This window comes from Trifolium pratense, linkage group LG4, assembly GCF_020283565.1.
Source record: "Trifolium pratense cultivar HEN17-A07 linkage group LG4, ARS_RC_1.1, whole genome shotgun sequence".
Lineage (NCBI taxonomy): Eukaryota > Viridiplantae > Streptophyta > Magnoliopsida > Fabales > Fabaceae > Trifolium > Trifolium pratense.
The window spans coordinates 45,379,222-45,435,655 of NC_060062.1; the positions used below are offsets into that span (position 1 = coordinate 45,379,222).

Sequence of the window (56,434 nt, forward strand, 5' to 3'; positions counted from 1 at the left end):
ACCAATATCCAACCAGATACTTTCATGTATTGACTATTCGGTGTTAGGCCTTTATGTAGAGCTGTTAAAATGGGCTAGTCCGAATGGGCCGACCCGCCAAGCCCAATTTTTTCCCGGGCTCGGGCCTTGAAAATCTTAGCCCGAATTATTTTCGGGCTTTTTAGCCCGGCCAATAAAACCCGATTAAAATATGGGCTAGCCCGAATGGGCCACGGGCGGCCCGCAAGCCCGAAAAATTAAACTAAAAAAAATTAAAATTAAAAATAAATATAAATAATTTGTTTTGGATGATTTGAACTTAGTTCGTAATATAAATTATAAAACACCGTCCGCTACTTAAGTAGCGGATGATTAAAAATAGGGCGCGCGAGAAAGTCGTAGGTAGCGGAAAAAATATGACGCACAAAATACTCGTAAGTAGCGGATGAGTAAAGATATAGGGCGCGAGAAACTCATAGGTAGCGAATGAGTAAAAATAGGGCGCGCGAGAAACTCGTAGATAGCGAATGAGTAAAAATACGGCGCGCAAGAATTATTATATATATATATATATATGAGTAAAAATAGGACGCGCGAAAATTATTAATCATATTTATAATGTTGAGCACTAAATGTAAAATAAAAAATAAAAAAATAAACCGGACGGTCCGAAAACCCGACAACCCATACCGGGCCGGGCTCGGGCACTAATTTTGGTAGCCTTTTTTATCCGAACTTTTTAGCCCGACACGAAGCCCAACCAGACCGGCCAGAATTTGGCCGGACCGTCCGTTTTGACAGCTCTACCTTTATAGATCTCTCTCTATATTTATTATTACTCCATCCGGTCCTATATATAAGGAACACTTTGAAAATTTTTTTTTGTCATTTTTATAAGAAACACTCTTTAAATTTATTATTTATTAAATCGATAATCTCTTATATACCCTTATTAAATTGTATAAAATGTTTCTACCAAAAAAAAAAATTGTATAAAATGCAACTTATTCCAATGTTATGCATTAATTACACAGACACATTCCCAAGGTTAATTTTGGAATAACACATATCATTTTAGAATTTTTAATAAAAAAAATAAGCCTCCTTAATATATGTGTTTTTCTCAATGTGTTCCTTATATAGAGGACCGGAGGGAGTATTACGAAGAAAAAAAATGATATAGCAGTGTATACCTTTTTTGACCGCACATGTTTTTCTTTTATAAATTGAAATAAATATTGTGTTGCACTTTTATGGTGTGTGGGGAGTTTTACCGTGGCTAGAGACGTGGAGTAGTACTAGACAACTAGTGTCCTATTAAACAGCTGGGAACTCCAGTAGTATCAAATCAAATCTCACTCTTACTTCTTTCAAGGAGAAACACTTCAGTTTCACAATGGAGGAAATCAACAACACACCAATCAACAACGTCTCAGAAACCAGTAGCTGGTTATCTGATTTGGTAAGAAAAAATTAATTAAACCCAAATTCACACTTTGCCTTCCAAATAATTAAATAAATGGTTCATTAAAATTAAATTCTTTAACACTTGAATTTTTTCTATCTTTTTCTTTTGCAGGAAATAGATGAGTGCAATATATTTCCTGAGGAATGTAACCTTAATTTCTTAGATGCTGATGAGAAAGAAGAGTTTCTTTCACATGACATAGCTACTGTCTTTCAAGAACAAACCCAACAACAATGTTTGACTTCAGAGTCAACACTCAATAACTCATTCACTGATGAAACAAATTTTGACTCTTTTGACTTTGATTTTGAAATTGAGAGACCAACCAAGCAACTCAAAACAATTGATCAAAGTGAAAACATCATTGAAACCTTGTCAACAAAACTTTCTCCATCATTTCAATCTCTGATTCTGTCTTTTGACAACCCCCGAAACTCACCTCGTACTACCAACACCCCCCAAATTCATGGATTCACTCCTACCTTAAACTCAAAACAAAATGAAACAGTGTCGGTGTTTCCACCCCAATCAGGAAACATGAATGTTTCAACTCAGATTCCAAAAGGGTCATCCAAAAACCAAAACTTGGAAACAAAAACCTCACAAAACAAAAGGTCTAGAGCTCATGGTCATGATCATATCATGGCTGAGAGAAAACGAAGAGAGATACTCAGCCAGAGTTTCATTGCTCTTGCAGCTCTTGTTCCTAATCTAAAGAAGGTACAATATCATTAATCTTTAATTACCCTGTTAGTTATTATTATGTATAGAGTGTCCGGGGTTCAAACCCTGATTCCTGCTCTGCATATAAAATGTATGTTTCTACTAACCGAGTTATCTTCGGGGACTATGTGTCACATTACTTACTAAACAATTTTGTGTAAAAATCTTGTAGATGGACAAAGCTTCAGTATTAACCGACTCTATCAAATATGTGAAAGAACTTAAAGAGCGTTTGAAAGTTTTGGAAGAACAGAACAAGAAACAAGAAGCAGAGTCTGTGGTTATTCCTAACAAACCAAACCTCTGCAGTGATTTTGATAACCCCTCATCATGTGATGAGAGTATTCAAGGTGCTGCTAATGCCAATGAATCAGTCTTACAAGTGGAGGCAAGAGTGTCAGGGAAAGAGATGCTGATACGGATTCATTGCCAGAAGCAGAAGGGACTTTTGGTTAAAATCATGGCTGAGATTCAAAGCTTTCAACTATTTTTTGTGAATAGCAGTGTTATACCCTTTGGAGATTCCATGGACATTACTATCATTTCTCAGGTACAAACAAACAGTCTTTTTTGGTAAAGTGTAAAAGGACAATCTTTACCTACCTTAATAATTGCCACTAAAAAGTTTTTTAATATTTTTTTTATTCTTTAATTAAAGTAAAACGTTCACATAAAAAATTAAAATTCGGATTCTTTTGAACGACTCGTCTTAAGGAACTTATTAATTACTTGAGTTTAAATTTATAATAATTTGAGTAGTTTGATTTTTTTTGGCAAGTAGCCTAGTGGTTAATTAGAAATTCCACCTAAAATGTGAATAAATGAAGTATACAGAATTCGAACCCTAACTTCTATAGATATAATGCGATATCTCTGCAAATTAAGTTAATTTCAGGAGACAATGTATTTTGAGTTTTGACTGTTTCCTAAGTAGCCACTTGGTTGAAAAACTACTTTACAATCAAGAGGTATCTGGTTCGAAACTTGACATGAGGGATATGAGAAATCGTATTTGAGTTTTAAATTTTTAATATATAACACAAGTATGTTGGATTACTTTCAATTCATTATATTTGGCTATACATTCATCATGACAATTGTTGATAGTAGTTATAGAATATAAATTTGTAAAAAATTGTTCTTCTTTATGAAATTGATGGGGTATTTTATTCTTGTACCTTTTCTTGATCAAATCAATTTGTTTTCTTTTGATTTTTGTCATTTTTATCCACCAATATTTTTAATTGTATTTAAATATTATTGTTATTATTTTATAGATGGGTGAAGGGTACAACTTGAGCATTAAGGAACTTGTGAAGAACCTGCGGATGGCTGCATTGAAGTTTATGTCATCATGGCACTAAATAAGGAACTTAATGTTTTTTTGGCTTTTGGAAGTGCCATTAGACATACTAATAAGTCATAGATTGAAGCTCTTAATCACATTCAGTTCAATTAATCTGCTGCAGCACAACATAGATCCCCAGAATGTCAACCTTTCTTTTAATAGCACTACTTGGTATCTGCTCCAGTGACAGTGTTCGATTTCCCCGCAGAAGATATTTTTTAGGTTAATAATCTTATAGTTGTAGCAGTTTTAAATTTTAGTCCCCTAAATCTTTAAATTCGTCTCTACAAATTTTAAAGAGTTTTGCTAACGAGGGTTTTCAGGACACTCTTTTAAGTATTTTATTTTAACAAATTTTTATTCACAAAGTGAAACATTTCAATTCTCAATGTGTTGATTTTATACATTTCTATAATTTTTTTTACAAAAACTTACTATTTAAGATGTTAAAAAGTGTCAGAGGGCACTCATTATTTGGCCATGTAATGCTGACATGATTATTGTTAAGAAGTCTCACTTCGGATGTAGTTGACTTTAACATGAGTTTACAAGTAAGAGACAATTTTCGCCTTACAAACCGGTTATGTAAGGATGAGTTGAGCTTAACTTTCAATTATAAAGTGACATCAAAGTCTCACAAAAATCCGTTGAACTACCCGCAATTGAACTATCCACCATTTATATCCACACATCAGTCCAATACTATCAGGGGATGTGAGACTTCTTAACGATTATATTGACCACAAATTATGTCGAGGATTAAAAATGTGATTGATTCCGTCATTCCGTGTGATATTGTTCCTCTCTTGTGGAGATCGATGATTGGAATATTTATTTGCATGTGACACAGCTTAATTAATAGCAACTTTCATGACATTCATAGTTTTTGATGCAATTTCTTTGATATTTTACCATATCTAAACTGCAATCTTTTTTTGGACAGAAATCTAAACTGCACTTATGAAATAGGCTTACTTAATTAGGATATAATACTGGTTGACAACTTGGATTAATAGTGAATAATAATACTCTTATAATAAGTCAAGTTACAGATTGGTCTTAACTCTTAATGATTCTTTATACTACAGAGCACAAGTATTAAAAAAAGATGTAGTTAAGTGTTGCTAGCCCAATGAGGTCATCTAGTGTTAATGTTGTATAAACAATTTGTCAATGAGAAGTTAGTTGATTCAATTATGCAATTATCTAATTTCGAACAATTGGTATTAGAGCTCCTCACTACGCCTGAACCGAAACCGCAGTTTCTTGAACTATAACACGTTTGTTCAACCATCGAGTCCCATATTCGATGGTCATTTTTACAATTATTAGTCCATGTTAATTGAGAATTTCTTGCGTTCAAAGGGAGTACGGGAGCTTGGTCTAAGATAGAGTGCATGTTCGTTCTTCCGCCATTTTGCAAACACGAACCAATTGAAGAAAGGGAGGGAAAGTAAATAGAGGGATTTCAAGGTGAAGAACTACGTGTTTTAAGCAATTGATAGCACAATCATGGAAACAATTGAGTAAAGATCTTGCGAAAGCAATTTGAGATTCCACAAAGTGAAAGTAGCAGGGGTCAACCAAGGTAAAGAGAGTTCACCTTCAAGCTATTCACAAAGAATATAAGTTGCTAGGTATGAAGGAGGGTGAAAGGGTTGACGAGTACTTTCCAAGAACCTTTTCATTTGTCAACAATTATGTAGTTTGCTCCGTTGAAGAGCCAAACGATATTAGTACCTTAGCTATTGATAAGCTCCAAAGCAGTTTTATTGCTCATTAGCTAAACTTTATTTATTATTAGAACATGAAAGTATACCGATTGCTACTTGGTTCAGTGGTAATTGACGATGAACTTGGTATGGAAAACCACGGTTCGATTCTCCGCAACTGCGATCGGGATGAGGCTGAAACTACTTGATGTCAAACTGACCACTGAACTAGATTAAACTGGTGGTGAAAAAAAAAATGAAAGTATTTTATGCGAACTCATTATAATTTGGGTATGTAACTTTAATAAATACTAAGTGTTTTTTTTTTTTGACAAAATAAATAAATACTAAGTCTTAAAAACAAATGACAGTATTTTATTTGATCTCAGTGTAATTTGGATCGGTAACTTTAGTAGATACTTGAGTCTTTTGAGTCAACGAAATTAACATTTTAGTTGATGGTAAAATGATTGAATTTATATTAGAAATTTATTTCTATGTAATTTTAAAACATAATTAAAACTTTTGACCTTTAAGACATACTCCTCCATCCCAAAATATAAGGGAAAATTGGTCAAAAAAAAGTTGATGTATTTGATTAAAAATTTGGACTAAATACATCTAACTTTCTTTGACCAATTTTCCCTTATATTTTGGGACGGATGAAAGTACTTCCTCCGGTCCTATATATAAGAGAAAATTTACTTTTTAGATTCATTAAGAATCTAATGTATCTAGACTATATTATGGATTAGATACATTAGATTTTTAATAAATCTAAAAAGTAAACTTTCTCTTATAGTATCGGAGGGAGTAATAGACTTCTTACGCTTTAGACCCTTTTGGTCCGCATTGAATTTTCTGCTATAACTATGCAGTTACAGCTCTCATCCGTTCGATTTAAATCGACAGCTATGATCGTTTTATTGTATACGATCTAAACCGTTCGATCTTAAATTAACAGTTAATATTCATTATTGTGTAAACTGTATATAATGTCAAAAACAGGCAATCATGATCCATTTTGGTCTAATATACGAGACTATTCCTCAAGTCCACAATTCAATAAAATATTCAACAAGGATATTTAGACACCCTTAATTCCATAACACTCATTCAATTCAACCTTTCTCTTTATCTTTCTTTCTATGAAAATGCTAACCAGTATTCCGGAGACATCGGTTAAGATAATCAAAAATAGTAATATTATCTTAAAATTTGTGAAGTCAACATTTAAAAATTTAAATTTTTATTTTTTCAATGCAATTTTTTTCTTTTTTTTTTCCCTTTTTAATTTTTTAACTATTTCTCCGAGGCACTAGTCAGCATTACGCCATTACCGTTCTTTCTATTGCATATTATTTTAGCAAACTCTCTCAAATACCAAATTGAGTAACATACTAACACGTGACGTGAAAGTACGATCCCGCACTCAATTCCAAATCCATCTGTCTTCACATCCTCTCAAATATCCACACAAGATAGGGGCACAAAATAAGGGTGCTATTTTATAAAGGCAAACAGAATAACTTGGTTCTTTTCAAAACTGAATTGTGCTATTCAACTAGAGCCAGGGGAGGTAATTAATTAATTTCATTTTCACATAATGTTTTCTTAATATCAAATTATTATCTGATCACCAATATTTCATTTCTTTCAGGATCATTCATTCTTGACTTCAATGGAAGAATCATGGACTAATTGGTTGTGTGATATGGTAAAATTAAATTGTGTTCAACTTAACATATTAATAATAATATTATTCTCTTTATATGCATGAATTTTTATTGAATATAAACTCTTTTTTGTTCAACTTTTTCCAGGAACCAGATGATTACAGATTCATCAACGAATCAAGCATAAACACAGACATTAATCAAGTTAGTAGTTTAGAGAGACCTTCAAAGTTACTCAAAACAGTTTCTTCTTCTTCTTCTTCCCCTTGCTCATACATTCTTACATTTGAAAATGAGAATCCACCACCAATAAAGGTTCAACCAGCTTTGAAGACAAAAACCAAAGTTGTGAACTCAAAGAATGAACAAAGAAGGGTTAATACTCAAGAGAGCAACATGAAGAAAAGTTCATTTTCCAAATCTACAACTCATCATCACACACCAGATCACATAATTGCTGAGAGATTAAGGAGAGAAAAGATTAGCCAACAGTTCATAGCTCTTTCAGCACTTATTCCAAACCTCAAAAAGGTTCATTTTTTTTAAAACCCATTTGACTCTAACATCTAAATAATTGTATACATGGTACTATATTTTTGAGGGAATACTAAAATAATTTTATTTTATATAAATTAACAGCATCTAAATATAAAAGTAGGGATAACATCCCAACACAGCTGACACCCTATCTTTTCCCGTCCTCCACCCTATTATTAAAATAAATTTAATTCACATATATTTTTGCTATAATATAATTTTTTTAAAAGATTTAATTTATATGCATTGGTCGGCTAGGTGAAGATTTTTTACATTATTGTTAGTCAAATCATTACTATTTGATCACTAAAATATTTGACTTTCATCGTATTTATTTTAAAAGTCATATAAATAATGATTTTTTATTGGTTGGCTGTGTAAAAACGTTTAGGCTGACATTGCGTCAAAATATTTTATATTGTCAGTCAATTTTAATTTTAAGATCATTAAAAAGTACACTTGACCTTGTTCATAATTACTTCTAAAATCACATCAACATATATTTGACCTTATTAATAATTACTTTTAAAATTCGAGTGACACATATGATCGATTGTGATTTGTTGACGAATTAAAACTAAACTTGTGATTATATGTTTATAGATGGACAAAGCCTCTGTATTAGGTGATGCTATAAAGTATGTGAAGGAGCTTAAAGAGCAAGTGAAAGTGTTGGAAGAGCAAACCAAAAAGAAAAGTGTAGAATCAGTTATGGTTGTGAAGAAATTGTCTCAACTTTATGTGGATGAAGATGTTTCAGACACTTCCTCAAATTCATGTGATGAAAACTCAGATGAAACCTCAAAAACATATTTGTCATCATTGCCAGAAGTTGAAGCTAGGTTGTCGGGGAAGAATGTGTTAATAAGAATTCTGTGTGAGAAAGATAAAGGAGTGATGGTGAATGTATATAGAGAGATAGAGAAACTTCATCTCTCAGTTATCGATGCTAGTTCATTTTCCTTTGGTTCCTCTGTTCTTGCCATAACCATCATCACCCAGGTACATTTTCTTTTCTCCTTTTTTTTTTTTGGTCAAGGGTAAATTTTCTATTAATTGTTTTTTTATATAGTAATTCTTTACCGGATAATCGTCTTATAAAATTGACCGTTGGATTGAACTATATTATAACATAGATCATTTTTATAAAATATAATATTAATCACAAATCATTTGATATGTCAATGAGATGCATCAAAATTAATTTATTTTTGAATGTTCGTAAGACGTTAATTTTTATGTATCTTATTGATGTATCAAATGATTTTCGATTAATGTTATATTTTATATATATGATATTGGGGTCAAGTAGCCTAGTGACTATAAATTTCAGTAAATAAGTGACTATACAATGTTCTGTCAACTGTCCTAAACTCACGTTACAACTATTTCTACTATATGAAATTAATAAAATTTACTCCCTCCGGTCCTTTTTATAAGGAACAATTTGGAAAAAAAATTTGGTCCTTTTTATAAGAAACGATCATTAAATTTATTCTTACAATTCCTTTTTTACCCTTATTAAATTGTATCCATTCCAAAGTTATGCATTAATTAGAGTGATATATTTCCTAAGAATAAATTAATACACCAAGGTTAGTTTTGGAATAGATTGTAAAATTTTAGAATTTTTATTAAGAAAGATAAGGTTTCTTGGTATGTGTGTTTTTTCCAAATTGTTCCTTATAATAAGGACCGGAGGGAGTATGTTTTATCTTTCTATTTAAAATGGTGAAGATTTTATCATGTAATTTTTTTTAAGGAATCATGTAATTATTAGTCTCTATTTTTGAATAAAACCGATATATTATTTACCAACAATAAATTCGTTTAAGTGATAAGAATATTGAGCCCTTTAAGTAGATGGTTAGGGATTCGATTTCTGTCTCTTATATACGGAAAAAAAATCTAGTTAAATGAGAGAATTCATTTATTTTCTCCGTAGATTCTCTGTCAGAAATTAATTATGTTACCAACAACAGAAACGTATCATTTTCTTAGTATTTGTAAATTTTTTTTTTTTTTACAGCATACGTAAATAGTGTTAAAACTTAAAACACAACAATTCGAGAAAGAGGGGTTCTATCAACAAAAATGAGATTCTTCCTTAAGGTCTTGAGTTAAAATGTGGTGTCCAACTCACTTATATAGTTGTTCTTAATCCTAATGTAGATGATCGTCCGGCTGCCCCTCGTGACCCAAGAATGTTTAACCTAGTATTTTTATTAGCAACTTAATAATTAATTAGTTCTTTGAGAATGAATTGTTTGAAAAAATTAGAGTTTGATTAATTAATAGAACTTTTTTTTTATCGGATTGTATATGTGACAAAAAATTATCATGTAATTCAAAGACAAAAATTTTGATTTTTGTTCAGTTTCATGTGCTTCAATTTATTAGGCTCTAAAAATAGTTTTAAAAGCGAACACATTTGATTTTTTGTTAAGAAGTTACATATCAGTTGTGAGATGGTCTTAATATGTGTTTATAAGTAAGAGGTCATCTTCACTTTAGAAGTCAGTTTTATAGAGTTGAGTTAGACTCAATACTCAACTCAACTCTATGACGGTATCAGAACCTCTCTGAATGGACGCCTGTTACCAGGTTTCTGATTGAACCATTTACCATTTAAATTTGCGCTCCAAACCCATACGTGAGGGATGTGTGTTAAGAACTCGCTCCAAGATCAATTGCGAAATGACTTGAATAAGTAAGCTATCATTTTTAACCCAAGAAACGCAGCCCAACTCTGCCTTATTGAAAATGAAAGGAGTAATAATTGCTTAAAAGAAAACAAATTAAATGTAACAATCAACTTCCATTAATTATTGTAGTCACTGTAGAGTCATTATTGACATAAAGTGTTTTTATATGGTGGCAGATGGAGGAAGAGTTGAACACGAGCGTCCAGAAAATGGCAAAACAACTGAGATTTGGACTGGTGCAATTGAATTAGTTTGTACTATGTACTGTATGCTATTAGCGGTGGTAATTGGTAATAGATCGATCATGAATTCAGTGATAGTTGCAACGTGGGATGGGGAAGTCATGTACACGAAGTATACAGCATGGACATGTTGAGGCCTTGGGGACGAGACAATCGATGTGCATTAAATACACTATGGTTTTATTAAGGGAAAATGTGGGACATATCATGTGGCTAATCGCATAAGAATAATATACAACTACGCACACAAACAAAAACTAATAAATTGATTTATGTGGTAAATTTTGTTTTTTTGACAAAATGTGGTAAAAAATTTAATCGCTTAATTACTGTTTTATGTATATGGAAAAAAAGTCAATTGGATGAAGTTTAGTCATCACATAGTTAATATCTTTTGAAATAAAATGCAAGCTAAAATATGGTTTTTTCTAATTAACCCTCACATAAATTGAGGGTAGGTGCCCTATGATGACGTGGCACCAATGAAATTCATCCACATTTATTTAAGTCAAATATAATTAATTTTTTACCATAAATTATTTTGACTACTTTTATTTTCAATTAATTATATTTTATGTATTATATTCTATGAATTTATATTTTGGACCTAATTACTTTTGATTTGTTTGCTTCTTCTTCAAATTGTATTACGTCTCAAACAACTTTCTTCTTCGCGTAAAAAAAAAAACTTTCTTCTTATCGTCAAAAAACTTTCTTATTCTTCTTAATGCTTTCAATCTCTGCCGCAGCCTCCACCACCGTCATGTTAGCATTCTACGGCTCCTCCGCTTTTGTGTTATCCGATGTCAATCTTTACTGCAGCCTTCGCCACCAATCTACCGGATTTCTTCAAGATTCTAAAACTTGTGATTTTCAATTTCTTAGATGTTATGTTTTTTAGCGTATTTTTTCGTGTTTTTTTTCCTTATTTTTTCCTGTTATGTCATAGAATGTGATTCATATTCATCGTCATTTTGTTTTTGTTTTCTTTGGTTGTCCATATCGGGAAAAAATTGAAAACAAAATAGTTTAGAGAAGACAAAACGAAATTAGGAGAAAATTAGGAAGACAAACTAATTCTTGAACTTGTTTAGAAGTAAAAATATAAATAGTTCATCTGAACTAAAAGAAAGGTTGGACCATTGTCGGAAAACATACACACGGGAGCTCGCCCGATCACAAGTGCGGTCTACCTGAAATTTATCCGATCAAAATGAAAAGGTTCGACTATTATAAGAAGACGAACTAACTCTTGAACTTGTTTAGGGTTTAACTATTGATCACAAGTAAAAATATAAATAGTTCATCTGAACTAAAAGAAAGGTCGGACCATTGTCGCAAACCTAAACCTAATTACTTAACCTAATTTTTTTCCCCTCTTTTTTCTAAGATCGACATCATGTCAACCAACGTTAATCTATGCAATGATTTAAAGAGATTAAAAAATAAATATTATATACTCCCTCTATTATAAATTACTTGTCGTTTTAGAAAAAAATAAAATTAAGAAAGTGTATTTTTGCACTTAATTTCTTATTATACCTTATTTTAATTCACCAATAAGCTTAATTTGTTTTTTTCCATGCATTTTATCTTTCCAATAAATTTAATATGTTATGTACCAAATTTTTTTAAAAACAAACATTTTTTTTTTTGAAAACTTAAAAAAACAAACTTTAATTTTCCAAATATATAAATCTTTTACGGTTTTGACTACTCCTAAATATTTGGAATTTACATGAGTGACTTAGATAGTTAACAATTTTTTTTTCTAAAACGACAAGTAATTTGAAACGGAGGGAGTATTTACACCGGAATAGCATAAATTATTTGTTTTGATTTTTTTTTGAAGCATTATTTGATTTCATTTAATAAATGTACAAGTGGAATTGTGTATTTAAATTAGAGATATTATTTTTTTTTCTTTGTTGTTTTTGAAGCCTATAACATTGATTTTTTTTTTTTACTAATAACATTGATATTTTAGAATCAATATATAATATTTAGAAACAAGCATTCAATGATCAAATTAATTCTAATTATATTTACACATTGTCTAAAATATAATTAAAGAAAACTAGTAACATAAAATATAATTAATTGAAAATAAAAGTAGTCAAAATAATTTATGGTAAAAAATTAATTATGTTTGACTTAAATACACGTGGATAAATTTCATTGGTGCCACATCAGCATAGGGTAACTACCCTCAATTTATGTGAGGGTAGAGAAGTAATCACCAAAATTTATTAACTTTTATCCTAATCTATTAATAAATAGTATCATTATCTCCAAAATTTTAGTCATAGGAGAATCTAAGTGTTAAACTCGTGTCTTTGTTTCCTATCACGGTTATTCTTGCTGCTTTTTGTTTGCTTCGTGCTCTTTTTTTATTTGTCTGGTTTTATTTTAGATTTTTTTTTTAAAAAGGTTTTTAATAGGTAGATGCTGAGAATCATTTAAGAGGATATCAACAAGTGATTTCTTCCAACAAAGTGACAAATTAAATGAAAGGGGAAAAGAAAGAAAAAAAATCGATTAGGTTGAGAGAATAATAGAAGAAGACGCCACAATCATGAAAATTGATACGACAAGGGCATTCGTCACAATGGTAAGAATTCTCTTCATGCTCTTGAGGTCCTCATCACACTCATTGTCTCATTCTTATCCTACAAGAGAGAAGGGGGGAATTTATGAGGGAGGGGGAATATTTCGTAAGTTGAAAATAGAAGGGTACTTGTTCATTAGATGACTTGTAATTTGGTAATAAAGTTGTCCCTTATTTAGTGAGAACAAAATATTTAGTTTTTGTCTAGCTTCTTATCCACACATTTTTTTTTGTCAAATAGCATAAACGATAGGATTTTATCTTTTTAAAGTGAATAAATGTGGTGTTTCGGGATCAAACCCAAAATATGCATATAGAATGTGATGTTCCTATCAATTGAACTATGTTTATGAGAACTCTTATCCACACTTTTGTTTATTCTCTGAAACAATTTTTGAATCTGTTCTGGACCGGGCCAAGAGCTGGCCCAATTATCCTCTTGCCCGACATTTGGGGCACAGCCCAACAAGGGGAGGTTTCCCCGACACGTCAGCCAATGACGTGTCCTCCTCGACATAACGGATAAGCAGCACGTTAAACACGTGCTCATCTATCCACGCGTGTTGATCCGTTCAACCACGCCTTCATCCAACGAACTTATCCATTACCCATGAATAATGGAACGGTTCCAACCAAGATAGAGGCAAATAACGGCCTCCCCTACGATACAGGGACTATCTTGGCAGTTGAGTCTATTGGGTCGGTTCTTAGCTTCCAGCCCAATAGACCAACCTTTGGCCCAGCACCGGAGGCAACTATATAAGCTCTCCTAGACAGGAGAACCAGGTATTCTAAACCATTCTACACTTTCTTTCTCTCTCTCTTCTCTTCTCTTTTGTATCTCTCGTTCTCTTGCTGACTTAGGCATCGGAGCACCTGCAGTTACAAATCCCCCCTTCGGTGTGGACGATTTGCTCAACGGACCAGCCATCAACCTTTCTGATCATCAGGTTAGATCAGAATCAAACTAATTAAAGTTGAACAAACCATCAAATTGACCACTGTCTCTGTAATTCACTCTCAAATAGGTCATTGACTCTTTCAATATCTCAAATTAATTTCTATCTCCGCCTTCTCAATTTGGTCTCTTCGCGAACAATTTTTTCACTTACTTTCAAAGAAGTTTTTGTCTCCATCAACTTTATATCAAAATAGTCCCTAACATTTTTAACTTACTGTCAAATTAATCTCTACATTTACCAATTTTTTAATCAAATGATCACTATTTTAAATTGATTGTTTACTATGTGACACTTAAATTATGCAATGTTATCGTTCACGTGACTATAGGCAGAGCCATAAATCTTTTAAAGCCCAGACAAAAACTCAGTTTTGGCTAAAAAAATAATTTTAAACAAAATATCTCAATTTATTCTAAAATAATCCCTAAAATACAAATGTAACGTGATCCTAAGTTCTAACATAAGAAAGTTGTTAAAACAGGAAGGACGTGACCATGGTGTGCAATCTACTGGTTTGTGAGATAGGTGAGCCTTATCTAGTTGTCTTGGGTCCATGCCAGCCTATGAAGCCCCAATACGCGACACGATATCGATACGATACGACACCGATACGATACGGCCGCGATACGTTATTTAAAAACTAAATTTAAAATTAAATATATATAAAGGGGATATAAACGGCCGCGATAATGATAAAAAATTAACATTCAAATTATTCAAATTGAGCAAACAAGTAACAATTACATATATTAAGTTAAGTACTACCCAAAAGGATAGTGAGATGGGTAATTTAACTGGTTAATTAGTCGAGCTAAGAGTTAAGGAGTTGGAGATTCAGGGTTCAAGTCCTGACAAGGAGAAAAACTAACGTAATAATATAATATATTAACAATTTACTTAGAAAAAAATACATACTACACAAAGACATAGTTGGTAACATCATACTCTAAATTCAGTACTTAAGAGAAAACATGAATTGTATCAATCTCTTTTCCTACGTTTTCATCATCAAAGAACAATAATTGTCCGATACTTTTCCGATACACGTATCGGAGAAGTATCCGACACGTATCGGTTATATATTTTTTAAAAAATAATATTAATTTTCGATACTTTTTTGATACGTGTGTCGAAGAGTATCGGACGAGAATCAGTATCAAGTATGTATCGGACACGATACTTGGCCATTTTTAAAATATCGGGGCTTCACAGATGCCAGCACAAGTGGACCAAACCTTCATTTATGAGGAATTCCAAAACAATGGTAGATATTATTGGTGGATTAAATATGTTTATAAATATTATTTTAAGATTTATTGAACTCCTATAATCCAACTCACATAAACAAAACATTTTATTTACTCCGTATTTTAAAAAAAGAAAAATAAATATTGGATAAAATATTCTCATGCATTTAGTTTAATTGATAAAAACATCACATTAATTAAGTCGGAGTCGAAATTTGAATCAATAATTTCTCATTTATTTATTCCAAGAGATGAATTTTTAGTTACCATCCTATTTTATTAAAAAAAAAAAAGGAAAAGATAATAATGGACGGGCACATAAAGTTTCACCCATAATTTTTGGGGTTTCAATGAAGGTTCTTTCTTGGAGTCATTTATTGGGTTGTAAAACACCATTCATTCACCTGATGAAACAAACAAGTAGTTGGGAGAAGGTACCCACAATTTGACCAAACGGTGTTAGTGAAGACTTGAGCCATCACATTCAAAAAACAGAAATGCTATAGGGACACATTCAATACCAAAAATACAACAAATATACTATACTATTCCTTTATACCTATATTTCTATTTTATTTTTATTTTTTATATCATATTGTCATGTTCCTTTATTTTTCTCTTTCCATTCCTCACTGTCTTCTTCCTCTCACCGAGCCTCTGCGCCGATCTCCCTCCACCACCAATCATCGCCGGCGACATCTCCCTCCACCACTAAACAACCATCACCGCCTCTCACTACAAGAAAAATAGAGATTAAAACCTCAAATTCTTCTTTGTTCTTCGTTCGTTCAATCGTCTTCACCCTAAGCTTCAAATTCGTTAAATCGTTTTCATTCTCCTCAGATTCGTTCGTTCAACTTCGATTCAGAATTGTTCAACCCTAGTTTCATTTTGGGAAGAGCTTCGATATGTTCAACTTCAATTAAGAATCGTTCAATCTCAATTCACTTCAACTCTCATTCAGAATCATTGTTCAACTTCGATTCAGTTCAACTCTCATTCAGAATCGTTCATCCTCGATTCGTTTTCTCTGCAAAGCTTCTTTTCAGAATCTCTCAAGCTTCAATTAAGTTTTGTTCATCCTTCAATTCAGGTTCAGTTTATAATTTTATTACATTTTTTAGTTATTTTTCCCATTTTTTCATCATTTTGTTTCATAAATTGGTTCTTAGGTATTTGAAACTAGTTTATTCTTTAGATATTTAGTAATTAGGTATTTGAAATTAGTTTATTAGTTTCCAATCCATTGTGCTTCCTGAAATTTAGAGAAAGAGGGACACATATCATTATAAAGGTTATTGTTGTGATTGGTTTATGTAAAGCATTATAAGCCTATGAAATGCAAATAGACAAATTTTGTGAGCATAGAATTGTTTGTCTGCAATAGCATTGTTGGATTTACCATAGCTTAAGTGGGGTTTACTTGATTTTTGCTTGTATCTATCTATTTTTAGTATAGTAGTATCTGGTTTTTTCTGTATTCAATAATGTCAATTATTTTACTCGTGTTTTATATATATGAATGTATGATTTGATTTTTATAATTTTTTGTTTGTTGGTTATTAGATTATGAATAATTTGGTCGTGATGAGTTTAGCTTCGAAAACAGAACCGTTGCTAATGGTGTGGGGAAAGAAGTGTCCGTGCTTTCAAAGCCTGGTTCAAGCTCCACGACTAACACACACAGGTGAGAGGCTGAGAGCACAACCTCTTCCCTTTTAGCTTTTTCCGCCGCGTAACCTCTTCAAGCTGCCACAGTCGTCTCTCTCCACTCTGCCACCTTCTTGTCTGTGTCTTGTTCTGTCTCTCGCTCTACTCACTGCGTATGCGATCTCTCTCGCTCTCCTCGCTGCAATGTGATCTCTTTCTCACTCTCCTCGTTGCAATTTGTTACCTGAAGCTCTGTTTATCCTTAAGGTAAGCATTCTTTAAAAATGAATTAGGATTAGGGTGAAATGATTTAGGTTATAAATTGGGGGTTAAATGATCTAGGGTCTAAATTTCAGGTTAAATGATTTTAGTATTCTCACCATCTATGAGCATTCATCATCATTGTGCACAAGCTATTTGATAAAATGCTTGAATTGTTGGATTTAGAAGAAAAATGGCTTTTTTTTTTTTTGCTAGAAATTGGGCTTAATGTGTCCAACTTTGGCTATTGTAGTCAACTGATTTAGTTGCCTAATGTCAATGTATTGTTTTGATCATATGTCTACATGAAGCTTTTGTTGCAATTGAAAAAGAAATTGAACCTGTTGATGAAAGCATGATTTGGTGGAATATGCAAAGTTGTTGCCTATGCACTGCTGCTTATTTCCTGTTATCACTATAAAGCCAAGGTGAAGTCCCAGTGCCCGTTACAGAGGTTCGGAGCCTGTATGAGATTTTAGGTATTTACAAATGAATTCAAAGCTATACAAGTATTTACTTGATTTGATTTAGGCTACGTTTGATCAAATTAAACTATAAGCTAGCTGAAATGATAATGGCTTTTGAGTGTAATACTTGAAATGATTATGTGTGTGGCTTGTAATGAAATTATAAGCTGAAACGTTTTCTGCAATATCTGTTATCCAGACACATGTTCTTTAACAAATATACCACCTTTTTTTAACTGTTCATTTATACACCCATTTTATACATTCATTTCTATTTATTTTTTATTTCTTTAAAACACTGCACACATGTGAATCTCTCTCTTCCCTGTTTCCTTGTTTCTGAAAAACGTAAACACACGCTCTCACCTTGTTGCTCCATCTCGTCACCGCCGCTGCCTGCCACCATCATCGCTTCTGCCGCGTTCTGCTCTCTTTCTCTCTCTCTCGCTCTCCTCGTTGCAATCTTTTTCTCACGCTCAAACACATTGTTAACGTAAGCATTCTTTAACAATGAATTAGGGTCAAACAATTTAAGGTATAAATTGGGGGTTAAACGATCCAGGGTATAAAGTATAAATCATAGTTTAAGGGGCTTCTGTGACTCTTGTTTTTTCCACAAAATTTGTTCCTGAATTGCTTCATAGATGATAGTTTTGTTCTTACTAGCTTAATATATTTTCATGAAATTAGATCTTGCAAATTGTATATGGAAATAACAATTTTTAACTTGATTTTGGGATTTTGACTGATTAGTGTTTGTTATACTACATTAAAATGGTTTGGATAGATCAAAGATGTATTTGATAATTGAACCGACTATTTCCATGTTGCTCAAAAGATAGTGGAAGGCAAAGGGTGTACAAAAAGAGGGAATGGAAATTGAGTTGTTTTCAAAATGTTAGGGACCTCGGGAAAAATAAATAAGGCGAAAATATATAAAAAAAAAAATGTAGAAAGAATAAGGATTGAACTAAACTTGAAGACATGGTGTAGTATGAATTAGTTTCTAGTTTAGGATAGCTTGTAGTAATATTGAAAATAACTGATAATTATTATTAATATTATTAAGAAGACTTGTAATCACTTGGCGAGTTGAACGCCGTTTTTATTTGTCGAAGAACCTTTCTATGTATTTGAGTAAAATGGTCAGATTAGGCGTGCACCACCTGTCGTAAGAGTTGAGAATATATTTGAGCATGTTCAACTATAGTAGAGTTCCTTATTATTTGTGGTTAAGCTATAGTAGAAGTACTTATTACTTGTGATGTGATCAATGATTAGCATGTTCATAAGTTCAATATGTAGAGTAATGAAAGGAAATCCCATAGTGTCTGACATATCATTTTCTGCAACTTTTAGATTGCACCACATACCTGTCATGATAAATCGATAATATCTTGTTTTGAATTGGTTATAAATTGATAATATCTTGTTTTGAATTGACTTAGGCTTCAACCATACTTTCTTGGATAGTTTTCTCGCTTGATTTTTGTCTAAGTTAAGAGTACTTATGTAATATAGTTATGTGATATTGATCTCTATATGTGCACATTAGAATATATTCCCATTTCCATGTGTAATATAGTTGTTGTTGACTAAGGGGTTCTATCTGGTGTGTTGAAGTGTGGCTATTTTTTTTTGGTGTTTACTTGATATGTTTCTATGCTCAATGTGTACAGATGTTTTGATCTGATTAAACTTTTCCAATTTCGCAGATTACAAGGTGAACAAAGGAATGCTCTTCTTTGATGCAATTTGATCTGCTCAAAATTCTTCTTTTAATGGAAATGGACACAAGATGGAGCCAACCTGATATTTGGTATTATATCTTTTACTAGTGTTTTAGAGGTAGCCTGGTCTCTATAGGTTGTTTGAGAGAATTTAGTGGTTGTGCTGTATGGTTGGTTTTGCACTAGAGACAATATTCTTAGGAGTAGTCTCACTTTTGTACAATGAACTTAATTTGTAATGACTGACACATTTTGTAAGAATTTAACTCTAGCCACTTTTTTTCATTTGTAGGTTGCTTCTTGAGGTTACTTAGCATGAATGATGAATCCCAAGTTTGAGCACATATTGTGGAGCTAAGGTTAAGGTATCACATCATGTAACTCTTGTTCTCCCAATTTTCACAATTCTTAACATGCATCAGTGTTTATACTTTCACTACAGCTGATTTTGCATCTCATAATGTACTCTTTATGTCATAGACTATATCATTTTGTTTTTTTATTTGAATATTGCACTCTTTAATGTAGCAATGTGTCCAATGTTGAACATTCATTTCTCTTTTGTGCTTCCCATTATTACTCCTAGATTTAAGGGGTCACTTTATTATTATTATTAACTATACTTACTACTTTTGTGGCATAATAATATCAATGATGTTCCATAAGGGATATCAAATGACTTTATAGGAACTTCTCTACTGTTGTTGACTGAAAAATATTGAGTTGTGTTAAATGTGAGATGTGTACGATAATAAGACTAGTAGATAAATATTGAGTTGTGTTATAGGGACTTTCTAGTATGGTGTAATTAGTGCTGGTAGTGTTTGGATGTTGGTATGCAATTATATGTTAATGTTGATGTCCAGTTTTCCAGTGTGTTATGATTAGAATTGGAGTACTCGTAGTAATGTGTTAGATACCATAAGCTAATTTATAGTGTACTCAGTGTGAGGATCAAAGTGTGTAAATCAGAGGGGAGCTTCAATTTAAGTTGTATAGTACTGTTATAGGTGTCTTGGTATGAAAAATGTGTTTTGTTTTTAAGGATTTTGAGTTGTCTAGCTAGATGACTAGTGTATCTTCTGGGTTTGTTTTCGTACCATTTTTTAGCCTGACCTTGGTTTTGGATTTATGAGATGCAATGCTGCCTATTTTTTCTCTATGCAGTTGTGATTCTGTTTTGAGCATTTGTTTTTTGCTGGTGGTTTTCAGGCATGTTTGGTTGATCTGTTGCTATGCTTGGAGCCTTTCATCAGTTGTATTTTTTGGCCTGCATCTATCCGCTATTAAGGCAGCCGATTACAAACAACAGTTGCTTGTCAAAATAAAACAATTGCCGCAAGCTAAACATGGAAATATAGATATGGATCCAACAGATTTGAAAGAACGAAATCCTTCTATTGGTAAATACTACTCATGGAAGTAATGCAAATGATGGTACACATGTTGATGAGTATATATATAAATGATTTTTGAATGCAGAACTTAAAGAATTATTTAAAGTACGATATGTAGCCACCTTAAAGTTATTAGAACCGTTAACATTTTGGATGTATTGATGACTTTGATATTATGTAATGTGAGATACTTATGTTTATGATGGAAAAAGTTGATGTTTGCAAACAAATATGTAGTTTGGGATGAATTTTTTAAATTATTCAAGGAATTAAATTTGTGCATGTTGGGTTTTTGTATGTTGGCTACATTTTGCAAAAACATCTTTTAGCCAAGTGTTGAGACATATGTGCGTACACCAAGTGTTGAGACAGATTTAAGCAACTCCAAATTGTGAACTTAGTCGTTGGCTAGGTGGTGATGTTATTGAAGTGTGTCTTCATTTTGTCAAGGAGAGTGTCTCCATTCCGTTGTTATTGAAATCCTTACTGGTTGTAAGGTTGAGGGGAGTGAGACGGGGTCTCATATCTAGGAGTTTCTAGGTAGAAGTTGCATTGGGTAGGGATTAAGTGAGGAGTTGTAAACGGAGGAGTTTAGCTCTGAATTAATACCGCTGATAGTGAATTTCCTCCTGGATTGGTATCCCCCAGATTAGGCTGTTAGGCTGAACTGGGTTAACAATTATGTGTGTTGTTTATGCTTTTCAGTATCTGTTTTTAATGCTCTGCTTTATTGTTCTTACTGTTAAGACAAGTGTTACGACAAGTGTCTGAACATCATGGACAACACTTGTCTACTGTGTACCAGAATTTCAGTGCAAAAATTATTAAAAAATAGAAATTAAAAAGAAATAGAAATATTTTAAAATGAAATAGAAATTGGGACGGAATATAAAGAATCTGTCGCCAAATTGGGACGGAATTTAAAACATTTGTCGCAATATTGGGACGGAATGAAATGTGTTTAATCAAATAGTTCACAATCTAGATGTGGGGGTTATGTGTAGAATTTGTAGATGACCGGGGAGTTGGGGTACAAATTTGGTTAACTAGCTTAAAATCCCGAAATTTGAAAAAATCATTCACCTTTAACTTTGTTTTAACTTTATCATCTATAAACAATAAGAAGTGTGTCCCGTGTACAATTCCACTCTTGAACAAATAGTGATATTCCTTGAAATTATTCACAATCTAGATGTGGGGAGTTGTGTGTAGATAACGGGGGAGTTTGGCTACAACTTTGGTTAACCGGATTAAAATCTTCCAAATTTGAAAAAAAAATCACCTTTAACTTTATTTTAACTTTATCATCTATAAACAATCAGAAATGTGTCTCGTGTACAATTCCACTCTTGAACAAATAGTGATATTCCTTAAAATTATTCACAATCTAGATGAGGGGAGTTATGTGCAGATAATTGGGGAGTCGGTGTACAAATTTGGGTAATCATCTTAAAATCTTCCAAAGGTGAGAAAATCATTCACTTTTTTTGGCCCATTTTCCAGTTATCTGAACAAATAGTGATATTCCAGTCTCGTGTACAATTCCACTTTTGAACAAATAATGATATTTCTTGAAATTATTCACAATCTAGATGTGGGGAGTAGTGTGTAGATAACGGGGGAGTTGAGCTACAACTTTGGTTAACCGGATTCAAATCTTCCAAATTTGAAAAAAAAAATCACCTTTAACTTTATTTTAACTTTATCATCTACAAACAATCAGAAATGTGTCTCGTGTACAATTTTACTCTTGAACAAATAGTGATATTCCTTAAAATTATTCACAATCTAGATGACGGGAGTTATGTGCAGATAATTGAGGAGTCGATGTACAAATTTGGGTAATCATCTTAAAATCTTCCAAAGGTGAGAAAATTATTCACTTTTTTTTTTGGCCCATTTTACAGTTATCTGAACACGACTTCCCACATCTGCATTGGTAATAGTTTTATGGAATCTTAGTATTTGTTCACAAATTGCATTATATATGGGACACAATTCTGTTGGTTTGCAGATGATAAAGTTAAAGGTGGGTGATTTGGTTAAATTTGGAAATTTTAAATCAGTTAACCAAATATGTTCTCCTACTCCCTAGTTATCGACACATGACTCCCCACATCTATATTAGTAATAATTTCAAGAAATCTCACTAGTTAAAAAGTGAAATTGTATATGGGACACACTTCTGATTATTTGCAAATGATAAGGTTAAAACAAAGTTAATGGTGAATGATTTGTTCAAGTTTGGAAGATTTTAAGAGAATTAACCAAATATGTTCTCCAACTCCCCGGTTATCGGCACATAACTCCCCACACTTGTATCGACAATAGTAATATTCCTTTAAATTAGTAACAATATAGACGTAGAGAATTATCTGTAGATAATTGTGGAGTTGGACAACAAATTTGGTTAACTGACTTAAAATCTTTTAAACATGAAAAAAGAATTCACCTTGAACTTTTTTTTTAACCTTTTTATCTGAAAACAATCAGAAGTGTGTCTCTCATTTACAATGCTACTTGTGAATAAATAATGAAATTCCTTTAAATTATTAACAGTATAGATGTGGGGAGTCAATTGTACATAACTGGGGAGTTGGACAACATATTTGGTTAACTAGCTTAAAATCTTCAAAACGAAAAAAATCATTCACATTTAACTTTATTTTAACCTTTTCATCTAAAAATATCAGAAGTGTGCTTCATGTACAATCTCACTTGTGAACAAATAGTGAGATTCTTTTAAATTATTAAAAATATCGATGAGGGGACAACATAGAATTTGTGCATCACACCAAGTTATATCCCACACACAATATGATACAAATAATATCATGTTCAACCTTGCATAGTTGTTAAAAAACAAGAGTAACATATAACATTATTTCAAGTACATGACATTACAAATAAAATCCATAAGTTTCCCCCTAAATACTAAGTAATTAAATATGCAATAAACAATTCTCATGATAACAACAAAATCATGATAAGTCAATCCCTTTTCTTCCTCTCATCAGACAACTTGAACTTCAACTTCTCAATGTATTTACTGCCCATTTAAGCTTGTTGAACGAGTGTTGTTTCAGATAATTCATGTCAAGCGGACACCATTTGCAAATTAGTTGCTTCAAGCTAATCATACCATATGATAACTTGGAGTTGGCTACATCATGTGAATCTCTTTGATGGCATGCGTCCTGCTGCCCTACGTCATCCTGACCTACATCCCGCTGTCATTGTTTTCAAGCATCCTGACCTAGCTTATGCTGCAAATTAAATACGCACAAGTTGAGACTTCAGACATTAAAACAAATATTACCAAACGATCACATAAAAATATTTAGGATAAAAAAAGCTAAAAGCTTGAGATCCACAACATCTACCCTGTTATATAACAATCCAGCAAGACAATGTTTGGTTGTTGATTTTAAAAAAGTTTAGCCTAATAATGATCTTCACCTTTCAGTCTTTCGATCACTATCTACAATCATGTAAATGCACTAGCCACTACACTCGCAAGACAATTAAGAAAATAGGACTAGATCAAACACACAAGATATTATAGAATAAAGTAAGGAAAGAAAACATGAAAAATCCAAAGGTATGTTGTAGCAGCAAAGTGAAGAAAGAAAACATGAAAAATCCTTCAAATCTTAATTTATTGAATAAGAAAATAATATCCAAGTAACTTCTAATTTCAACTACCAAAGTAAGATCACATGGCATGTTCAATATACATATTTTCAACAAAGAGATGAGATGGAGCAATATAAATAAAAAGTGCAGCAGAGCATATGTAAGCAACCAAAAGTTAAAGTTTTGTCCTTGAATAAGTTTCATAGGTAAAGTTAAATGTGAAAGTTTATTGTTCCTAATATACAGTTTTCAATTCTTTAGCCACTTCCAATTAAACTTATTCATCTTTCATTGGCATGTATTCAATCAATGTCAACGACGGTTTAAAGAAAATGGTCGCCAAAGGTTAACTAAAAAATTCCACAAATTGCAAATTGAACTTCACAAAGGTTAACTAAAAAGACCAAATCAGTCTAGTAAATGCCATGGTAGAAGCAACCATAGAGAACACAAACCATAGAAACTTAGATAAGGAATCAAATGAAATAAGAAACAAAATTCATAACCTTGATCTACACAATAGAAAGACAAGAAACAAAAATTGTAACGCCTTCACCTTGGCTTGGCTTTATACTGATAGCAGGAAAGTGGCAGCAGTTTAAACCAACCATATCATTCTAAAATATTAAAAAACTTCAAACCAAAATTAAATTAAAATTATCATCCAAAACTGCAACACCGGCAATTATGTAGAAAATAGAATCATGCTCCCTACTTCTGCATGCAAGTTTTAAACTCTAAGCCTAGTGACCAAACAACTTGAAGACCATTTCAGTTCTCAATATTAGTCTTTAATGCATATTTGAGTAGATTATGCAGTTGTAATGAGGCTTTAGTTACTCAATAGACAGTAATTTAATGTAACCACAAGAACAATTAAAGTCATTCTCAGCTTAATTCACTTAAGTGCAAAGCCAAGCTTATGTCTGTTGTTTACAGCCCAGGTCCTCTAAACTCAACCTTAAGCTTATCATTCTAAAACAGATAAGCTTCATAAGATTAGAACTATTATGCAAAAGTATAAGTATTAAAAAGAAAAATAATAATAAGCTTGTCCCAATTCAGTTTTGTATCCCTAAGATAGACTCAACAGAACAAATATTAATTAACCCAGTTTCCTACAAAAAATTAAGAACAATAAATTCTGTACAAAAAGTGCAGACATTAGAATTTTGCAGCAAAACAGATATTGCAGAAAACGTTTCAGCTTATAATTTCATTACAAGCCACACACATAATCATTTCAAGTATTACACTCACAAGCCATTATCATTTCAGCTAGCTTATAGCTTAATTTGATCAAACGGAGCCTAAATCAAATCAAGTAACTACTTGTATAACTTTGAATTCATTTGTACGTACATAAAATCTCTTACAGGTTCCGGACCTCTGTAACGGGCACTAGGACTTCACCTTGGCTTTATAGTGATAGCAGGAAATAGGCAGCAGTACAGAGGCAACAACTTTGCATATTCCACCAAATCATGCTTTCATCAACGGGTTCAATTTCTTTTTCAATTGCAAAAAAAGCTTCATGTAGACATATGATCAAAACAACACATTGACATTAGGCAACTAAATCAGTTGACTACAATAGCCAAAGCTGGACACATTAAGCCCAATTTCCAGGAAAAAAAAAAAACCATTTTTCTTCTATATCCAACCATTCAAGCATTTTATCAAATAGCTTGTGCACAATGATGATGAATGCTCATAGATTGTGAGAATACTAAAATCATTGAACCCCAATTTATAACCTAAATCATTTCACCCTAATCCTAATTCATTTTTAAAGAATGCTTACCTTAAGATAAACAGAGCTTCAGATAACAAATTGCAATGAGGAGAGTGAGAAAGAGATCACATTGCAGCGTGGAGAGCGAGAGAGATCGCATACGCAGTGAGTAGAGCGAGAGACAGAACAAGACACAAACAAGAAGGCGGCGGAGTGGAGAGAGACGACATGGCGGCGACTGTGGCAGCTTGAAGGGAAGAGGGAGCAACAGAAATAGAAAAAAAAGGAAAATGACGAAAGGATAATGTCACATGTGGGAGGTTTCTTAATTAGTAAATTGACCAATATACCCCTCTGTGTTGTATATTTGTTGGAGGGTTTTTGTCTCGATAGCATTTCTGTTCAAAAAATACCCAAGAAAATGGGACTTCATATTCACACGTGCTTATTACATAACCGGGTACTAAACGTGTACTATAGTATTCTATTCTACTTCCTCTCTCTATAAAACCAAGTTGCCATATTTGTTGAGCCTTGTACACCATATCTTCACAAACAAACATTAACAACAACACTTAATCTCTTCTTTTTCCTCAACCAAGGTAACCAACCCTTCTCACTCTCCTAATTAGTTTTAGGATTGGTTGTTAATTAGCCTTCTAATTTGTTTGACTTCTTAATTTTTTTAGTTTGTTCCATACAAAGTATTCAAGCTCAAAGATGATTCAAATTTCATCAACCAACTACATGCCTCAATTACTTGTAAGCATATACTAAAGGATTTAATTGATATATATTGTCAGCATTAAATTAATACTTCTAATGACACCTACATGAACGATTATTATGTACTGACGGTGTAAAACTTTTTAAATTGACAATATGAAAATTCTTATTCTAAATTACTCACTCTTTTTCTTTAAATTAATAGGGAATGGAGGATGCTTTGTTTAATGATCATGATTACCCAATGGATTCATTTGCATTCGAATATGATGATATGGCATATTTCAAGTCTTTCTCAGAATCACCACCAGAGAGTTCTTATTCCTCTCCGAATAACAATCATAAACGCTTTCATTCCCAAAGCACGCAAAACAGCTCTTTCCCGATTCATAGTAGTCCTGATCAATCTGTTGCTTCAGCAACACCGCCAACTAAACTACTCAAAGCTTCTCCCAAAATCATTTCATTTGACCACTCCGATACATCTTCTGCTCGACAATTCTATGACGTGGATGCAAAGGTTAAGAAGCCTAAAGCCGAGATTGAGTATGGTGAAAACTTAAATTTTGCAGCTTTGATTTCTCAAGGTGAAAACAAGGTCGCGAATAGAAACCCAATCCAAGCTCGAGATCATGTAATGGCCGAAAGAAAACGAAGGGAAAAGCTTAGCCAGAGGTTCATTGCTCTTTCCTCCATTCTTCCTGGACTCAAAAAGGTACATTGCAATAAATATCATACACATAAATGTGCATAGTTGCATTGTGATATTTAATATCATATACAAATTAAATTAGGTTAATATAATCGCAATTACGGATGCACACAACAATTGAAAAGTGTGACATCTTCTATTAAGTATACAAATATTATTTAATATTAATCATTTTTTTACTTTGCATGCAGATGGACAAGGCAACTATATTGGAAGATGCAATAAGTCATTTGAAAGCACTAAATGAAAGAGTGAAGAATTTAGAGGAACAAGTAGCCGATAAAAAAGTCGAATCCGCAGTTTTTGTGAAGAGATCTATCATCTTTGCCGATGATGATAGCTCCTCATGCGACGAGAACTCAGATCAATCGCTCCCGAAAATCGAAGCAAGAGTTTCTGGAAAAGACATGCTCATCAGAATCCACTGCAACAAAAACACCGGCCGAACCGCAACCACAATACTCAACGAACTCGAAAAGCACCATCTCACCGTTCAAAGTAGTTCTATTTTGCCATTTGGAAATAATTATCTTGACATAACCATTATTGCTCAGGTAAAAAAATTTATCTTCAAATTTCAAACCCTAAATTAAAGACAAATTTTATAGTTTTTTTCTCTCCGATTTTCGTTGCTAATAAATTTCATTCTTTTCTTGCAGATGAACAAAGAATATTGCTTGACAATAAAGGAACTCATAAGAAGCATAAGTCATGTTTTGAGGAAGCTCATTTGATCCAAAACAAGAAGTTTAAGGCATCAACATTTATTGATGTGCATGCTAATGAGTCATGACTATAGTCTATAGAAATGACCTTAGTTGTTTTTTTTTTTTTTTTACAATGAACTGAGAATCGAATTTATGGACCTTAGTTCATATTTATGGCTTTTATTTTTAATCACACAGTGATTTATTTTCCTTTTTTCGTCCATCATTTGGATTATTGAGGTATATATTTGAGAGAAGAGTTCAATAATAATGCCAATGTGTTTTCCTTGTTTTTTGCACAATGGCATTTTTAGAACTCTACATCTCTTTCTTTATTTTTTTTTCTCCACACTAAGAGGGATTTTTTTAGAGGATTTGACTATTGAGATAGATCTGTTTGATCCCTCTTTCACGTTGTGAAGATTGAAAACAATGTTGTCATGTTGAGTGTATTTATTTTATATTGTTTCTTTTTGTCGTTTTGTGATGGATCCATATTATATAAAAATATTATATATAAAATTCTTATGATTATGATTAATGTTTGTGACTAAATGACAACTTGTCCTATTTCAAATATAGTATATATTGGATACTCGTGTGGATGCATATCTTCAACTGCTTATAATTCACATTTAATTAATTCACAATGAATTAATGAGATAAACTCTGTGCGTATTCTGGAAGAAAAATAATACTATATAAATGATTAAATAGCTTTGCATAATCATAAACGATTGGAAATGCTGTATTTTAATAATATAAATCACATTTTTATATTGAAGAAGTTGACTAAATTTAATTTGGTGATTAATTGTCATTGGATCATGGGATTATTATACACCTATTGCAATTTAATATAGAAAACCCCTGATCCTAATCTAATTATTTATTATACTAACTTTGGATATTGTCATTGCTGGATCATGAGTATTACACTACAAGAAAATATCAGATTAGCTACGCCAATTTCGCTACAAACTGTATTTGTGGTTAATTTCAAGTTACAAAAGCCACTTTTCGCTACAAATAGAACTTTTGAACAGTTATTACTATTTATTTATACTATTACTAATTGATCAAAAACATTTTTTTTCCAACAAAAAATATTAAAGAAAAGAAAGAAATAAAAACAAAAGCACTCTCTCGAGAAACTCTCCAACCTAACGGTTTCAGAATCTCTCAATCCCTTCCTCCATGAACAAAGAGAGAAATTCCACCGCCGCAGATCGGAAATGTCTCCGCCGGAATCACAACTCGATCCAAATCCCTTCCTCCATGAACAATCCTGACACCGCTTATCACTACTCCATTTCGTCGCGATTCTCCTCTCTCCGTTAACAGTAACAGACTCCTAACTCCTTCCGCTACAGCAGTTTTCGCCATCGCTAGGTTTTTCGTCGATTTTGTCAATTACTGAAGGTACACGAATTTTCTGTTTAATTTAACTGTTTAATTATTTATTTATCTATTTTGATTTTGTGTGTGTTTTGCCGGTTGTTGATTTGAGATTTTTGTGATAACATGTGGAAGAGATTCGAAAAGACTTGCAATTGGTGAAAAAGTTCTGGAAAATTTCGTCAAGGTATTTGTATTTATTAACTGTTTCTAGGTTAATCATTTTGTATTGAATCACACTGTTTTGGTGTTAGATTGAATGTTTATGAACTTGATTCTGTTCTAGGTTTTTTTTCTTCCAAGTTTTATATTGTGTTTAGTTGAATATTTTGTGTATTATTATGTCATTATGTGCATAGAATCATAGGAATTTGTTGCTGATTTTGAATGTTAATGAACTTGATTGATATATGACACTAATAGTGACCGTGTGTTATACACTGCAGAATTACACTGTTATGGTGTTAATTTGAACGTTTATGAACTTGATTTTGCTTTTTTATAATTTTTATAATGTGTTTAGTCGCCCGGCACGCAGGCTCAATGTTTCGTTGAATATTTTGTGCATTATGCACATAGGATCATATGAATTTGGTGTTGATTTTGATATGTAAGACTGACAGTGACAATAAAGTTCACTTGAAGGGATTTCATGTGGAACAATCTGACAAGCGCAATACCAAAAGAGATTGGCAATATTACATCATTGAAACTCTTGTAAGATCGTGACCAAAGAACTCGAATTATTAGTTTTGATTCTCATCAAGTTTTTGTATTAAGGTGGTGTCTACTTGTTGACTTGACGTTACAGGCTTTTGGACAATAATAACTTATCCGGATATCTTCCACCAGAATTCTCGGAGTTATACAGTTCGGCAATATTGTATGTTATGCTCTATATTGTCTAGATTAGTAGCATATAATAGCTTCTTCATTGTATATGTTGCATGCTTTTGTTTGATTTGTGGATGAGGATCTGTAAACTATGATGATACATGACCTGAATGTAGTTAGAATCAGAGATGCTCAATCAATGTCTGGTACCCATCATACAATCTTGTTAATTTTCAATTTTGTTTATTGAAATAGCTGAAACCTTCATTTATAGGGATGTTGCAGAATTTGCACTTATGTTATTTTAGTTTGACATAACCTTGATTTACGTCACTTTGTTGAATGAAATGGGGTTTTACTAGATTTATTATTTTGTTGCTAATGATTAAATATGTGAAGAAGTTAGTTCAATTATATGTGGAGAAATCAATCACATAGGGTTTTCCTAGCTTTATGAATTTGGAGTTTTTTGTATTATGCAGTATTAGCATCAATATAGGAATGATGAATGATTTAAGCTTTATGAATCTAGCCTAATCAGTTTTAAAAATAAAGGCATTTTATAATTATATAATAAATTTAAAAAGCTTGGATTTAGTTGCGAAATAGCTAGGAATATGTTGCTAGAGATTTATTGCGAAATCGTTGTGACAATATCCTAGCGATTTAGTTAGGAAAGACAAACTTTTGAATATTATTTAACTAGGTATTAATTGGGAACTAGCTAGGATTTATTGTATATTAGTTGCAAATTAGCTAGGAAATTTTTTGGTAGATGATTTGCCGCCCAATCCATGCTACGCCCTATACGATAGCTAATTCACAACAAATCTGTAGCTGACTCTGTTTTACTAGAGATTAGCTACGAATTAGCTAAAAACGCCGTCGTAGCTAATCCCGTATTTTCTTGTAGTGTTACTGATCACCTTTTGTTCATAATTATCATAATTTTAGAACTTTTTTTTTCTTCTTAATACTAATATATTTATTCGGTCATATTAACATGTGCTCTGAGTACACATAATGAGAGCACATGATAAACTACTTAAATAAAAATATCTAGTAAATAATACAAATGTATACAAGTACTAAAAAAAAATATTTATATATTAGAGACCTTGTATAAATAGGGACTGAGGAAAGGATATTGCTAAAACCAATTCTTAAAATCAATTTTATAGTATTCTAGTGATTTATTAAATTGTTTAGTTTGTATATAATAAATATATGAATTAATTTTCTACCAAAAAAAAAAAATATATGAATTAATTACATCGCAATCCTTTAAAATAAACTACATGGTATATAACATTTGGATAGTGTTCAAGGACTCCAATATTTTTTATGAGATACTTTATATTGAAAACTCTCTAAAATTGAAAGTTTATAATATACTCCTAATTAAAGGTGCTAGTGCTAATGTTAATGAAATGGTGAGTGACATAACATTAATTAAGTGGTTTATCTTGGAGCTGGTTCATTAGCAGGCAAAGGAAGAAATTAAAAGCTAGGTGCTTTTTCTCAGATTGGTAGTCTTGTACCATTGGCTGCCTTGAGAGCTTGAAGTTGGTCTTTCTAGCTTTGTATTGAGTGTACTGTTGTACCATATCTTTTGTCTGACTTGCGAACATATGACGTGGTGATTCTTCTACAATCATTCGTAGAAGGTGGATAGTTGTTATCACTCTGATGTTAGGTCCGGAGAAACTTCGAATACCCCTTGTACAGTTGTACTCTATTTTCATTAATTTTCTTTGCTTATATATATATATATATAAAAAGTCTAATAAAAAAAAAATCCAAACACAATCTTTACCAAAAAAAAAAAAAAAATCCAAACACAATCAAGCATTTCCAAGATTATAATTTTTCTTCAAAATTTCAACACTTGGTTTATGTTTTTGCTACTCCAAATATGACTAATTCACCATATATACCTACTAACAATGGTATAAAGAAAACGAATGGGAATACGATGACCAACATAAAACATGGACGGCGTTTGAATTTTGAGCAACTTATCCATCTTATGGTTTTCCTACGTAATGAAAACACATTCATGTACCCAAAAAAAAAACTTTAAGATTATCTTATTCCTTTTTAGTTAAGCAAATTATGAGAAGTTCAATTTCTAACTCTTATCAATAAAGTTATTGTTAAATGGGGTAAAAACTTTATACCTATAATCTATGGTAACTTAAACAAACAAAAAAAAAAAAAAAAAACTGATGCCTTATTTGATTTCATTTTTTGTTCAATAATCATTTGAATTTAAGTTTTTGAAGTTGTCATTTGAGGGCAAAGCCCCTTGTGGACTTGATGATACTCTTGACTTAATTAAGACGCCCACATATATATGGTCGGTGATCTTATGTTATTCCATACTTACAGAAAAGACAAAAACGTTCTATTAATTTGATTATGATTTTGAATTATCGGTCTCTTTTCTGTTTTCTCTATTTCCCACTAGCTTTATCTCAAAGACTTGCCCATCAATTTTGAAACACAAATTAAGACTACGAGTGTGAAAATTCGACTAGTACTATATATGCTCCTTACATTGATACAATAAAGTTATTAAGAATAGATTCTCTCTATTGTAAATAAATATAAGAGAATAATGTGAAATTTAGACCAATACATTTATATAAAGAAGATAGTATAAGAATTTAAAAATGAAAAAAGGTTGGTTAAAAATTAAGATGTAAAAATATAAAAAAAAAAAAAACAAAGGAGAAAATTCATTCTTAAATTTTAAATTTATTGGGGTAAAAATATTTTTGGACCTCTATTTTTAAAAAATTAAAGTTTTGATCTCAATTTAAAAATTCAATTTTAAAGTTTCTCGAAGTCCAATATGTATGAATATATATATTTTTTTTATTAAATAGTTTTATGGCTAAAATGTATGAAATGCGAACTTCGAATCCTCCTAATGTGATATCCTTACGTTGAACAATTGGCACTTGCTACTAATGTTTTCTTAAGATCCGTGATTTTCCAAACCCTAAAGAAAAAATAAGATCGGTGATATTCAATACTCTTAGTGTAATTGCAAATGGAAATACACAATGATGCTAATTAACTTTTTAGTCTATTTTTGATAAATTTAAGTGCAATTGTTTATTTAATATCTTTATAATCACATGAATTATGCTCCCAACTACAACGTGGTTATTATTAAGCACATATTATTAAATATATTTTTAATAAAATAAAAGAACGTAATCAAACAAAAAAAAACTGTAAAATATAGTCTTTTAAGTTTTTAGGTCCAAAGGCACATATGCAGGTTGGATCTGGTCACACCCTTCTCGTATAGTAACAATATAGATCATAGATGGACACATTTTGATTTTACATAAAGACCATCTCACACTACCGTACCATGACATCAGACAATATTTGTCACAATTATAGGGATGAGGATTCACTGCTGTCCAATTTTGGTGCAGTTCCTGCATTTAACACACAAAGCAATATTTTTATTATTTTTGTTGAAAATCTGTTTTCTCTCTCATGACAAATTTTTCTTTGTCTCTCTCACATGTTATATGGAATGCACCAAACTGCAGGATTTAAAACTGCAGCAAATCCAATTCCCAATTATAGGGGTAGAAGAATATTTTAAGTCTTTTCTAATCTAATTCCTTCATTATATAAAGTCTGTTAAAAAACTGCATCCGATATGAAATATTTAACTCTAAATATCTTTCACTTACAACGCTTACTGATTTGACCATTGGAACGTGTGCATACACCACCCGACCTTCACAGGGGTCCAACCATTAACTACAACGGCCAAAATTCCTACACAACAACTTCACCACCATATTATCCAAAACATACTCCATCCGGACACAAATATAAGGAGAAAAAAAATCGTTTACACGGTGTTTAAGAAATTTAGTTAAGTGTAGTTAATTTTCTTGATTTAATGCAAAACATGAGTTAAGTTTACTATATTACCCTTTGAAAAGTGATTTATGTCTTGAAAATCACATAAACTTTTTAAAGTGAAATAAGCGTAAGTGATTAAATAAGGGTATATTAGAAATAATAGTATTAATTAGTTTAAAAGTAGTTGACTTTTGCTTATATTTGTATCCAAAATTTAAAGTGTTTTTTCCTTATATTTGTGTTCGGCTGGACTATGATCGGAACAGATAATAACAATTAGGTTCAAACACGTGATTAATTTTCAAACACGTCGTTGAAGATTAATCACGTATAATAGGAACAGAAATTTGAATCTATTATACGTGATTAATCTTCAAAGACGTGTTTGATTTTATGTTTAAATTTCCATTGAAAGACGTGTCCATTTTTAGTATCCAACCAACCATATATGCGTCAAATAATATTACACCTTAATGAATTTGTAGGAAATATTAAAACTAAAAAAATGTCAAAATGTTAGAAGGATTTGCGCATCAATGTCTAAGCCTTTTTTTGACATTGACATCAATGTCTAAACCTATATTGTCAAAAAAAAAAAAAATCAATGTCTAAACCTACATGACCATATGGCAGAGGAGTAATACTTGCTTGGGCACAAACTTTTGAGCACAAAACTTGGGCACACTCATACAATCTAGAAAAATAAAGTTGTCACATCACTTTAATCAATTTTGCTTTATTTTTAGGGTCTTGTTAACATGTGCCCTTAGGGCACATGTTAAGATATACCAAAATAGAAATTCATCATTTAATGATACAAGAAATTTAATGCTTCAAAAGTCAAAATGCACAAATTAGCATTTAATAATTTCTATTTTTACTTCCTTAACATGTGCCTTAAGGGCACAAGTTAACATTCTCCTTATTTTTATTAAATTTTGTGAATGTGTCTAACAAGTATAATTTGGGCTTGTGCCCGTAGAAGTATTTCTCATACGGTGAATTGTAGCATTATGACATGTTGACTTTAGAGGCTCTTGGACAATCAACGGGAGGAAGAAAAGTTTCTTTTGCAACAGTACTAATTTACTTATTATTTTCATTTTTACATTGCAAATTTTCTATTACGGAATCAATTAAGAAAATGCTTATGTCGTGAAATAGTTCATGAGTAGATAAACTTTCAACCTCTGCTTAGATTTTTTTTAATAAAAGGTTTTATTTTTCAGCACCACAAATTTGACATGTGGGCTCATATGTCTCACACACACTATATACTTTCTGTAAGCTATCAGCCACAATAATTCTAAAATGCCTTTATTAAATATGCACATCAATATTCTACCAAAAAAATAAATATGCACATCAATAATATTCGTTCTTGCTGTGAGTCAAACAGAAAGAAAAATGGGGATAAATAGCTTAGCCGAAATTGACACTATAATACTTTGTAGATGCCTGTAATTTTTTATTTATTTTTTGAACAGGCTGTAATTTTATTTATTAGTTATCATGTTACACGTTAGTGATATCAAATTTTTACTGTTGAGAATTTGTGTAAGACACATGTATAAATTGAACTTTTTTATATATATAAGAGTCAAGAATCAAATATGTGATTAATAATTTGTATTTGTATAAACCAATAACAGGCTTTGGCTAACGTGAATCAGTTGTATAGGTCTTTCACCGTGCAAGACTTTTGTAAACTCTTAGATAAAAAAACTCCACCAAAGATTATAATACACCCTCTATAACATAACATTTCTCTGTCTCTCTCCTCCACTAAACTTTGTCAGTGTTTCATTTTATCTATCTTTCCTTATTCTCTCTAAGCCTCTTCTTGCTTCACCTCCACATCAAAACCTTCATCTTCTAAATAAACAATCACCAGAACATAATACTCTTAAATTCAAGATCAAAGCCACAAATATTTGTTAAAAAAAAACAACAAATATTACATTAATAATGAATAACCCAACCGTTTTAAAAAAAATAATGAACAACCCCAAAATGACCATTCTCTTCTCCATTTAAATGTCTCTATAAATTTCACTATTAAAGCTTTCTCCATCTTCATCAATTTTTGGTGTTATAAAGGATTTATTTGTCCATAAAAAACTAAAGTCTTAATTATGAATTCACATACAAAATCGATAGAATCCAAAACAAAAATGGATATTGTAATTTTTTTCAACAACCCTAAAAATATTAAAATTGACTACTCCGTATTGTATCTTTTATAATGAAAATTGTTTGAGGGTTTTTGTGCTTCAAATCTGAACGAATTAAATCCATCAAATTATAGATCCAACAGGAAACCATTTGGAAAACGTGTCTTCAAACTGTTATGTGATAGAACTCTGCAAAAGTGACTGAAATATACGAGTTTTAGTGAAAGAAGCTCACAACTGGAGGGTGAATCGGAGAGGGTTCATGTTGTTTGGTGAAGAACAGTGGCCTCTATGGTGATTACCCAGCAAGGAGAGAGAAACGGAGAAGAAGTGGAGAGAGAGGAGGAGTGATGAGGTGCAGATGGTGTACTATATTATCATGAGAAAGTGATTAATCTTATGGGTAAAAGTGTTTGTGCACGGTGAAAGATATGAGTTACTCTTGCACGGTAGAACCCGCCATCCGTTAGAGTTTTTTAATTAAGCGACCAAATCTGGTCATTCTAGTTTGAACTTTGAACACTAAATAGTAAATATACTATCCACATTAAGGATATACGAATCATAATGGTCTTTTTGCACATGTTAAGTTTGACAAAACACCCAACACATTTTGTCCTTTACTTAAGTAGCGGAGGTTATAAAAATGTGAAATTAAAAAAAAAACCTAACATAAAAGTTGTTATAAAAATGAGATTTTTGAAAAGAAAAAAAAAACTCTTCTATCCCTTACTTAATAGGGGACATGTATATTTTGATAATTTAGTAGAGCGCATAAAAAACGGAGTAGGATGACAAATGTAAATCTCTTCTCTATAGCCTTTCTTCCAAAGTTAATAAGTCAACAAGTATATTGGGCTGTTATTTATTGGGTTGGACTCGGCATTTAAACTTTACAGGATTATTATGGTATAATTTTCATAAATGAGTTTAACCACAACAATATAAAATGTTTAAATATATAGTTTTATATTTTTATATTAATTAAGTTGTGTGATATATCTAAATTATAAATTTTAGATTAAATACATTAATTTTTTCGACAAATTTTGTTTATATTTGAGACAGAAGTAGAAGTAGGACAATTCATTTTGGGAGGAAGCTCTTGTATCCATCATCCATGGAAGATGTTCTATAAATGAAAGAGACGCAATAGCAATGTTAGAAGCAATGAAGGAGCTACAACAAAGAGGTTTTACTAATGTTATCTCTAAAATAGATGCTCAAAACATAGTGAATGCAATCCGTCATAGAAATATCGGAGTATCCGAATTTAGCTCTATTATTCCTAAAATTAAATGTATGTTGTCTTTAAATTATGGTTTTGAGGTGAAGCTCATAAAGCAACAAACGAACATTGTTGCTCACACTTTAACTAGAGGGGCTATTCATCTTAGTCTTGTCGCTATATTTTCGATTTGATACCGTCTTGTATTACCAACCTTTTATATAATGAAATGATATGAACTTCCTTTTGTAAAATAAAAATAAAAATAAAAATAAAAAAACTCCATTTGGAATACAAACCGACTTATTTTAATTATTGTGATCCATTATGAGAATAAGCTCTCAAACAAATATAAAAAATTTATAAGTTTTCCTCCTAGCTCGTAAATCCATTCAATCCCATGTTACTCGTTCTTGTATACTACAAGATTAACGGATTTCAGTTATTTGATTGTTTCATACCCCAATAGTTTTCCTTTTATTTTTCTTTTTCCTACATTTGAGTTTTAACAAAAGCAAAATCATTTAATAATTTAATTTTTTTAACAAAAAGCAGTTAATAATTTGTTTCCCTTTGATCTTGATCTGATTTTCATTAATTATTGAAGAATGAAGAAGGAAGTGGTGGTGATTGTAAGCACAAGTCTTGTTGTAGTAGCAGTGGGTGCACTAATTCAGAGATGGAAGAAATGGAAAGAACAACAATTGAGACAAACAAAAAACATGATTCGAAAATTTGCAAGGGAATGTGCCACCCCAGTTACAAAACTTTGGCATATTGCAGATGATATGGTTTCTAGCATGGAAGCATCTCTTGCTTCCTCAAAAAATCAAACAACTAATTCAACTCTTAATATGATCATTTCTGATGTTACATCCCTTCCTAACGGGTAATCGAAATCGAATTTAATTTGTATGTATGCATAATATAAATAAGTTTTACACAAACATTCAATATCTTACCGGTAAAATAATTCCAACCGCGAATGTCATTGTAATAATGCATGTGTAGAATTATTTTACTTTGTCGATGTAGTGTATGAGTTTTAATTTATCAATTAGTAATTCATTTGTTTTTTATACTTTTAATTTGATTGGCTTAGTTAATTAATTATATATAGTAATGTGTATAATGATGTGGGTTCGTTTTCTGCCTCCTGCCTATGAAAAGAATTCGGTTGGGAGGAAAGAACCTACTCTCTGTGTCTCACATGTTTCTGACGGAAATTAGTCATCGCTAACATCGCTGAAAACTTCGTACCTATATCATGGTAAAAAAAAAACGTGTAAAACGATGTATTTTGGCACTTTTTTGTAGAGATGAAGAAGGTTTTTTTTATGGAGTGAATTTGCAAGGCAGAAACATGTTAATGTTGTGTGCACGGCTTGGAGGAAAGAGTAAGCCTATCTCTGGTTTACATAGGGAAGAGATTCCTGTCCCCAATATTGTCTTGACTGGTTCATCTCAGGTATTTTTATATTGTTCACTTTGCTCCAAATTTTGCTTTATCTCAATTTTTTTTTTATAAAATGAAATAAATACTTAGAGATATAAATGGCAATTAAACTTTTTTTTTGTCAGGAAAAAATTGATTTTGTAGCTACAGAAATAGCAAAGTTTGTTTCAGCTCATGCTCTGGCAGAGAATGAGGAAGATGCACACACCAAAAAGAAGAAATTGGGCTTTACTCTATCATATCCAATAGACAAATCTATGCCTTTCACTACCACTACATTTCAACAAAAAAACACCAAAGACCCAGTTGAGTTAGTGGCTAGTTCTAGTTTGTCGTTTATTTTTTTTTTTTTAATCCTTCTGATAATTTAGAGTTCGGACTAACAATAAATAAAGTCTGATCAAGAATTGTTTCTAACAGAAATAGGATTTAAATTTAGTGCAAAGGATTGGTGAATCAATTAATGAAATACATTATTTTACATTATATTTGTTTTTGTAATCAGGTTCGCAAAGGATTGATGAAAGACCTGAGTCGAGCATTGAAGAAACACGGAAAGAAAATGCATGTTTTTGCACTGGTTAGATGCTGGCTCGACCGATTAATTTTGTAATTTTTTCATGTATGTATCAAACTGTAGAGAATTGAAATTCACATTAATACTACTTAATAGGTTGATGACACCATTGGAGGTTTGGCTGGAGGAAGATACTACAACAAGGACAATGTGGCTGCAATTACCCTTGGCATGAGCACAAATGCTGCTTATGTAGAACCAGCACAAGAAAGTAATTCAAATGAACTGGTTAGTGACTACCAACCATAACATTCATTATTTATCTATTGAAAATGAGTAGTTAGGGATGTTCTGAGATTTGGAGTATCCTGATATGTTCCTGATATTTTTAGTGCCTTGATCGAAATAGTATGAATTTTTAGTGCCTTCGCGTACACAACCCAACAACTTGGTACCCTGAAAATATGGACTATGTTCGATCGCACACTCCTAAACATGTTCGTGTCCACCAATGCGGTGAGGCCCGTGGAGACACAACCTACCCCTACGAATACAATCCAACTAGGAAAATAGGAGTTTAATTTTGATTCATAACAATTTTTTCTCAGATTTTACTTATTTTTCAACCAAATATGAGATTACTAGGATACAATTTCACTGAGCAAGAGTTTAAGACAAAAATAAAATAAAATAAGAGCTCTATATCCAATCAATGTAGAGTTCTATCTTTGATGGTCTAATTTTGGTTTTTATAAAAGCTTAAATTTCATCATGCACAAATTATCAAAAGTGAATTAAGCAATTTAAATGATTATGATAGTGTTGCAGATAATCAGCATGGAGTGGGGAAACTTCAGATCCTCTCATCTTCCTTTAACACCGTTTGACACTAGTTTAGATGCTGAAAGCTCAAACCCAGGAAGCGGGGTATAGACACTAAAATCACAATTTAGCATTTTTACCTTTGATTATACATTGTCTAGAATTGGTTCCTGAAACTTCTTTCTTTTACCTCAGATTTTTGAAAAGCTGATTTCAGGAATGTATTTAGGAGAAATTGTTAGACGTGTATTGTTGAAGATGGCCCAAGAAACAGCCCTATTTGGAAGCAATGTGCCTCCAAAATTGTTGACCCCATACTCACTAAGGTACATATAGAATAGATGTAGAAGCAGTTTTCACCTGACACTTCAAATTAAAGGCGTGTTTAGTATTCGACGACACCAACACGTTAACATATAATTACATTCAATTATTTTTATTTTTTTAAGTAATTACAGATGTTTGAATAAAGGAGTAAAAGTTAGTAAACAAATTTCTCAAAATGGCTCAAAGCGAGCGACTTTGGATAAAGGAGTAAAGGCTATAAAGTATGAACAGATACACCGAACACAATAGACATCGTCTCTTATGAAATATTTACAAAAGGACGTTAATTCAAATGTAATCATATCTTTCTGTGTTGGACACTGACACGTGTCAAACACAGGAGAACACTTTTGATCAGAAGTGTTAGTGCTACGGAGTACTATGAAGCACAGACACTCTTTAAATTATGTATGTCGCGGTGTCAGACACATGTCATTTGCTTAAATTATTGTCGGTGTCATTGTTTGTGTCGTGTCTGATGATGTCTCTCCTTCATAGACAGAGTATACTAGTGTTTACAAATATAAACAATTTTACTCTAGTACCCCCACAATAGGACATTGTTTATTAGTTTCAACTTCACATATTGATTCAAAAGAAAAAAGTTCCAACTTCACATAGGAAATTAATGCATAATTCAAATAATCTAACTGACTTATCATTTAAATAATTTAGGTCTCCAGATATGGCTGCAATGCATCAAGATACATCAGAGGATCGTGAAGTAGTATCTGAGAAACTCAACGAGGTCTTCGGGGTAAGAATATTTTCACCTTTATATATATTAACATTCAAATAAATGCAGAAACAAAATTAGAAAACTTACTATGAAATTCAACAATACCAACTCAGATCACTAGCAGCAGTCCAATGGCACGCGAATTCGTAGCCGAGGTTTGTGACATAGTAACAGAGCGCGGCGCTCGTTTAGCCGGAGCTGGAATTGTATCCATAATCAAGAAGCTGGGGAGAATTGAAAATAAAAAAAGTGTGGTGATAGTAGAAGGTGGACTTTATGAACATTACCGTATATTCAGAAATTATCTTCATAGTAGTGTGTGGGAAATGCTTGGTAATGATCTTTCAGATAATGTTATCATTGAACATTCTCATGGTGGCTCTGGAACTGGTGCTCTGTTTCTTGCTGCTGCTGCTACTTACACTCACAAAAATTCTTCGGACTCTTCTTGAACATTTTTTAGAAACTAAACTGAAATTTGGATTTTCAGAAACTAGTATGGATCTTTTCTCCTAATTATAATGCATTTTTTTTCTCTTTCATTAAAGGGATATGGACTTTGTTTTGTGAAGATGAAACAATGGAAATGAACATGTGATTGTAAATTAGGTTTTTGTTATGAAATACATTATTTTTTCAATGAACCTAAAAAGTTTTTTTTTTTATTTTTTATAATTGTGTCCGGAGGGAGTAATATTTAACTTGTGGAACACAAAGTTACTTAACACTTTTCACATATTTCACATAATCTAGAGTCGTATTTCTTAAAAATGTAACTAAGTATTGTTTTTCAATGCTTACTATGATTAGTTATGATTAAGCATAAATGTTGTATGTCACTTAAACATTTGTACTTTATAGACTCAATTACTCGTCGATCGACCAACTTGTCAGGCTAACAACAAGCGAGGCGAAGTGAGAGTTTCACCCCAATTACTAAGTTAGCCTGCCCCCTACCTCTCTGTTCTCGTTTAGTACCGACCTCCATTCGTGTGACATACGGACAGCCTCCGTGTATCACATGACTCTTAAGAATTTCGCGACTTTAACTCTCGCGCCTCTTTTTCATGCTTCATTTTTCAGAACATCACTAGATTAAACAGATTTTTTATGATGTCTCTTAGCAGATAGTGCAATAAGTTATTACTTATTACTTCTATTTATTATAAACTACTCCATGTTGTTAGAGAACATCACTAGAATTCACTCATTGGAATAAACATTTTAGAAAAAGGAGGGCAATTGCGGGAGCAGAGATAGTTGAAGTTTTTTTTTAGAAAGAATAAGAGGGACAATTTTGGGGTTTCAACTTCAAGAGGTGAAAGCAGACAAAAGAAACAACAATCGAGACATTTTAAATTTTCCTACAAATGGGTACAACGTGTTTTCGGGGGAAAAGGGCTTCGGGCTCACAAATTTTGTTCCAGTTTTTCTTGTTCTTAGTGAAATCTTAATCTTAATGCTATCACAGCTATAGAGAATCTTGTGTATCTCCCCACTCCATTTTTTTTAATCTTACCCCATTCTAATTATACACACACCTACTTTTTTAAAGAGTGCTCTAAATATACTCATTAACACTTCTCTTAATAATTTTATACTCTACCGATTTGGACTGGGCGAGAGAGTCTTGTTGGATTAGATCAATACAATGAACCAAGAGCAACTATACAAGTAAAATTGAATATCACATCTTCACTAACAACCTTTTTTTTTTGGTACAAATCTTCACTAATAATCTTATATTAATGATTTTATGGTTCTATAACTTATTTGTTACTCAACCTCAACTCTTTCATTTAAAGTGGAACTTCATTCACACCAGGGACGGAACCAGGTTATAGCAAAAAGGGGCTACCGCCACCCCAAAGATATAAAATATGTACCTGTGCTGTTATGCACATTCATACTCCCCCCTCTCAAAATTACTTTATAGCTTTAGTTTGTTAACATATATCAATGCAATTCATGAAGCAAGCCCACGTATTAGCATTGTTAACATAAGCATATTGCTATTATGGAGAATTACAACTTTTCGTCACTCTTAACAATTTTTTCTGATTCCGTCCCTGATTCACACCGAACATTTTCACAACATCTCTCCCTCAAGCATGTGAATCTCTGCGTCTGTGATGCAACACGGGAGATCTATCCCACTCCTCCATCAAGTTGAACTGGCTCTAATACCACAGTTGTAACATGACTGAAAACTTTACTGGTTGGTTACATTAGGCTAAGAGCAACTACACATGTGAGGTAGGACAACATATTTTCACACAAAACTTTAAAACATTGGATTTATAGGTCTTCTCATGTATGTGTTGTTCAACCTTAATTCTTCCATCTAATGTGATATTTTAACTCACAATTGACATATCACAAGATTTGTACTTCAAGTGTGTGACCCTCCGCATCCGTGATCCAACAACGGAAATCCCTCCTGCTCCCCATCAAGCCGAACTAACAATGATACAACTATTGAGCTATGAGGGGGAGCCTCCATGAATTGGATTAACACAAGTGAGGTTGAACATCGCATCTTCGCCCAGAATCTTAAACCATTGAGTTTATATGTCCTATCGTTTAGATGTTGTTCAACCTCAACTTTTTATCTAATGTGAGACTTTTTAACTCATACTTCACATATCACAATATTTTCATCCCAAAATGAGTGAAATACTTAATCATATCACACATTAAAAAATGTATGCATAAGAGAATACGAATAGTTTTTTTTTTTTTTGTCAAATAGTCTAGTGATTAAAAATTTCATCTTAAGATGAATAAATGAGGTGTTTGGGATTCGAACCTCGGTCCCTACATATATAATGTGATGTCCCTACCAACTGAGCTAAGCTCATAGGACAAAAATACGATGGGTATTTTTATACAACCTTAGTAAGTATTAGTGCATTTGTAATTTTCACAAATGTAAAGTAAAAGATGTTGAATTATGAGCGATATATAAGTATATTAATTATAGAGTGAAATCGGAGGAAAAATAACCAATATTGTATTGAAAAATTTATTTAATTTAAAACAAATTATTTTTGCAAAAGTATCACTCATTTTAAAATAAAGAAAGCATTGATTAATGAAACGAGAGATAATCATATTTTAGTTACATTTTTCTTATCAAATGTCGACACATGTTTTTTTCTTAGAGTTAATAATTAAATCATCACATTCTTTTAAATCTACGGTACTCCTGAAATTAAACATGTTGAAAGGATCCCAAAAATTTCCTCAATAGCAACTAGCTAGACTATATATTAATACCAAAATATTGCTTGTTTTAAGTCATACGATCACATGCAGTATGATTAATTAGGCGTTTCTAATATCAACAAGATTATATTACTAGCTACTACCAGTAGTACTATGCAAACTCCGCATCATGATTAATCTGGTCAAGAATGACACGTGACGAGGAATTAATGGTTAATCAAAATGGATTATAAGGACCACTAATTAATGCACTTTTTTTTTTAAGATAGTAATGCACATATTTTCTCCTATTAAGTTCGTCGTCAATCACCATTAAATCAACTAACGAAAAAACATGGGTCTAGGCTACGACAATGTTATAATGACAAAATCAAACTTTAGTGGCAAAAATCAGAAAGCATTCAGCTCCCTTGATAGAAACTACTCCCTCCGATCCTTATTATTTGAGAAATTTTAGTTTTTAGGTTTATTGTAAAACTAATGTATCTAAACTATAATATAGTCTAAATACATTAGTTTTACAAATGACCTAAAAAGTTAAACTTATTTTATAATAAGAACCGAAATGAGTATTGCAGATGACTTTGTGAATGATTAGGAGGCTTTATGCTAAATCACTATTCCTAATCAATTTGTGGGGATAACCTAGTACAGGGCTAAGTACCGTCCTCGTCAATTAAGATTCTTGTTTGATTCTTGAGGTGGACAAGTTCAAGTATATTAGTGCGCAGAAAATTTGGTACCTACAAGTTGAAATTGAGACCAGTTAAAATGTTCCATAATATTGAAATTGAAAACAATCAATAGGTGCTATACTAGTAAGTATTTTTTTGCTTGATTATTGCCGTGGATGTTCCGACTGATTGATGATTAATGTTAAAAAACACACGGCTCCTGTAGTATTGGCTGTTTATCTAGTCATTAGCAATCATAATAAAAAAGGAGTGCATGTGTTTTCCTTTTTTTTTTTTGATAAAAGTGCATGTGTTTTAACAATTTAAGGATCGTGAAGCAATAGTGGGCATAAGTTATAGTGCATAAGCTTTGCTTTGCTTATGCACACCATGCATAAATACCTCAGATTGCTTAGTGCGCCTCCAGTTTGCTTAATGCGTCCCCCATATTGCTTAGCGCACCCCCCAAATTGCTTAACGCGCCCCCAAATTGTTTTGCACGCCCCCCAAATTGCTATGCGCGCCCCCACCCCCAACATAAATAACACAAAACTATTCCACAAGCAGAATGGTTTTAGATTACAACCCTCTAAAACTATTGACAGTAAAAATGGTTTTGGCATTATAAGTACATCTAATGTGAAATCATTCTATAACAAAAATGGTTTTGGGGGGCGCACGAGAAAATTTGGGGGTGCGTGAGAAAAAATTGGAGTGCGCGACAAAATCTAGGGTGCACTAAGTATATGGGGGGGGTGCTAAGCAATCTAAGGGGTGCATTAAGCAATTTTCATTATTTATGCATAGTGCATAAGGAAAAAGCTTATGCACCATAACCACTCCGACATACACTATTGCAGCTATCAGCATCACATTTTTAAGTGGATTGTATATGGTAAGTGACGGGAGAAGTTTAGTATCTTATATTAAGTGTGTGCCATAGCACACACTTAGGCTTTGTTTGGATTGGTGGTATGAGATGGAATGGAGTGGTATGTGGTGGTATGAAGTGAAGTTCCATTGTTTGGATTCTTTAAAAATGAATGGAATGGAGTGGTATGGATTCCATCTCATTCCATCATTTTCTCTTATTTTTCTTCCCCTCCAATTTGGGGTGTATGGGATGGAATACAAAATGTCCAAACAATGGAATACATTTTATGCTCCATTCCATCCCGCTCCGCTTCATTCCATCTTATTCCATTCCGCTCCATTCCGTTATGTACCATCAATCCAAACATAGCCTTAGAGTTGTTAGAGATGTACTAGTAACACTAATAAATAAATGTAGAAACTTTAACTTAATTTACTCAACTTTTAACGGTATCATGGGCCTTAAATGTTGTATTCATAAGCAAATACATATAGGTAATTAGTACAACAAAAAATACTAACAAAATATCCTCTTAAACCGACCATTATAGAGTTGATCGGTTTACACTAAATGGATGGATTACACACGTACGCCAAATAAAATTACTCAAATTTATTCTTGTGAGTTGCAAATACATATAGGTAGTCGTTATATATCATATGGTTTGTTCTTGTGATTTGCAAGTGAGTCGATCAGTTCAATTTATTCTATCTTTGGTGATCTCAAATAAAGTGAAACTTTACATCAATATGCTTAAACATGCCTAAATTTTGTGACCATAAAAAACTTGTATTGAAGATGTTGATCTTTTGTTCATTTTTTTTGTTTGAAAATAAAGGGAACAATTGGGAGTACATTCCACTCGCCTTTGTAACAACCGACAACGAGTTGGGAGACATCCTCTACATATATAAACGCCAAGTAAATGGCGTGCTTTTTACTGTGCTTGAGCTTATTATAATTAGAATTTAAAATAAAATAAGTAAATACATGTTTTAACGTTGCTTCTTTTAAAATCACATGTATATAATATGTTTTAACGTTGCCTTATTATCTATTTTCAAATATGAAGGCTAAAACATATTTTTTATTTTTATCAATTCATAGGTACGTACCTTACTAAATTTTTTTTAAACAACGTACCTTACTATAATTAATCATTACATTATATTGTGAATATATTTTGTTGTTATTTTTTCATAAAGTATATCAACTGAAATGAAAATAATTTTTTTAAAAAAAATTCAGCATATAAAAATTAGTTATATTTGAAAGATATATTTATTGAATTAATAAACTTAAAATATTGTACAAAAAAAGTAAAATAAACTTAAAATATTAAATTATAAGTATCTTAAATAGTATTAATTTGATTTTAAAAAATTATTGAATTAAAGATGTCATTTTATATTTATCAGTAATTGATAAAACACTTCAATCAACTTATCAGTTAAAAACTATCAGCTAGCTTATCAGCCATAAACTATTTTTGCCAATTTGCCAAACAGAACCTAAGACTTTCTACTATAACACTGCGTGCAACAACTCACACGGTGTTGATATGTTAAATTTAGTTCATATTATCTGCTCGAAATTATCTTTATTTTGATTGTGTCACATTTGAATTTTTTTTCATTTCACCACCAGTTGAATCTGGTTCGGGGATCAGTTCTGACATTAAGTGATTTCAGCCCCCTCCCGATCACATTTGTGGGGAATTGAACCGTGATCCTTCCTATCAAGTTCAGCGTCAATCACCACTAAACCAACTAATGGTTGGTTATTTGAAACATATATTACTCTAGTTACTTATTAAAAAAATATAATGTTTTGATATTTGAAAATATTCAATACACTACTCTTAAATAAAATATTTTATATTAATTTTTTTTATCACGTACCCGAAAGGCATGTATTAGCATTTTTTTTAATAAAGGTGAGTGGATAATAGAACATGAAATTGGCATTGGTATTTGTACTATACTACAAAAAATGGTTAATAAATTGGCATTGGTAGTTGTACCATACTCCAGGGATATACAAACAAGTTGTTAATATTTTTACTTTCATGCTAAACGAAAGAGAATACTCCCAAAATAAATGACTTATTTTTTATTAGAGAATATTAATATGTGCACCAAAAGCACATGTTAAGGAAGTAAAAATAGAAAGTATTAAATGTTGAAGCATTAAATTTTAACTTTTCAAACATTAAATTTTTGTTTCATTAAAAGTTAAATTTTTATATTAAGATACCTTAACATGTGCCTTATATGCACATGTTAACAACACCCTTTTTTATTTTGTCTATTATTCATATGATTATATTTGAAAGTATTTTTCTATTAATATTTATATGTCAATATTAATATATGAGATGTTGTTTAATTTTGTCTCGATGAGTACTTTCAAAATATATATTTTTTATAATTTTTAATAATAAATAATTTAAGATATTAATAATTAAAGTTGTGCTTTGGCAAACATGAAAGTGGTCAACTAAATCATTTATTTTGAGACGAAGGGAGTAACTTTTTACATCTTTAAAACATTGAACACACAATTTACAAGACAAAATTTTCATATTGATATTTTTAACAAGTGTCCCACTATTTAGCATTTTTCATATTTTTATATGAAAAAGTGAGATGGTAGCTCAAATATTTGAGTTGGTTGAATTAAAAGATTATTTAAAAAATATTATTATATAAAAAAGAAAAATGTTATTTTCTCCGATCTCTAATTATAGGAACTTCTTACAAAAATAGTTTGTCTCTAAATATAACATTTTTCCAAAATATTCTTCATTACCACTAATTTGCTTTGAAATATGAAAAATCAATATTGAATACATCAAATATAAAGAACAAATTAGTAATAGCTTCACACAAATTAAACAAAATTATTACTCCAACAACTTGTTTTATTACCCATAATTTTTGCCAAAGGTTCTTATAATAAGAGAACAAGGGAGTAATTAGTATCTTGGAGTACTAGTTAAAAAAACCCGATTATTTTTCTTAAAAAAATATATAGAAATTGATCATGTTTGTTGTATTCTCTTTCCATTAAACAATATTAGTACTAAAAAGTCAAATCAAATCGGTGAACTTAACTCAGTTGATAGAGACATCTCACACTATATACATGAGTTTGGATTCGAATCCAAACACTTCATTTATTTAGTTGTACGTGAAAAAAAAACTAAAAAAAAGCCAAACCTTTGAACCTTCTTCAATACTTATTCACTCTCACTCTCATCACTCTTTCACTCCACTCTTCCATCTCTCTCTCCCAAAATGCTCCCTCTTCTCTCATCCCTCATCTTCCTCCTCCTCACACTCACATTCCACTCAGTTTCCACAACACACATAATCTCAGAATACCACACACTCCTCTCATTCAAATCATCTTCCATAACTAACGACCCAACAAACATCCTTTCCTCATGGAACCCAAAAACCACTCACTGTTCCTGGCACGGCATTACATGTGGCCAACACCGCCACGTCATCGCCATCAACCTCTCTTCTCTCACTCTCACCGGAACACTCTCCGACGACATTTCCAATCTCCCTTTCCTCACCAATCTCTCCCTCGCCGACAACAAATTCTCCGGCCCAATTCCCTCTTCTTTCTCCTCTCTAGCTTCTCTTCGTTATCTTAACCTCTCCAACAATGTCTTCAATGGCACCTTTCCTTCTCAACTATCCAACCTTTTCAATCTTCAAGTTCTTGATCTTTACAATAACAATATGACTGGTACTCTTCCGTTATCAGTTACTAAAATGAGTTTTCTTCGTCATTTGCATCTTGGTGGAAATTTTTTCAACGGAAAAATTCCACCGGAGTATGGTTTTTGGACTCATCTTGAATATCTTGCTGTTTCTGGTAATGAGCTTTCTGGACCCATTCCACCGGAGATTGGTAACCTTACTTCTCTTCGAGAGCTTTACATTGGTTACTATAATACCTACAACGGTGGTATTCCGCCGGAGATTGGTAACTTATCAGAGATGGTGAGATTTGATGCTGCTTACTGTGGATTAACCGGTGAAGTTCCGGCGGAGTTGGGTAAGCTTCAAAAGTTGGATACTTTGTTTCTTCAAGTGAATGCACTTTCTGGGTCTCTTACACCGGAGCTCGGAAACTTGAAAAGTTTGAAATCTATGGATTTGTCTAACAATGCTTTTTCCGGTGAAGTTCCGGCGAGTTTTGCTGAGCTTAAAAATCTTACCCTTTTGAACCTTTTTAGAAATAAGCTTCATGGAGCTATACCGGAGTTTATCGGCGAGATGCCGGCGCTTGAAGTGTTGCAGATTTGGGAGAATAACTTCACTGGAAGCATTCCTCGGAATTTAGGGAAGAATGGGAAACTTACACTTGTTGATGTTTCTTCAAACAAGTTAACTGGTTCATTACCTCCTAATATGTGTTTTGGCAACAAGCTTCAAACTTTAATAGCTTTAGGGAATTTTCTTCTTGGTCCTATTCCAGATTCACTTGGAAAGTGTAAATCTCTAAGTAGAATTAGAATGGGTGAGAATTTTCTAAATGGGTCAATTCCAAAAGGACTTTTTGGTCTTCCAGAACTTACACAAGTTGAGCTTCAAGATAATCTTTTATCAGGAAACTTTCCTCAACCTGTTTCTATGTCTCCAAATCTTGGTCAAGTTACTCTTTCCAACAATAAGCTTTCTGGGCCATTACCACCTTCCATTGGGAACTTTACAAGTGTTCAAAAGCTTCTTCTTGATGGGAATCAATTCTCAGGTAAAATCCCTTCTGAGATTGGAAAGTTACAACAGCTTTCAAAGATTGATTTTAGTCATAACAAGTTTTCTGGTCCTATTGCTCCTGAGATTAGTCATTGTAAGCTTTTAACTTTTGTTGATCTTAGCCGAAACGAGCTTTCGGGTGAGATTCCAAATGAAATTACTAGTATGAGGATATTGAATTACTTGAACCTTTCAAAGAATCATCTACTTGGTACTATTCCAGGTTCTATTGCTTCAATGCAAAGCTTAACTTCTGTTGATTTTTCATATAATAATCTAACTGGTTTGGTTCCAAGTACTGGCCAATTTAGTTACTTTAACTACACTTCTTTCCTTGGTAACCCTGAACTCTGTGGACCTTATTTGGGTCCTTGTAAAGATGGTGTTGCTAATGGTCCTCACAAATCTCATGTTAAAGGACCATTATCTTCTACTGTGAAGCTTTTGCTTGTTATTGGGTTGCTTGTGTGTTCTGCTGTGTTTGCTGTTGCTACAATTTTCAAAGCTCGGTCTTTGAAAAAGGCTAGCGAAGCTCGTGCGTGGAAACTAACCGCATTCCAGCGTTTGGACTTCACCGTTGATGATGTTCTTGATTCCTTGAAAGAGGACAACATCATAGGAAAAGGAGGAGCCGGCATTGTTTACAAAGGTGCAATGCCTAACGGTGATCTTGTTGCGGTGAAAAGGTTACCGGCTATGAGTAGGGGCTCTTCACATGATCATGGTTTTAATGCTGAGATTCAAACTTTGGGCCGAATTCGACACAGACACATTGTTAGATTATTGGGATTCTGTTCAAACCATGAGACAAATCTTTTGGTTTATGAGTACATGCCTAATGGAAGTTTAGGTGAAGTTCTTCATGGTAAGAAAGGTGGTCATTTGCATTGGGATACAAGGTACAAAATTGCTGTGGAATCTGCAAAGGGTCTTTGTTATCTTCATCATGATTGTTCACCACTTATCGTTCATCGTGATGTTAAATCAAACAATATCTTACTTGATTCAAGTTTTGAAGCTCATGTTGCTGATTTTGGACTTGCTAAGTTCTTGCAAGATTCTGGAACTTCTGAATGCATGTCTGCTATTGCTGGTTCTTATGGATACATAGCTCCAGGTAACATATTTGAAATTCAATATAATTCATGATTGTTTGTTGAACTTGTGAAATTAATTGTCTTTTCCTTAGCAAAATTGTCTCTTTTGACTCACCAACACTGGTTTAGGTGTGTGAAGAAGGGAACTGTATAAGATATTGTTCTGATTCACCTAATTAATTAATTTAATTAATGATGCTAACATACTATACCTTAACTTGTTTTTTCCTACCAAGCACTAATGATCTCTTTTGAGTTTTCCACTAAATTAGTATGCTTCCAATTATTATTACTACTTAAAGCAAATAGTTAATAGTAGTAGATAATTGAAATTCTTCTGTAGATGCCTTGTTTTATTCTTGATTATAGGCCCCTCAATCCTTTAATTAATCCTGTAGTTATGATTATATAAATATGTTATTAGCCCTATAAAATATCAATTTTTTATTTGAAATTCTATGAAAAAAAAATGATCAATTTTTAGTCCCTCCTTTTTTTTAAAAAGATGGGACTAAAAATGGTGAAATTTTTTACAGGGACTGAACATGAAAGATTGAAAAAATTTATTTGTTGGAAAATGATTTCCTTTGATTTTTCTCACTTTGTTTCCCTTAATAGTATCTTTCAACTTAATTAATGTAGCCATTTATTTTAGTTTATATGATCATCATTGATTGAAGTTAAAAATTTGATTGCAGAGTATGCATACACATTGAAAGTCGACGAAAAAAGCGATGTATACAGCTTCGGTGTGGTACTCCTAGAACTCGTAGCAGGGCGAAAACCAGTTGGAGAATTTGGCGATGGAGTAGACATTGTACAATGGGTGAGAAAAATGACTGATTCAAACAAAGAAGGTGTTCTAAAAGTACTCGATCCTAGACTTCCCTCGGTTCCACTTCACGAGGTGATGCATGTTTTCTATGTAGCCATGTTATGTGTTGAAGAACAAGCTGTAGAAAGACCAACTATGCGCGAAGTCGTTCAAATGCTCACTGAACTTCCAAAACCATCACCTAGCTCAAAACATGTTGAAGAAGACTTAACAATGTTAACAATCACTGAATCTTCTTTGTCTTCATCAAACAGTTTAGAGTCACCAGAAAAAGATCCTAAAGATCTTCTTAGTATATGAAGTGTGTGATTTGTTTGTTTTTATTTCCTTTATGGTTATGTAATAGCTTGTGGCTTTGTTTTATTTTCTTTTGTGGGGTGGGGTTTTAATTAATGTTTGGATATTTATTTTGTTAATGGTTTTTATAATTTTGTACAGTTGAATTATTGGTGGCAATGAATGGGAGTATTTGGTTATATTGTTTGTTTTTGTGAACATGATCTGAAAAGTTTTGTTTCTTTTTGTGGATACCATTGACAGAGAGAGAGTGAAAAAGACAAGCAATATAGCACAATGGGGTTAGGTATTAAGAAGGGTGATATGATATGGTTTATAACACTATTTATTTATGGACAAAACTTACATGCATTTCCATACATGCATTTCTTACTTTTCCTCTCACAAAGAGGTAGTTTTTTTTATTAAAAAATAATTTTCTTTTATTTTTCAAAATGAAAAAACACAAATAACCACCTCTTTGTGAGTGGAAAAGTAAGAAATGCATGTATGGAAATGCATGTAAGTTTTGTCCTTTATTTATTTATGTATTTATGAATAAACTATTCTTTTGGGGTTTATATACATATAAGAAAATTAAGATGTAGGGTATATATATATATATATATATATATTTTGCATAAGATGCAGGGTATATATTACTCAAGACTATTGAGGAAATCTTTAACCTCAAATTGAAGGCATATACAAACAAAGCATTAACTAGATGTAGGGTACTGTGTTTTACTTAAAACTAAAGTGTGAGTTTTGTATTTTTAGGATTATTAGCTTTTTTTTTTCTTGCAAAATAATATGAATTTAATTTGTATATAGCGGTGGTGTAAAACTTTTCTAGACATGCTAACGAGGATCCATTTGGATTAGCTTATTTTCTAGACATGCTCAATTGTAGTTGTCCGATCTCAATTCTAGAAATGTTACATAAATGCGGTGAATAATTGATTGTAGTAAATCCTATTTTAATTTTTTTTGGACTTACAAGAGGACTTAAGATCACATGTTAAAAAAATAAAAATAGAAAATGTATCAAATATTTTGTGTATTTATTCTTTAAAATTTTAAAATTATTCTTTTTTTTTTTACTAAAATATAAAGTTTGTATATTTATTCTTTTTAATTTAAAATTTAAAAATTATTCTTTTAAACTCACTACGTACAATACATAAAGTTTGTATATTTATTCTTTTAACATATTTCTTTAAACTTTTTCCATGGATTCAATTATTACAAGACCTTTTTACTTTATTGATAAGAGTCAAAATGTATTCTTTTCAATTAGTATTACTTTTTTCATTGATTCATTCGTGTCTCAATGGGTGATTTTATTAGTAATTTTTACCTATTTTGTTATGTTTTCATTCTTTTCATGGTCATATACATAAACAATTGCAAAGGTACGTCTGATCCACGTTACTAGTATGTTAGAAAATACCACAAGCAGAACAATATAGATAGAATACTTTATGTTTTGGTTATCTATGTACTATTATTATTTAAACGTTTCTTTTGAGTTTTACAATAATGTCCACTTGTAGTTATTATGATCTCTACATCAATATAATTCAAATAGGCATGACAATAAAACTCATACCCGTGGGTGTCCATCCAAATCATACCCGCTTTGACGGATAATACCCGAGTTGACTGGTTTTGGGTTCGGGTTTGGATTTTCCCCTATTTCAAAAGATGAGTTTGGGGCGGGTAATGGGTACATTGATATCCACCCCGAACCCGAACCCGCCCCCGAACCCGTCCCGCTTATACTAAAAATTAGATTTCACCTCTTTTAAATTAGAAATGCTTAAACAATCTCTTAAATTAGGTTCATATATTTATTTTTTATTTTAATTTGAGTATTAAACAAACCATTTTCTCTTTATTTAAAAAAATATTGTTGAGAAAAAATAATTTTGGACATTTAACTTTTTTTTAATAAAAAAATACTAAAATATAATTTAAATTCATGTGGAAAGAGACGTAATGGGGATACCCGAAACCCGATGGGGATACCCGAAACCCGATGGGGATACCCAATCCCCGTTGAGTATGAGTTATCATTTTTATCCCCGCTCGAATTTAGGATGGGTTTGGGGAAACCCGAACTTTATGAGTTTGGGGAGGGCAAAACCCGTCCCCGCCCCGCCCCATTGCCATGCCTAAATCCAAAAGTTTTTTTTTTCTTCTTTTTCTCAAGCAATCCAATTTCTATAGAAACCTTTTCATTGGTATTGATGACCTTAATTTTGATCACAATACAATTTTATTGGCTCTGTTTGGTAAAAATAAGCTATAAGCTAGCTGATAGCTGATAAACTAGCTTATAGTTGAAAAGCTAGCTTATAGCTGATAGCTGATGGCTGGTAGCTTATAGCTGAAAAGCTAGTAAAATAAAATTAAAGTGTTTGGCAAATTTAGCTGTTGTAAGTACAAAATGACATAAAAATACATGGTTAGTGGGTAGTTTTTTTTTTTGGTAAGTGTTAGTGGGTAGTTATTATAATTTTTAAAAAAGTAAATAAATAAAATTAATGAGGGTAAATATGGAATAAAATGAAAAAGCTATAAGCTATAAGCTCATACGCTACTTGAAATAGCATCTCAAAAAACGCTATAAGCTAGTTAGAGAAGCTCGTTACCAAACACTTCACATTTTTTTCAAACAAGCTTATAAGCTAGTTCAATAAGCTATAAGCTAGCTTATTGGACTTACCAAATGTCATTGTCTTGTCATTGTCTTATGGTAATGGCGGAGCTTGAGTGGAAATCTATTGGAGGGACCAAATTGTTAGTAATAATGTAGTGCAGTATTTTATAAGTTCAATAAATATTTAAAGATTTTATTTCCAAAAAATATATTTTAAAGAATTTGAATTGGTAAGATTGAGGTGTTTTTGTTATCATGACTGCGGTTTGAATCTAATCTTTTATGCTTACATCAAAAGAATACAATTGAAATGCTTATAAAATGCTAAAATGTTGTAAGACATGTTTGATCTCATGTCCCTTTTTTACTACAAAGGCACACTTT

The 56,434-nt window shown here is 32.1% G+C and overlaps 5 protein-coding genes and 3 long non-coding RNA genes across 9 annotated transcripts; 7 read left to right on the forward strand and 1 right to left on the reverse strand.

Annotated features, from left to right (window-relative positions):
• The first annotated feature begins 1,189 nt into the window (after nucleotides 1-1,189).
• LOC123923296 (transcription factor bHLH18-like) lies at nucleotides 1,190-3,952 on the forward strand. The gene is made up of 4 exons (XM_045975982.1): nucleotides 1,190-1,441; nucleotides 1,559-2,167; nucleotides 2,343-2,720; nucleotides 3,448-3,952. The coding sequence occupies exons 1-4, from the start codon at nucleotides 1,376-1,378 to the stop codon at nucleotides 3,532-3,534; spliced, it is 1,140 nt and encodes a 379-aa protein (XP_045831938.1). The 5' UTR covers nucleotides 1,190-1,375; the 3' UTR covers nucleotides 3,535-3,952.
• Nucleotides 3,953-6,618: 2,666 nt separating this feature from the next.
• Nucleotides 6,619-10,790, forward strand: LOC123923162 (transcription factor bHLH18-like). The gene is made up of 5 exons (XM_045975830.1): nucleotides 6,619-6,809; nucleotides 6,891-6,947; nucleotides 7,054-7,437; nucleotides 8,047-8,445; nucleotides 10,325-10,790. Exons 2-5 carry the CDS (start codon nucleotides 6,912-6,914, stop codon nucleotides 10,397-10,399), a joined length of 894 nt encoding a protein of 297 aa, XP_045831786.1. The 5' UTR covers nucleotides 6,619-6,809; nucleotides 6,891-6,911; the 3' UTR covers nucleotides 10,400-10,790.
• Nucleotides 10,791-15,785: 4,995 nt separating this feature from the next.
• LOC123920999 lies at nucleotides 15,786-20,942 on the forward strand. Of its 2 annotated transcripts, none has more exons than XR_006813890.1 (6): nucleotides 15,786-16,300; nucleotides 16,774-17,124; nucleotides 17,430-17,597; nucleotides 19,301-19,404; nucleotides 19,608-19,680; nucleotides 20,528-20,942. It is a non-coding gene; the product is annotated as an uncharacterized LOC123920999 (long non-coding RNA). The 2 variants fall into 2 exon arrangements; XR_006813891.1 differs by having other exon boundaries at nucleotides 16,817-17,124.
• Nucleotides 20,943-23,530: 2,588 nt separating this feature from the next.
• LOC123921000 lies at nucleotides 23,531-26,480 on the reverse strand. The gene is made up of 2 exons (XR_006813892.1): nucleotides 26,153-26,480; nucleotides 23,531-25,878 (listed from the first exon to the last, which is right to left on the reverse strand). It is a non-coding gene; the product is annotated as an uncharacterized LOC123921000 (long non-coding RNA).
• Nucleotides 26,481-26,609: 129 nt separating this feature from the next.
• Nucleotides 26,610-28,717, forward strand: LOC123921001 (transcription factor bHLH19-like). Its single transcript, XM_045973373.1, has 5 exons — nucleotides 26,610-26,685; nucleotides 26,773-26,845; nucleotides 27,015-27,524; nucleotides 27,713-28,075; nucleotides 28,181-28,717. The coding sequence occupies exons 2-5, from the start codon at nucleotides 26,804-26,806 to the stop codon at nucleotides 28,253-28,255; spliced, it is 990 nt and encodes a 329-aa protein (XP_045829329.1). The 5' UTR covers nucleotides 26,610-26,685; nucleotides 26,773-26,803; the 3' UTR covers nucleotides 28,256-28,717.
• A 1,550-nt stretch (nucleotides 28,718-30,267) lies between these two features.
• On the forward strand, nucleotides 30,268-30,799 carry LOC123921002. Its single transcript, XR_006813894.1, has 2 exons — nucleotides 30,268-30,343; nucleotides 30,438-30,799. It is a non-coding gene; the product is annotated as an uncharacterized LOC123921002 (long non-coding RNA).
• A 7,571-nt stretch (nucleotides 30,800-38,370) lies between these two features.
• Nucleotides 38,371-42,186, forward strand: LOC123921003 (probable hexokinase-like 2 protein). Its single transcript, XM_045973374.1, has 9 exons — nucleotides 38,371-38,651; nucleotides 39,080-39,230; nucleotides 39,344-39,523; nucleotides 39,724-39,798; nucleotides 39,892-40,023; nucleotides 40,564-40,662; nucleotides 40,753-40,883; nucleotides 41,560-41,641; nucleotides 41,737-42,186. The coding sequence occupies exons 1-9, from the start codon at nucleotides 38,371-38,373 to the stop codon at nucleotides 42,073-42,075; spliced, it is 1,470 nt and encodes a 489-aa protein (XP_045829330.1). The 3' UTR covers nucleotides 42,076-42,186.
• A 7,283-nt stretch (nucleotides 42,187-49,469) lies between these two features.
• Nucleotides 49,470-53,585, forward strand: LOC123921004 (leucine-rich repeat receptor-like serine/threonine-protein kinase BAM1). The gene is made up of 2 exons (XM_045973375.1): nucleotides 49,470-52,294; nucleotides 52,973-53,585. The coding sequence occupies exons 1-2, from the start codon at nucleotides 49,699-49,701 to the stop codon at nucleotides 53,407-53,409; spliced, it is 3,033 nt and encodes a 1,010-aa protein (XP_045829331.1). The 5' UTR covers nucleotides 49,470-49,698; the 3' UTR covers nucleotides 53,410-53,585.
• The last annotated feature ends 2,849 nt before the right edge of the window (nucleotides 53,586-56,434 follow it).

Bases quoted from the DNA above. Each gene is read 5' to 3' on its own strand.
- LOC123923296 (XM_045975982.1), top strand. From the start codon at position 1,376: ATGGAGGAAATCAACAACACACCAATCAACAACGTCTCAGAAACCAGT. The intron at 1,442-1,558 runs GTAAGAAAAAAT...TTTCTTTTGCAG, and splicing joins GTAGCTGGTTATCTGATTTG to GAAATAGATGAGTGCAATAT. The intron at 2,168-2,342 runs GTACAATATCAT...AAAATCTTGTAG, and splicing joins TTGTTCCTAATCTAAAGAAG to ATGGACAAAGCTTCAGTATT.
- LOC123923162 (XM_045975830.1), top strand. From the start codon at position 6,912: ATGGAAGAATCATGGACTAATTGGTTGTGTGATATG. The intron at 7,438-8,046 runs GTTCATTTTTTT...ATATGTTTATAG, and splicing joins TTATTCCAAACCTCAAAAAG to ATGGACAAAGCCTCTGTATT. The intron at 8,446-10,324 runs GTACATTTTCTT...ATATGGTGGCAG, and splicing joins CCATAACCATCATCACCCAG to ATGGAGGAAGAGTTGAACAC.
- LOC123921001 (XM_045973373.1), top strand. From the start codon at position 26,804: ATGATTCAAATTTCATCAACCAACTACATGCCTCAATTACTT. The intron at 27,525-27,712 runs GTACATTGCAAT...CTTTGCATGCAG, and splicing joins TTCTTCCTGGACTCAAAAAG to ATGGACAAGGCAACTATATT. The intron at 28,076-28,180 runs GTAAAAAAATTT...CTTTTCTTGCAG, and splicing joins ACATAACCATTATTGCTCAG to ATGAACAAAGAATATTGCTT.
- LOC123921003 (XM_045973374.1), top strand. From the start codon at position 38,371: ATGAAGAAGGAAGTGGTGGTGATTGTAAGCACAAGTCTTGTTGTAGTA. The intron at 39,524-39,723 runs GTTGAGTTAGTG...TTTTGTAATCAG, and splicing joins AAAAAAACACCAAAGACCCA to GTTCGCAAAGGATTGATGAA. The intron at 40,884-41,559 runs GTACATATAGAA...TAAATAATTTAG, and splicing joins TTGACCCCATACTCACTAAG to GTCTCCAGATATGGCTGCAA.
- LOC123921004 (XM_045973375.1), top strand. From the start codon at position 49,699: ATGCTCCCTCTTCTCTCATCCCTCATCTTCCTCCTCCTCACACTCACA. The intron at 52,295-52,972 runs GTAACATATTTG...ATTTGATTGCAG, and splicing joins TTATGGATACATAGCTCCAG to AGTATGCATACACATTGAAA.